General features: G+C 35.9%; 1 protein-coding gene across 1 annotated transcript; it reads right to left on the minus strand.

The window, feature by feature from the left end:
- Positions 1-7,193: 7,193 nt before the first annotated feature.
- On the minus strand, positions 7,194-27,598 carry LOC131153638 (uncharacterized). Its single transcript, XM_058106088.1, has 4 exons — positions 27,180-27,598; positions 26,969-27,022; positions 15,193-15,315; positions 7,194-7,704 (listed from the first exon to the last, which is right to left on the minus strand). Exons 1-4 carry the CDS (start codon positions 27,228-27,230, stop codon positions 7,570-7,572), a joined length of 363 nt encoding a protein of 120 aa, XP_057962071.1. The 5' UTR covers positions 27,231-27,598; the 3' UTR covers positions 7,194-7,569.
- Between the last annotated feature and the right edge of the window lie 44,491 nt (positions 27,599-72,089).

Consider the following 72,089-nt stretch of genomic DNA (forward strand, 5'->3'; position numbering starts at 1 on the left):
GGAGCGGCACCGTTTACAACCAGGTCAAATTAACACAGGGCTGACCTCAACCTTAACCAGGTCAATTAGCGGGGCTGACCTCAACCTACACGCCTTAGCAGGACGACGCACCTAGCTTTCCTAACCGGGTCTAAGCCAATCCGGGACTATTCCAAGGCTAGTCTCCCTCTTCAGGCCCGTGCCTAGAAATATAACAGTATTTGAAATACAATCAAATGGTACAATGAATAGGCTTTCAAGTAAAGCGGATGTGTACCCAAATACGCGCAATTACAAACACCACAGTATGATTCAATATGTAAGCTCAATGTGGTCTAAGATGTCAACTCTCAAATAGATTTACTATCGTTGTAATGAGTACGTGAGAGTGCAAACCTAAATGATCTTTATATCACAGGCTATTCAATCTAAGTGTTCAAACAAAGATATTATCCAAACTTCATATATTTCAATCAACAAGTTTTCTCAATATATATATGTATATGAAGCTCTAGCAATGTATAAGTTTGGTTTGCAAAAGGAGTTTAATCTTTGTATTCAACTATGGATATAAATCAATGAATATTGCAACAAAGATTTTTCTCACACAAACAAATATCTCTTTAAAGCTTTATCAAGACAAAGCACGCTAGATATTTGAATGTATTTTGAAAATGTTTTGCAACCAAAAACAAATACAATCTTCTTAAGATGTTGCAATGAAGGTGCAAATCTTAGAAGATCTATCAAAGTCTTCTTAGGATAGACTTATTAACAAAGTCTCCTAAGAATACTTAGGTTTAGCTCTCAATGAAAATAAATCAATCAAATATGAATGGGAGAGCAAACCTATTAAATATAAACACTCAATCGACTTACAGAGGATTTAAGAGATCGAAGAAGGTAAGCATGAGTGAATGGGGATTGGATATGAATATTATAGGATTTGGGATTTTCAGAGAATTTCTCTTAATCATATTTTTAATCCCATACTAATTATCCCAAATGAGGGGGTATTTATAGACAACCCTTGAAATATAACCGTTGGGGACCTATTGGGAATAATTAGGAAAGTTTAATGACCTTTCAAATATTTTAACCCTGCTTAAACCATTTAATCGCGGTAAAAAAAATAGGGCAACCCGAGAGGTCCGGTCGACCAAAAGTAGCTCGGTCGACGGGGACTCAAGTAGCTCGGTCGACCGAGGGCATTTTAAACTAAGGGGTCGGTCGACCGGGTAAGGGCGATTTTTGAAATCTCTGAGTTTCGGTCGACCGAGGCCTTTTTGAACTGCACAGCTCGGTCGACCTAGTTGTTGGGAATTCTCCCGAGGCGCTTCGGTCGACCGAGTTGTTGGAGTACAAAAGTGGTCGGTCGACCGGGGGGTCAAATAGTTGACTCCCAGGTGGTTCGGTCGACCGAGGTCAAATGACCTGTAAGGGGTCGGTCGACCGGGACAGGGTCAAATAGTTGACCCGGACCGGTTTCGGTCGACCGGGCCAATTTGAACTGTTTGGCTCGGTCGACCGAAAGTGCACCAAGTGTGCATTTCAGTCCCGAATTGACCCAACTCAATCAATTTCAAGTGCCTAATAAACATATGTGCATATGTGTGTGTCCTCCGGCCACTTGGGGTCCAATTTTGAAGACATCGAAAAAGTCCGGTGTCGGTCGACCGAAGGTCGACCGAAGGGTACACCCTAGGGTCTGTCTAAGGTCCTTTCTCATTCATGGTTTGGTTTGAGCTTACGTATTATCATGCATGTGATGTGTGTGAGCTTATCACAAACCAAAGACCTATTTACTATTACAGACCTTTCCTACTTAACTATTACAGACCCGAATATAAATTACAACAACTCAATTATATCAAGGGTCTTCAGAGTCTTCGTTTTCCTCCGAGTCTCCGAGTGCCATCATAGGATACTGCCAAGATAAACCTGCACATCAACTTGGCAATCATTAAATACCTGAGTATTTGTCATAATCAAAATAGGGTATGACCCATAGGGTCAACAATCTCATCCTTCATTGCGAGCTCCCACTTGTTTGAATCTCCCACCTAACATGCTTCATCATAGCATTCAGGGTCTCCTCCATCTGTAAGAAGTAAATAATACATATACCTTTTATTTGGTACATAGGGCCGAGAAGATCTCCTAAGCTCCGAAGTTGGAGTAGGAGGCGGTGGTGCGACGATCTGCTCCATTGGTTCCTCCGCCTAAGGATTCTCAGTATTTTGCTGTTGTGTCCTGACACCTTCTGGGACATCATCCATGTATACATAGGTTGATTCATTCTGAACTGGTTCGGTGGGTTTTGTTGTGTGTCTGTCCTTGTACATCACCTTTTCATTGAAGATCACGTCTCTACTTCTGATCACCTTTTTGTTTTCATCATCCCAAATGTGATACTCATACTCATCTTCACCATAATCAACAAAGGTGCATTTTTGGGACTTCGAATTAAGCTTGTTTCTAATATGGTCATTGTTATGTATATATGCAACACAACCAAAAACTTTCATATGTAAAAGTCTCACCTCTTTACCACTCCATACTTCTTCTAGTAGACAGTGGTCCAATGGTACTGATGGAGTCCTGTTAATCAAGTATGCTACTGTGTTGACTACTTCTACCCAGAACTGCTTTGGTAAACCTGATTGTATACACATACTTCTAGCTCTTTCAGTCATCATTTGGTTCATCCACTCGGCTACGCCATTGTGCTGGGACGTACCTGGCACAGTTCTTTCCATCCTGATACCATGCTCATAGTAGACTTTCTTGAAACTGGTGTATTTATACTCACCACCATTGTCGGTTCTCAGTTTCTTGATTTTTAAACCAGTTTCATTTTCAACCATTGTTTTCCATACCTTGAAAGCATCAAAGACTTCTAACTTATGTTTCAGAAAGTAAACTCATACCTTCTGAGAATGATCATCAATAAATGTGACGAAGTATTCCTTCTGCCTAAGGCTAAGACGGTCGTTGGTCCCCGTACATCTGAGTGGACTAATTCTAGTCTCTCCTTCTTTGGGGTACGGGTGTAGTGTATGTCTGAAAAATGACTCTCTTCTATTTCCCGAGTATGCAATCCTCGCACATGTTAATCTCTACTAACCATAGACCACTTAATTTTCCCTTTAAGTGCATCACCCTAAGTCCCTACTCGCTCATGTGACCGAGTCGTTGGTGCCATATGTTGCTATTGTCATTTCCTGTAGCAACTGAAATAGACATGCATGCATTAGAGGTTAGATAAAGTGTTCCAGTTTTCTTACCTCGTGCAATCGTCAGTGCACCTTTTGAAATCTTCCATTCATCGCCAATGAATGTTATGATGTATCCTTCATCTGCCAATTTTCCAACTAAGATCAAGTTCTTTCTCAGGTCTGTAATATATCTAACATCCTTCAGCTTCCATGCAGACCTGTTCATCTTGATGTTCACAATTCCCTTACAGGCTATGTGGCAAGGTTGGTCATTGCCAAGGTACACCTTACTGAAATTACCTGGTGTATACTCCTCTAGGCAATCTCTATTATAAGTGGCATGAAATGAGGCTCTAGAGTCTATGATCCAAGATTCCTACTTGCTCTCCAAAGAGCATATTAGTGCATCTCCTTCTTCTGAAGAAGAGGCGAGATTTGCTTTTGTCTTCGCCTCAGATTCTTTTCTTGGACATTTGCACTGGTTTCTGTAATGCCCGATCTTTCCACAATTCCAGCACTCAATGTTCTTTGTGCCCTAGGAACCTCTAGGATTTCTGGATCTGGACCGCCTGGTCCTTGATTTGCAGCCATTATTTGATTGCCCTCGTCCGCTTCCTTTCCCTTGGCTTTCCACGTTCAAGGTTGAACTTGAAGTGGAGGCATTGTTTAACTGCATCCTGATTTCTTCCATAAAAATCATGTTGATGACATTGTTAAACTTTGGCCTTGATTTTCCCGTGGAGCTACTGATTGCTGTAACAATACATTTCCAACTCTCAAGCAACTGACTAAGAATCAATAAGGCACGAATTTCACTGTCAAACGTAATTCCAACTGAGGCGAGTTGATCTGACAGCTCGTTGAAATTATTCAAGTGTCTACTAAAACTCTCACTTATGGACATGTTCATGGTAAATAACATGTTCATTAAGTGTACCTTGTTTGTGGCTAATGGCTGCTTGTACATATTAGAGAGCGCGTCCATTAGAAATTTGGTGGTTGTCATGTGTTTGATATTAAAGGCAACAGATTTTGCCAGCGTCATCTTGATAGCTTCGAGTGCTTTTCAATCAAGCAACTCACACTCGCCCCCCTTCATGGATTTTGACTTTGCCTTCAATGGTAAGTACAACTCCTTACCAAACAAGTAGTCCTCAATCTGCATCTTCTAGAAACCAAAATTTGTGTCGTCAAACATCTCGATATTTGAGCTCTTTTTATTTGACATCTCGATTCGCCTATTTAGAGATGGAATCATCTTAAACGGACAGCAGGGTTGGATCCAAAATGGTTGAAAAACTTTGGAAATGATTCAAGTCATTCGAAAAATGGACCTAAAATGGCTCCAAAAAGCATGGTCAAAGTTTCTAGTCAAAGAGTCAACTTGTGGTCAAACTTTACGGAATATTCTGACACCGTTACTAATGTCGTTAATTGACACTATTTGTTGACGTGGCTGATAACATAGCATGGGTGGGCCCCACTACTGACGTGGTACCTCAGGCCCACAGATGACGTAGGGGCTGACGTGGCACTGTGGGTCCCACAACTGACGTGGCGACTGACAGCACAATGATGTGGCCTCTGACCAAGCACTGATGTGGTCTACTGACTGGGCGCTGCAATGGCAATGACCTGGCGCTAACTGGACTGATAGTGTGCTGACTCGGATGCTGACGTGACGCTGACATCAGCTCTTCTTCAACCTTTCGCTCGCTTTCCATGAGCTCACCGATGTGTGGGGGCACGTGGGATCACCTGCTGACTACCAGGAGGAGCGTATGTGGGGGCGCATGGCAACTATGACCGACTATCGTTGGTGCGTGTAAAAGCGTGCAAGCTCGTTTGACCTTCGTTCGAGTTCCAATTTGCATCATTGGCTTTGTCTTGATGAGAGGAACACGATGGTGGCCCCAAAACTTAGTTTTGAGATATTGGACAAAGGCTTTGATCTGGCGATTTTGCTCCAATTTGGAGATTTTGCTCTGATCTAACTCTGATATTAATTGTTAGGAGATCTAGGAACAATAATCACACACAAGCAAATATAAACAATAAAAATGGAACACCAAATTTAACGTGGTTCGGTCCAATCTGACCTACGTCCACGGAGCACAGCAATCTCACTATAAACTAAGAGAAAAAATACAAGGAGCAGCCACTGTTCAACTCAACTCTCCCTCTCTCTCTCTCTCAACACAAATTACGCTCTGTTCTACACACCCTACTTCCGCACAATTCTTTTGCCACGGATTACACACACACACATCTCATTTATATAGTCATGGATGGGGGGTGAAATTCAAAAGGTAGGTGGCTTAATTTCAATGAAGGTGGGCTGAGTTGGTGGCCAGCAACCTCCAAATTCAACAGAAGCGGCTAGATTGATGACTGCTGACGACTCCACCTTCTGCAGCTCAATAGCTGAGAGAATCGGGGATGAGAGACGATGGAGGAGCATTGGGGGAGAGTTAGAGGGAGCTGGAGGATTCTTATAGTAGGAGAGAGAGAGAGAGAGAGGACATTCCATTCCATCATACCCAACGTAATTTTCTTGGAAGGCCTGTGCCCTATGCTTTTTGCTGAAGATTAAATGGATTAATTGCTTGGATTCGTGCACCACAAGACACCAAATTTGAGGTTGATTGAAGACTCTAGCTTTATCTATCGGGAAGTAGCGGAATAGATGATTAATTGATTGTTATTGCCTGTATTTGATTTGCGTTACTTCCCTTCTAATCTTTGGAAAACATCACCAGTGATTAAAACATTTTCATTCATAGGGGTTGTTTTTTTTTTTTTTTTTTTTATTCTTTTGAGACTTTGGATCTGAACAAACCTCTGATTACTTTAAGACTTTAGCTTTTATCTGTCGGGAGGCAGCAGAAACATATGATTAATTAATTGTCATTGCCTGTATTTGTTTTGTGTTACTTCACTTCTAATCCGTGGAAAACATCACTAGTGCTTAAAATTGGATGCAATCATTCCTGATGCTTCTATTTAATTCACAGATAAACTTGATCAATTAAGCCAAATCGAACAAAAATCCTTGACGGATGGATTGGGGAAAAAATTTAAAATAGATAAATAAATAAAATAAAATAAAATAAGGCGTATATGTGAGCCATCCAAAGCTTGACGAATGTCGTCTGGACCTATGCTTTCTGTTGAATTCATTCTAGGCATTCACAGGCAACAAAGATTTCCAAAAATGGATATGCTCTGATTACCTTTGAATGAAAGATGTTCTGCTGGTGATGTCAACGAGGTTTTGAAGTAGACTACATATCACATCTCTACTCATCTGATGCTTTAGAAGCCATACTTCAACACGCAGACTCAGAAACGGATCATTCCAATTCCAGGGGCTTTTACCCCATGTTTAGAAGCTTGGAGTACAATCTTAAATTATTCAAACGCGTGAATACAGACCAATTGTAGAATAAAACTGTGTTGGATTTGTCCACCTCCATATAAACCCAAATAGAAAGCTTGATATCCAGGTTCCCAAACAAAATTTTTGTAATTGTAAGACGTAACAATTTATGACCTTATCATCGCCCATAAAATTGCAGGCCAACTGCAATTGACTCTGCAAGGTTTTGATGGGCAGCTCAAACTTAACTACTTACCCCAACGAAGTAAAAACACAGCAAATAAAACTGAAACTGTCTTCCATGAATGATGACAAAAGAAGTATATGCAAAAGGCATCAAAGATGTCTAGCAAGAAATATGTTCAACAAAACTCAATATATCCTCTCCAGGCTAATTTATTAGCACCATTATTTGTCATGTATAACCAAATTCTAGGAAATCAACAGATTGCAGTAGTTTTAAGATCCAAAACATGCAGAATGTTAAACATCAATAACTCTCAAAAGGCACACAACTGCACGGCACCATAAAAACTCTCACAAAGCATGCAGGATCTGGTGATTTACATTCAGTTCCACAAAACCAACTCACTCTGCACAACCACAAAAGCAACCAATTCATGCGATGTAAATAGTTCCTTGCTGTCTGGGCCAAATTCACAGAATGCATAATACAATTACATGGAAACTTCTTGACAAAAGAATTGAGATAATCCTTCAAGTTTTACTGAATTGCAAGTACTCTTGAAGTTTTAGTTGTGACAATTAGATCCTTGATGTTCATATTTCGAATTTTATGACATCCCTAAATATGGAGAGGCCTGAATATGAAACTTAAATGATCAAATTCCCACAATCAAAACTTCAGGGATTAAGATTTATTTATACTACAGGACTTGGGCATAATTTGCCCAAAAAAACTAATGAGTCAGAATTTAGGGCAAAAAAACTGTACATAGAGCAGAGCATGGTGGAGACGATGAGATTTATATATCAAACATTATCTGGCCAAAACAATCTGAAAAAATCCTGCTCAAATTTCTTCTCTTGCAAACGTTTTTCTTCCTCCAACATCTTCTTCATCCTTTTAGAACATGCTTTGGTCTTACTTTTGGAAGGTGGACGGTCCTAACATAAATAGAAAAGAAATTAGAACCATTTGGGAAAAATTATTCTACATAATCTACACAATATATACTGCTAAACAGTCCACAAACTCAAAAAACAGGATGTGAAAAACAAATGGATCCACCGCTTAACAGACTCCAAGGTGAAGGTCTCATGGTTAAAGTCTGTTCAACAGCATAAACACAAGGAAATTTTTTCAGAAACTGTTGGCATATATTCATTGAGAATTTTGTTATCTTTGCACAGTTATACCTCAAAGGTATAGAAGTATTTTACTCCTCTCATCGTCTGAAGCATAAAAAAATAACTGTAATCTGTGTTTTAAAAGGCTCAATCGAGGCTCGCTTTGAGGCTCGCCTCAAGGTAAGGCATGCTTAAAACGCCTTGAGGCTCAATCTAAAATACCAAATTCCAAAAAGGCAAACGCATTACACGCTGAGGCTTACGCATTTTTACAAAAAACACACCTTTTGCGCCTTTTTAGTTGAGGCTTACGCATTTTGGGTGTGTGATTCTCAAGTTAGAATTGGTTAGAAAATTTTAACTACATGTTTGTACAAAAGGAATGTCATAATATAAGTTTATTTCTAAAACTCTTGAACCTCAACCTTTCCAAAATAACTGGTCTTGTATCTTATGTCATAAAAATAGTTAAAATTTTGTAATGATATAACCATCTTTTGTCATGATTTATGTCATGTATTCAAGTTAGCAATTTTTGAATGGCCAACAAGTATTTTGCGAAGTATATCTAGTTTTTCTTTTTTACATTATATTTGTGATTTTCTTAACTTTCACTTTATTTTAAATATATATAATTTATTTAACAAATTTTTATCTTAAAAAACAAATTCTCAAAAGGCTTATGCCCCAACGCATTAAGGCTTACGCCTTGCCTTTTGGGGTTAAAACGCCTCGCCTTACGCCTTACGCCTTACGCCTTCGCCTTTTAAAACATTGCCTGTAATGATGTTCTTTTCCTCCCCAAATTTCTGTTGAAAACAAGATGCGTTACAACATATTTTGCACCTTGCTAACTACCGAAAAAATCCACAAGAATGATAAAAATATTTGGTCGATTTTCTAAGGAAATTTTATTGCATAAAATGGAAAAGTAACACCATATTATATTTGAAAATAAAATGAAATAACAAAATGGATGCAATAAGAGTTTTCGTAGCTGGTCAACAGCCCATCAATTTTGTAGAACATGAAACCCATAATACCACAAACATCAAGCCAATCAAAACAATGACAAAAGATCTCAAAGAAAATCAGTGAGTGCTTGAAAACTGACTGCTGTCTCTAGAAACGTCTGAAAAAGTTTCTTTCCCTCAACACTGATTTGGTTTTGGAGATTATTGGTTCTCAAACGAGTTTGAGTCTTTTTTCACTAGAAGCATGGATGAAGATAGAACCATCAAATCAACCCACTAATTTCCATGAAACAGATCCTTCACATGAACAGAAAAACTGCCAAAGACATAGACCCTCTCCTGCACCGCTCCATTTATCCCAATTTGGCATCCTATCTTATGCTTTAGTAGGTTTTCATATTCCTTTAGGTTTGAAGAGTCAAGATAGAAACAAATGTGGTCAACTTTCATGCGAGTCTATGATGTAGGCTGAGAAGCGAGTATTTGGATGGATCATTTGGACCCAATTTGGAAGCCTATATCGAAGAATAGGTCAATGATTTATTGGGTCCTAAACCCAAATGTGTTTTGATAGTTGTTCAATTGTGTGTGTTTAGCTTGCTTGCATTAGGATTACGTATGTTGGGGGCTAGTTTGTAGTGTTTGTGTATGAAGGGTATGTCTGTAATGTAATATAGTTATAGGGAACATATGTAATTTCATGTGAAAGAGGCTTTCTTATAAATAGTGTGAAAGCCATGTCGTAGGCAGTAATTGAATTTGAATTTGAAGTGAGCGTGAGTTCCCCGTTGTAACTCCTCTCTGCCTTCTTTTTCTTCCCTTCACCTCTCCTACATCTTTTCATGGCTGCAGATCAAGATGTTACTGCAGCATCATTTGGTATCAGAGCCCAACCACGATCTCATTCTTCCATTGCAGTCCCCCATTTTCCCCCCATCTTCTTCTCTTTTCTTCTTCTCCCTCCTCTTTTGTTCTGCTCTATCCCTAATCCTCTGCTGCCCAGCAGCATTCTTTCCTTTCTTCTCAGTTCTGTTCTCTTTCTAGTTTCTGTCCTACACTGCTGCAACCCCTTCTACTTTAATCTTTCTTCTCTTATTTCTCTGATTTCCTTCTCTTCTCCCTTCTTCTATATTCTTCTTTTCTCTTCTCTCTGTTTCACTCCCTCAACTCCCTCTAATCTCTTCTGTTTCTCTCACCATCTTGAATCCATCCAGGAATCTAAATCCCAATTCCAGATTTCATCCCTTCAACCATCCTCCGTGGCCTGAGATTTCAGTGAAAAAGAAAAAAAAAACCGAAAATGAGTTCTGAAACTTTTCAGAAAATTCCAGTCATGTCCATTTTTTGAAACCCTATTTTCCAGCCTAGATTTTACAGCACCATTCACACTCACAAAAACAGGACCCTCCGAAACTTGAGACACTAAATTTTCATCACCTTCTGGTCACCAGTGAAGCCCCATGCGGCAGCCAAAATTTCCTAGCCATCAACTCTTCAAAAATACCTAAACTCCTGTGCTTTTCTCATCACACCACCCCCACCACTGCAATCCTCACCCTTGATCTCCCCTAGCCCCAAATGTCATCACAGGAGGACCCTCACCAGTAGTGCACAAGCCCAACACACCAGCAACTGCAAGTGAGATTCTGCCAGACGACTCCTGCTGCTAGAATTGCAAGAAATTGGTTCCAAGCACGAGAATTTGGTGTTTTCTCCTGAGATTTTGATTTGCAGCATGATATTTTGGTTTCGGACTTGATATTGTGGAAGCGTGAGTTCTATTGCTGCATTTGTGAGTTTTCTAAGTGAATGCATTTCATTTCTACATGATACTAAAGATTAAAGACGAATTGAAGATTGTTCTTAAATAATTGAGAGTGAAATTTGTGATTTGCATGAATAATTAAGGCTTGTTTACAAATCAATTAAGAATCCTTAAATGATATATGATTGCATTATGTTGACCAATGTTGCATCGTATACAAAGGTGGAATGGTTATCCGGAAGGCTACAAAAACATGGAAAATTCCTTGGACACTATTACCAATGCTTTGAGTAGGCTAACAGCCGAAGTTGCAGCCTTAGGTAAAAGGCCCATGGGGTTTCCTACCAAACAAGATGGTGGAATATCTGCTATCCCTCACACTTTTTTGTATGAAGGCTGAAATAATCATTTAAGGGAATTAAACTAGTAAGTCTCAAATTTTAATGGTGATGATTCTCCTGATGAATTTGATGATAGGGTATATTCTTTGGAGTAATATTTCCGATGGTATAACATGAATGAGGCTAGAAAGTTGTGCTTGGCTGAATCAAAATTGAAGGGAACTGTTCGAATTTGGCAGATTAAACAATAGGAGACTTTTAGAAGAAGCAGATTTGGTGAGATCACAACACAGGATGAGATGAAGTGAGCCATGCAGGAGCAATTGGTGCCTCCCAATTATCATGTTCATCTCCAACTCCATTTAAAGCAAGAAGAAAAGACAGTTACAGAGTATACTAGTAGATTCTATCATTTGGCTACTTGTGCTGACATGGAATAAAAAGAGGATGCGATGATACTTTTGTACAGAAAAGGGTTGAAGCTAGCTATTGCCTCCAACCTTGCTGCATGCCGTCTAATTACAGTTGGGGATGCAGTACAAGTTGCCAAACAGATTGAGGAGGATATGCAATGTAATCCCCCTAGAGCTATATCAGCCCTTCGATTTGGGAAGAATACTAGTGGAATTATACAAGAGAAGATAGTTGAGCAACTGGGTAAAGGAATTCAGACTAATACCCCTTGGAAGACTCCCAAGCATTCCAAAACAACTTATAAGAGCCAACAATCACTTAAATTCTTTAAATGTCAAGGCTTTGGGCATCAAGCTGCACAATGTCCTAACCAAGTCATGGCTGTAGCGGAAAAAGAAGATGATGATTATGATGGCATTCAAGTAGTTGAAGCTGGAACAGAAATCCCAAGTGACTTAGATGATGATGGCAATGTGAAAATCAGTTTAGTGCTTCAACATATGCTCTCTTCCCACAAGATTGAAGAAAGAAAAAGATTGGAGGCAGGCCAACATCTTCCAAACTCAGGTGATATGCCAAAAGCAGCTTTGTGCTTTTTTAATTGATCCTGATAGTTGCACAAAGGTAAATTTGGAAGTTGAGCCTCATCCTGAATCATACAAAATTGTTTGGGTGAATAATATCAACTTGAAGGTCCAGGATCATCGCTTGCTTACCTTCCAGATTGGTTCCATTTTGGAGACTATGCAATGTGATATCCTTATTCTCAAAATTTGTCATATCCTTTTGGGTTGTCCACAGTAATTTGATAGGAAGGTTAAGCATGATGGATACAAGAATATTTATTCCCTCTCCATTGACAACAAGGAGCATTAGTTGATGTCATCATGAATTCTCCCACTCACCTAGTTGAAGCATACTGCTGGTTCCTTTCTTAAGAAATAAGATAATTATATTCATGGTGATGGGCTCCTTGGTAATTTCCTCAACTCGACGGGGTCTAGTTCTTTTTAGAAAAAGGGAATTGATGTAGGACAAGAAGCGAGTATTTGGAAGGATCATCGACCCAATTTGGAGGCCTATGTCAAAGAATAGGGCCAATGGTTTATTGGGTCCTAAACACAAATGTACTTAGTTAGTTAGTTGTTTAATTATGTGTCTTTAGTTTTCTTGTATTAGGATTATGTATGTTGGGGGCTTGTTTGTAGTATTTGTGTATTCTAGGGTATGTTTGCAATGTAAATATACTTTTAGGGGTCTATGCGTAATTTCATGTGAAGAGGCTTTCTTATAACTAGTGTGTGAAAGCCAAGTTGTAGGCAGTTGGTCAACTTGAATTTGAAGTGAATGTGAGCTTCCCCCTTGTATCTCCTCTCTCCTCTCTTCCCTCTTTTTCTTCCCTTCTCTCCTACATCCTTTCATGGCTGCAGATACCTGATGCTGCCCCTGCATCAGTCTAGATATAATTACAACAACATCAAACATAAGAGTAGGTATATCTTCAATCGACAGAGAGACATTCACAAGGAAGGGATCTCCTTTTAAATCATTCAAAAGTATTCTGTTGACCCTATGGGTCATTCCCGGTTTTGATAATGACAAATACTCTTTGTATTTGATGGCTTTCAAGTTTGTGTGCAGGTTCTTATTGGCAAGTTCATATTTGATGGCACATGAAAGCTTAAAGCCAAAAGACCCTGAAGATTAGTTGATGTTGTAATTTATATTATCATTCAATTCGGGTCTGTAATAGTAAATAGGAAAAAGGTCTGTAATATTTAATGCATATCATGCATGTAGGAACTACAAGCTCAAGACCTTAGAAAAAACTTAGGGAGCACCCTTCGGTCGACTGACGCCAGGTTTTTTGACGTACTTAAAAAGGCCTTAGAAAGACCCTAGGTCCCAACACGAGCACGTAAGAAAGTCCCCAACATCACTTAAAATATCAGAGGAATTAATTGAAGAAAAAAAATTGGACTTAATTAAAAATATGTGAGAGGTTGGTTGCGCAACCGAACCCCAGGTGTTCAAAACACCTCGGGCGCCTGAACCGTTGGGATGTCAACAGTTTGACCTGGCTTCGGGCGGCCGAACCCAAACTAACCTTATGTCCCTCAGGCAACCGAACCCTTTAAAGGGAACATTTCACCAACCCGAGCGACCGATCCTCATAGTTCAAATCAGGCCTCAGGCGACCGAACTTAGCACCGGGCACCCGAACCGCACGGCAAATGTTTTTGACTTTTGTTCAGCCAACCGAACCTAGACTCGGGCGACCGAACTCCTTAAAATGTTTTTTTTTATTGAGTCTATTCGGGCACTCGAACCTCAGATCGGGCACCTGAATCTCGCAGGTTAAATTATTTTTTACCGGAGTTAAATTTAATTAAACAGGGTTAATTTTACTAAACCGTTTTAAAATAATTTTAAGATACCCTACATGTCCTCAACGGTTATAATTTTGTCATTCTTTATATATAGGGGCTCATTTGCAAAATTAAGGGGAGATTAGCAATATAATTAGTGAAAAATCCTCTCAATCTCAAAAAACCTATTTTTGCCTATTCCACTCCAAATACTCTCATATATTCATTCCCTTGATACATCTTAGCATTATGAGAGTTTACAAATTGTGCTAATGCTTATTAGGTATTGCTAATACTCCCATTGTTTTGCTTGAATATTTGATATTGATTTTGGGGAGTTTAGCATAGTTTATCCCACAGATTTTTATTGATAAAATTTTGTGTTGGGATGAACTCAAAAGCTTAAGGATCTTTGCATTATCATTACAAGATTCCTATAGTTTTATTTTTGTGTGCAAAATATTTTACAAAACTATATTTCAAACAACTCTTGTGCTAGATATATTTGAGAAAGTATTTTTTGAGTTCGTTTGAATATTATTGCTAGTATCTTTGAAACACTATATTTGATATTGAGATTTGATATACTTCGCTTTCAAAGATTAGCTTGTTAAAACACTCTGTGCATATTTGAGATTATACATCTTATTGAGTGTTGATTGCACATGTAGAGCACCGAGCTTATAGTTCATACATACTTGAAGTGCATTATTTATATTGTACGTAGTGGTACATTTCAGCTTGTGTAAGAAGCATTTCCGTGTACAATATTTTATATCATTTGTATTCCAATCGCGAGCCTGAAGAGAGAGACTAGCCTTATTGAATAGTCTCGGACTAACTTAGACCCGGTTAGGAAAGTTAGGTGCACCATCCTGGTAAGACGTGTTGGTTGAGGTCAGCCCCGTTAATTGACCTAATTGTAATCGGTGCCACTCCACCCGTTAAGTGAGCTTTAGTGGAATCCTCGAGCTTGCGAACTAGAGGCGAGGACGTAGGCACGGTTGGTCGAACCCTGAACATTTCTTGTACGTGCTTTTAATTTCTTCATTTTAAATTCTAGCACATGAATGTTTATATTTTACTATTGTGAATGATTGAGTTTACAATTGCATAAACAGACCTTAAGTTGAATAATACAACTGTTAAACCGATTGACCTAGAGACAAATTTTTTAAATACCCAATTCACCCCCCCTCTTGGGAATACACCAAGGCTTACATATTCTTTCCCTACAATTTTAAATACATAGTTTCATGGATAGATTGAATGAGGTTCATTTACTGCCACTTCCATCCAGCAATGCCAACAACACCCCCCCCCCCCCCGGGACACAAAGGGGACACCCCAAAACAAAAAATAAGTAAATAAAAAAAGCCCCCAAAAAAAAAAGGAGGAAAGTGCATAAAAAGAAAAGTTGATAATAAGTAAATGGAACTGACCTCATCATTTTTCGCATTAGAGACGTCATTTTCAGAGAGCTGCGATCTCTTCTTCTTTACTTTATCTGCTCCGAGGCCTCGCTTATTTGTCTTCAAATTTACCTGCACTGGCTCCAACCTTCCCTGTTTACACCATAGATTGATTAGTTAAACTTGCCATAGACATTATATTCTAAGTAAACAACTCAACTCAACAAAATCTAGTCTCAAAAAGTTGGATTTTGCAGATGGTGACAAACACAACAACAAAAAATGAAAAGGCTGAAACAAATTACTGTTGATGCATGGAATACGGACACCCAATGAAATATTATAATTTTCTTGCACAAGGTTGCACGCTATAACAGATTTGCAGTGTGTGTTTCAGATTATTTCAGTATCACAGCATCAATGGTATGTGGGAAAACATCATGCATAAACATAATTAGATCTGGCACTTTGCTCACTAGCATCACATTGAAGAATGAAATACCCTAGGTAGAGTTGCTAAAAGATGTTTTTTTCCTTTCTTTCATGAAGAAAATACGATAGAATCAACATTTCTATAAACAAAACATGTCCTTGTCAAATGCTGATATTTCTTGGACGTTCTGAAGACATGCCTCTAGATACTTCCAGAATGCTTAGAGTTTTATTTTTGACTCCCTTCCCTGATACTACTCTAAAACATTTTCTATCTAGACCCACAAATGACAAGTAGAAACATCACCTTTTTTTTTTTTTTTTTATTTTGTTAATAGAAGAAAGAAATTGTAAATAAAAAAGGGATAAAATAAAAACTCATCTGAAATTAACATCATGAATTGGGTAACTTTTACCATAGGAGTGGTAAGCTGAGGATTTCGAGCAACCCCCACAGGAATTCTAAAAATAGACAAGAAATAGAAAGGAATACTAAAAAAGGGGAAACTTGAATGAGGGTGATACATCCACCTAGAGAAAATAAAACACCCTTTCCACCCATCCAAGCACTTGGACACCTTCACCACAAGGTTCCAAAAAAAAAACCAACCTAGAATTACCACCCAAAGGCACCCCAAGATACGTCAAACGCCAATCAAGAATACCCCAACCTGCAAAAGAGGACAACCCCAAAAATCTAGACTCACTCAAATTAATAAAAGCCACCCTGCTCTTAACATATTTATGTTTCAATCAGAAGCCCTCTCAAATAATAGCAAAAAGTAATCACATCTGAAAAGACTCCCCATAATATTCCAAGAAAAAACTAGTGTCATCTGCAAACTAGAGATGCAACAACGACCCCCTCACTCCCCACCCCAATCTTTCTAACAAAACCTCTATCAACATCCCTAAAAAATCAATCTACTCAAGGCATCAACAAGAAGAACAAACAGAAAAGGTGAGAGTGGATTCCCTTGCCTAAACCCTGTCAAAGCCTGAAAACAGTTTAGGCTCTCCATTAATAACTGAAAAGTTGGCATTAGACAGTATAGCAAGGACATATAAACACAATACATCACTATGCATAGAATTAAATAACAAGAGAGAAAACCATATGATTATTTAATTTATTGCTTCTACTAACCATGGATTAAGGTATCCTTAATCTCATTAGGCTAACCCTAATCTTTTACTTGGATTTCAAAATTCAAAATTTCAAATTACGGTGCTACATAAGCTTGTTGTCACATGAGGAATTAAAAAACACTGCCATATCAAAAGCCCAAACCTAGGCTTCACATACTATGTAAAACCTCATGGAAACTTAGAACTTCCGAATTGATATCGCTTACCAACAAACTTCCACATGAAAATTTCCAAAAATATATATTGTCTTCAACTGTTAATGGTTATTTAGTCTTATAGCATTATTATTTTAATGTGTTAGAGTTTTGTTAGTAGTGTGAGTTAGTAAGGGTATTATGGTCATTCCTATTGTACTTACAAATATTATAAATAGAGGGAGAGACCTATCATTGAGTTTAGGTCTTCCATTTTACCCAATTACTCAACATGATATCAGAGCGTGATCCAAACTAAACCCTACTCTCCTCAGCCATCGCCAGAAAACACCATTCCCACGGCTGTCCTTCCTAGATTCACCTCCATCCCATATTATTTCACAAAACCAACCATACACCCATAAACAGACCCCCCTCCCCCGATGACTCACCCCACAAAACCCCATCGCCAGAGGGCTCTCCACATGCCCCCATGCGCCGACCAAAAACTGGCAAGACCAACCCCACGCGCCAGCGCATGAGTGAATTTACGGCCACCTTTTTCTTTTTTCTTTTTCTGCTGCCATGCTCTGATTCCTTCCCTAGACTACATTATCAAGCTGTTAGGTCAGTTTTCTGCTCATATTCAGCCTTTTCTAACTATGCACTCGCGGCATTTGGTTAATGTCTGTTCAAGGCTTGTGAAGGCTTCTTTGTGAGTTTTTTGGAGCTGTGGCAGCATTCATATGTCCAGTTGTGAGGCTGTGGCAGTTCTATCTCCGTTGGTGCGTTGTTCACCTCGTCCGTGGTAATGCGGCACCCAAGGAACGATTGTTTGATGCTTTGTGAAGCTGTTATCAATTGTTATTGTGTTTTTTGGGTCTGACACAGTGGGATTTGCTGTGTTTTTTGATTCACTATTCTAATTCCTTCCATATACCAAAATATCAACCTGTTGGGCATGTGTTTTGCTCCAAGATCCAATCTTTGTTGTGACAATGCATTCATGGTAATTCGTTAGTTGTTGTTCGGTGTTAGTAACGGTCATTGGTGAACTTATTGGGGTAGTGGCAGTGCTCATAAGCTTTTTTTTTTTTTTTTGTGCGAGCCTGTCAGTGTTTCTTTCTTGGGCTGCATCTGAGGTTGCTGGTGATTTGTTCATGGTAGTTTCGATGGTTCACCTATCCTATTGTTCTAGTGCTAAGTGTTGCTTTCTTGGGGTTGCGTGTGAGTTTCTTATGATCATTGGTCTGCATTTGTCAATGTTGGGATGGCATTTGCAAATCCCAAAAGTATGATTCCTTCATAAGTCACTTGTTTCAGTGAACCGCATAATGTGACTATATCAATGGAGGCATATTCGAGGTTTTACAGTATCAATTGTCTCAACAAGCATCTTATCACATTGCTTATTTTGCCCAGAAAGGTAGTCCTACAGTCAACATGTCATCTGGTATCCTTCCTACTAGTCCTTGGATTATAGATTCTGCTACCACTGACTATATAACAAGTGCAACCAACTCCTTTTCTGATCTCCAATATCCTAAAAATCTCCCTCAAGTTACCCTTGCTGATGGGCCCACTATTGTTGTTAAGGGGATAGGAACAGTAAATCGTACTCCTTCTGTTTCTCTTTCTTCTACTTTATACATTCCTAAATCTCCTTTCAATCTTATGTCAATTAGTAAGCTTACAAAGTCACTAAATTGTTCTATCACATTCCTTCCAGATTCTATGGTTATTCAGGATCTGAAGACCGGAAAGACAATTGGCATAAGACGTGAGGTTTGTGGACTTTACTACTTTGAGTCGCCTTCTCCATCCATTGCCTACACAATCGCAGCTACACCACTTCAAATCCATTGTCGCCTTGGTCATTTTTCCTTGGACAAGTTGAATAAGCTAGTTCCAACATTAAGTTTTGTGTTGAGTCTTGAGTGTTAAGTTTTGTGTCGAGTCTTGAGTGTTAAGTTTTGTGTCTAATCTTGTGTGTGAGTCTAGTCAATTGGGCAAGCATCATCGTGTTCCCTTTTGCTCCCCAGGTTGACAAACGGGGTGGTTAGTCCTTTCATGCTTGTCCATTCTTCTATTTGAGGTCCTAGTCATGCGACATCAAAGTTGGGATTTTGGTACTTTGTTACACTTGTTGATGACTACTCTAGGATGACTTGGTTATATTTAATGAAAGATCGTTCCGAGTTGTTTGATATCTTTTGTGCTTTCTGTTCCAAAATAAAGACTCAATTTGATATGCCAGTCAGGATGCTTCATAGTGATAATGCTAAGGAGTACTTCAGTACCCAATTCAGTACTTATATGACTAACTCTGATATGATACATCAGTCCTCTTATGCCCACACTCCATAACAAAATGGAGTTGCAGAGCAGAAAAATAGTTATATTCTTGAAGTCACTCATACCTTATTGTATCCAATGAATGTCCCCAAAGTCTTTTGGAGTGATGTTGTGCTCATAGCTTGCTCCCTCATCAATAAAACAACATCCTCTGTCCTTGGTGGTAAAATCCCATATTCAGTTATCTTTCCTAAGGCTCCTTTGTTCTCCCTTCCTCCTCGTATATTTGGTTATGTCCTTTGTCCATCAGTTATCTCCAGGAATGGATAAGTTGGATCCTCGTGTTATCAAATGTATTTTTCTAGACTATTTCTATACTCAAAAGGGATATCAATGTTATAGTCCTACTTTACATCGATTCTTTATCTCTGTTACTGCTAACACCTTTTTTGAGTCTACACCATACTCCTCTTATTCCTTGTGTTCTGTTGACCTTTATAAGTCCCTTCCTCTACCTTGCCTTCCATACCCAAACCTAGTATCTGTGTTTAATCCTCCTGCATCTTCATCCAGTTTGAGTTCTTCTCGTCGCTTGAATCATCCCAATTTGTAGGTATACACACAGCAACTCAAAGGGGAAGTACCTCCTCCAGCTTCTACTGTTGTGCCTCTAGTTCCTTCATCAAATGATCTTATTTCTCATGATGTTGATCCTCCAATAGTTGTTTGAAAAGGTAAACACACTTGTACCCAACACCCAATCTCTAATTTTGTTTGTTATGATTTATTGTCACCCTCTTATTATTGTTTTGTTACTACTTTGTCTTCTGTTGCTCTTTAAAGATCTATTTCTGAAGCCCTATCCCATTCTGGGTGGAGGACGACAATGATAGAAGAGATGCGTGCACTACATGATAATGATACTTGGTATTTGGCACCTCTTCCTCCTGAAAATTTTGTGATTGATTGTCGCTGGGTGTACAATATGAAAGTCAATTCTGATGGTTTTGTGGCTTGTCCAAAGGCCCACCTTGTTGCTAAGGGGTATACGCAGGTGTATGGTTTGGATCATTCGACACATTCTCCTTGGTTGCTAAACTTTCCCCAAGTACATTTGTTCATTTCTTTAGCCACCACTTGTCATTGGCTTCTACATCAACTAGATGTGAAGAATGCTTTTCTACATGGTGATCTTCATGAGAGGGTATATATGAAGCAACCCCTTGGGTTTGTTGTTCAAGGGGAGTCAAACTTAGTATGTTGGCTCACAAAGTCATTGTATGGATTAAAACAATCTCCAAGAGCATGGTTTGCTGTTTTAGTGTTGTAGTACTTGAGTTTGGCCTTCATCGGTGTGTAATAGATTTTGTATTTTATAGTCATACTCCACCGAGCAGTATTTTTTGCTTATTGTATATGTGGATGACATTGTGATCACTCCTTCATCGGTGTGTAATAGATTTTGTATTTTATAGTCATACTCCACCGAGCAGTATTTTTTGCTTATTGTATATGTGGATGACATTGTGATCATTGGTGATGATGATAGTGACGTCCAAGACCTAAAGTTTTTTCTCCAAAGTTTCAGACCAAAGACTTGAAACCATTGAAGTACTTCTTGGGTATAGAAGTATCAAGATCTCATACAGGAATTGTCTTGTTATAAAAGAAGTATGTTCTTGATCTTTCAGATGAGACAGGGCAGTTGGGATCCAAACCTGTTGATACACCCATGGATCCCAATAGTAAGTAAATGCTAGATATGGGTGATTTGTTGCCTAACCCAGGTCGGTGCCGGAGACTTGTTGGAAAATTGAATTATCTCATAGTCACTTGACCAAACATATCCTTTGCAACAAGTGTTGTGAGTCATTTTCTCGATTTCCCAAGAACAAGTCACTATGATGCAGTAATTCGCATTTTGAAATATCTTAAAGGTGCACCAAGGGGAGGTCGCTTATAACAGGATCGGGGTCACACTTATATTCAGGGATATACAGATACAGATTGGTCTGGATCACCTTATGATCGAAGATCCACAACCATGTATTGTATCTTTATTGGAGGTAATTTGGTGTCTTGGAAAAGTAAAAAACAAACAATGGTTGCTAGGTTGCGTGTTAAGTTAGAGTATAGGGCTATAGCGCGCACTACATGTAAACTTGTTTGGCTGAAGAACATGTTGAAAGAACTAGGTTGTCTACAATCTCAGCCTATGGAGCAGATGTGTGATAATCAAGTTGCTATTTGTATTGCCTCCAACCCTATCTTCTATGAGCAGATAAAGCACATTGAAGTTGATTGCCACTTTATTCAAAAGAAACTTGTACATAAGCTCATTACAACCACCCATATGAAGTTTGAATTTCAGCTTGTTGATTTGTTCACTAAAGCCTTGGGAGGTGCTCGTGTGAAATTCATTTGTAACAAGCTAGGAGCATATGATATATATGCTCCAGCATAAGAGGGAGTGTTAATGGTCATTTAGTCTTTTAGCATTATTATTATTATGTGTTAGTTTTGTTAGTAATAAGTGTGAGTTAGTAAGGATATTATGGTCATTCCTATTGTACTTACATATATTATAAATAAAGGGACAGACCTATCATTGAGTTTAGGTCTTCCATTTTACTTAATTTCTCAACATCAACTATTCAAAATATTCCAGAAAATGTAATTTTCTTTTACCAAATTCTATAATATTGAAAAATAATTTTTGGAAAGAATATTTCACATCAAATCATATGGCATCATGGGAAGAGAGGAAACAATATTGTTCTGAATTGGGGTTTCTGGCCGGTGGCCACCATGATTGGGGACCAAGATCACCGTGTTTTGTCCATCACCCAGTGACAAGAAATGGACAAACCCGAGAGCAAATATAAGTTGCTATTTTTTCGTCCAAATTGATGTGTGTCCAAGAAATCATCACAAAAGAAAATCAATTTTAAACCTAGTTTCTTGCTTCAAAGCAGTTCCAAATTGATCCTCATCCTGACACATTCCAAAATCCAAATCAACAAGGATGCATCATATGCACAAATTTTGAAGATCTAAAATAAAAACAGCCCAAAATCTTACCAAAGGTGCTAAGGGTTTGAATATGAATGTGAAGCACAGATTAGTGAATGCTAAGGGTTTGAATATGAATGTGAAGCAGAGATTAGTGAATGCTCATGTGGGTGAAATGGAAGAGAGAGTCTCTGGTTGTCAGTAAGGACAATGAGAAGGTTGAGTGATCCACCCTACCAAGGTTTATACTTGTTGGGTGAATAAACTTTTGAAAAGGTTTTGAAATGGAATATGGATGAGTGGTAGTTATTATATTGAGAAAGCTTTGAATGGCTTAAATGGGGATTCAAAAAGAGTACATAGGGAGATGGTTTAACGAAAAAAATTGGGGTGATGTATCTAGATAAAAGCTTGCTTGTGATGGTGGATTGCTATTGGACGAGGTTCACGAACAATATGGGCATGGTTCAAACTCCATGTGTTGAAGCCATTTTGTGCACATTAGCAACTCCGCTTAAAGGTTTAGAGAATACTCCTATTTTTGAGGATTGTGAAATAAGAAATAGATAAATAGCAATAATTGAGATATCAGATCAGGGATGGTATTTTGTGATTTCTGTCTACCCCCATGTCTTCTACGATGGAGATTAATCCAAAGGAAAAAGAAGCTCAACAACTACAAGACAAGATGGGTTTGCGGCTGTCTGATCCTGGAGGTTAAGAAGTTCGAACTTTGAAAGCTTACTCCTAATGGAGACCATGTAGAATATATTTTAAAAATGGGCAAGTAATTATACAAATCTTAGGTTTCAAGAATGACCCAAATCTAGAACAACAAAAGACATTCTATGTTATCCAAAAGCCACACCCAACAACAGTAATCATCTAGGTATTTTGACCATGATGTATCTGACAGCAGTAAATGGATAACACGCAAACGCAACAAAATAAAAAATAAAAAATAAAAATAATTGAGTTTTATTGTGAAATCAAACAGAAAAATAGAATTATATATATGCATATGTTTTCTTATAATATTTATGTTAGATGCATGTATTTGTATTTTTTTTTACATTTATTAATTTTTCATCACAAACAAAGGATAATAGATTAAGTTTTTATAGAGCAAGAAGGCTCTCCTACTTCATCTTTTTGTCAATGTGGGACACTCAACTAGGAACATGCAATGAGCATTTGGAAAGGCTGGGCTGGCATTGACAGTGGGTAGCTTGTCCCACATAATTTAGATGAGGAAATGTCAGTCCTCACTCCTATAAAAAAACCCTCCCAACTTCACATTCTTCACTGCGATGACCTGGAGCCCTAACATGCTATGCAGAGCATGGGGTGGGTCTGGGGTTTATTGCCTCGGGCCTTGGGCTGGGCTTAGTTGCTTAGCTCAAGTTTAAAAATAGTTTGTTTTTTGGTTAACCATTAGTATTATTTAAAAAACTGATGGGAACCGAACTGAACCAGTTTAACTGCAGTTTAGATTTTTGTTGAATCGACGATTGTTCAATTTCAGTTTGAAAATTTAGAAAACCAATAACATCAAACCTCTGGTCATCCACAAAGGTGCGTGAGAACCTTCTCATCAACAATTTCATGCAATACAATTCTTCCATCAAGCAATGTCTCCAAAGAACCACTAGGGGTGTATTGTTACTGTCAAATCCAAACTCAATCATATATGCCTGACGTAATGATCATGACTCCAATACTAAGATTGGAAGCAGCTTTCTAATCCACCTTGGCCAAGGATTTCTCAAGTGATGCCATAGAAGGTCAAATGGTACATTCCCACCAAATTGTAGTAAGGATTTCTGGTCAGCCTAGGATTGGCTTATAGCGTCCTTTGGGCTTCACCAGCAGGATCCTCTGTCTTGTTTCTTGTTTACAATGGTAGCCAATGTGTTTAATGTGATAGAGTTGGTGTTCTACAAGCTCAACGATTAGGGGCTGTGAAGGGGTTTAGGATTGGCAATGATAATATGATACCATTTTCTTTTCGGAGAATGTTGCTACAAAGAAAAGGCCTGCTTTGCTGAGATTTTTTAAGAAATCTTCGAGTTTGAAAATTAATATGGGGAAGACTGGTTTGGCAGGGATTGATATGGGCCATGAAGAGATTGAGGAGTTCAGATCTCCACTAGGTTGTTCAGTTTTGTATTGGCCATTGAATTACTTAAATCTTCCTTTATGGGGGTAGTGGTTAGGAGGCCTTAGTCAAAACTTGGTTTGGGTCCTGGGAACTTAGTGGTTAAAAGCATTCCTTTAGTGGGAAATGTTTGCCCCAGTTTCCTTTAGAAACAGAGTCCTTTAAGCACAAAATTACTAAATGGAAGTATGGTGTGCCTTGAATTAGGTGAGATATTGCCAGATGCATTTATGCAACTCATGCGAGTTCTCAGAAGTTTGTCTCTCAGATTTATCACCTGGTTTTTCTAGTTATTTTCCAAAGGGTTGGGAATGAAAATGCTATTCATTCCTAGATCATTGAGTGGCCAATTCGCCTTCTCTCATCTTTTTAGACTCTGTTCCATGCATAATTCTCTATCTCTTTAATTCATAGAAGGGGAACTCTTTTTTGCGAGATTTTTATTTTTATTTTTTATTTTTCCAAAATCATAATGATAGAAGTAGGTGAGCCACTGGATTCAATGGTAATCCTGTATTCGTTTAGTCCTCATCCTTGGAGTGATGCTCGTACTTGGCTTGGGGATGCTTTTGGAATATTTCATCACGAACTTTTTTTGGCTCATTGGACAAAAAAGAAACAATTGCTCTCATGTTAGATTAGAATCTAAGCACACCACACAAATATCTGAACTGATTGCTTTATTAGGCATCCTCGTCTGCACCAAGTCATTAGTGTGAACGTGGATGTCTCCCTCACTGGTGAGCATTTGTTCGGCATAATTTTTTCACCCTTGCTGGTCAGAACATGGATATCTCCCCAAGAGATTTTCTTTTGATGTTGAGGATTTTGGCATAAATAAAAAGGAAAAAGTACAATGGCAGTGTGAATGGGCTGCAACTTTGTGGGTCTTGTGTAACATGATTTTAAATACTAACAGGAGCAGTGGGAAGCAGGATTACCAGACGCTACATTACAGGAAGCGGGTGTAATGACTGAATTTTTTTTTTAAGCACACACAAGTTTATGCATATTGGTATATTTCCATGTTTCAAAAACCTTCCTTAAAATGATTTTTAGCATATTTTAGATCCTCTAGTTCAACTTATTAACATCACTTAGTAAAGGATAATGAATTTTACATCGGTTCTAAACCGCTATTGGCAAAAAAAATATATTTTTTCTTTTCATTAAACATACTTATCTAATAAAATAAAATACATTATACACTCCATTAATGTAACATAAGAAATACAATAAACTAAATAAGTTCTATTAGTTTTTAGGTAAAGTAATAAAATTTAATAAATTTAGGTCAATGAGCTAGTGAGTTACATTGTATAACCTAAGCTTTAAAATTATACAATTATAATCATAAAATTTATCACTAAAAATATAAGTATTAAAACCTTGGACATGAAAAACTAGAAAATAAAAAAAGTTGAAGTTGAAGAGTATTGAAAAGAAATATCAAATTACTAATATTATCAAAATACATGTTTTTTTAACCCAAAAAAAAAAAATCATTCTGAATTGTTAATTAATGTATATCTTGTGAATATTAAAAAAATAATAATAATAATTTTATAGTGCTATCATCTTCATATAATCTTCTCTTTCCCTCCCATAACACGGCATATCGAGATTGATTTAAGAAAGCAAAAATGAGGAAACTCTGAAGAAAAAGTATAAAAAGTAAAAATAATATTTTTTTATAGTAACAGTCCTGTCATGGTTCCGTAACAGTAGCAGTACAAATAGCAGGAACCCAAAAATCTGTCGCATAACAGTCACAACGGCAGTTTAAAACCATGTTGGGGACAAAGAAATGTTGGATTATTTAAGGATAAATCTACACCTCCTCACTTATGTAGGATAGAGCAGTCTTTCTCTACTTTTTAAATTAATACTATATACTTTATTATTATAATTGATTGTGTTCTTCTCACTAGAATTTTCATCGCAAAATTTTAATTGCACTCATGCTCAAAAAACTTAGTGAAAGTAATGGACAGTAAAGTTCTCCTCTCAAATCACAAGAACCCTATATGAAACTCTAACACTCACAGTAACTCTTATGCATGAGACAATTAAAACTCACTGCAATTTATTTAAAGTCTACAATATGGAATCTGTATTTCTTAGGAAGCTTGCTATTTTGATTCTATTCTTGTATTTCTTCCCTCTATCTTAACATATAGAATTATGTATGTTTAAAGCGTTAAATTTCTAAAATACAGAGAGAAAAAAAAAAATGTAAACTAACTTGACGAAAAACATAGATTTTGATCAACTGTTTAGTCGCCTGGTCTAAAATTTTTGTTAGAAGTTTAGCTATAACTAGCCTTTTTATGTCGTAAATCTCATTGACTCTACATAGAAGATGTTGCAATATAAACAACTTAAACCAGAGAATAACAAGGGAAAAGAAGAAAAAAAAAATACAGAAAAGCATCATGGTAAATTTTAATATGGGCAGAGAAAAATCAATGACCTTCCACTGCAAACTGTTCCAGAATTTGGCCAAACAATAAAACCCTAAAACATCGCTTAAGCACAAAGCTAACAGATAGTAATTTAGTTATATATATATATATGAGATGTGATCTAAATAAAAACTGAGTGAATTGCGTAGAGAGAGAGGGACCTGCTGGGAAGCACCAAGACCAGTTCCCTCTTTCCAACCGTGCTTCTTCAAAAGCTGCAAGAAACCCCAAGGAACAAAAATGAGTACCACTGACAAAAACCCTAAACAGCAATCTAGGAAAGACCCAAAAAAAATCCGAAGAAAAGAATTCCAAATTCTAAATAACAAAAAAAATGAAAGAAAAATTGCTGTGTTAGGAGGGAATACAAACCTGATAACCGATGTTGGAGGAGTTGATGGATGTTAGAACCTCCTCTTTCATTTTCCACTGTGAATTATGAATTATGTATTCTGATCAGTCGCGTTGCTTCTCTCGAACCTTTATATCAATATCTATATCTATGTGCTATGTATCTTTATACATCAGAATAAAATCTATGACTCGCGTATGCTCGCACACAATGGGAGATGAGAAGTCTGAACCCTAGCTCTGTGCCGCTGCGCGCGCGCAAGTTGGGTGGATGAATTTTTTCCCCCAACTGTTCACTAAAAATTTATCTCACCTATTATCTCTACCTCAATGCCGACTCCTAACTCTGAAAACATTAGAGTTGGAATCAGAATCAAAATTAGAATTGAAATTAATGGAAATCGGAAAAGCAATAAGGGGGCGAGATTTCAATTTTATGTAGGCATGGCAAAACGGGTCATAACCCGTTGGGTCACCCGGATCCACTTATTTAAAACGGGTTTGAATTTAAAGAAGTCGACTCGTTTAATAATTGGGCGGGTCATGGATTGACCAGTTTATAATCGGGTTCAATCGGGTTTGGGCGGGTCACGGATTGACTCGTTTATAACCGAGTTCAACCGGATTTGGGCGGGTCACCCGCCGGGTGACCCGTTAATTTGGTTCCTTTATGTCATATATATCACTCACTGTCCACCGACTCCAACCCTAACCAAAAATCCCGGAGCCTTCGGCCTTCTGCGCTTCACTCTCCTCTGATTCTTCTCAACCTTCGCCTTTTGGTGCTTCAGCTTCGCTCTCCTCTGGCTCTCAGCCTCTCGGCTCTCACTCTCTCAGCCTCTCTCACTCTCTCAACCTCTCATCTCGATCCTCTCCTCTCGGTTCTAGGCTTCTAGCAGCCCAGCCATCGCCGTCACCCACACTGCACGCCATCGTCGTCACCTACGCCACACGCCGTTGCCGTTGCCCACACCGCACGTCGTCACTATCACCTGTGCCGCACGCCGTCACCCACGCCGCACGCTATCTGCCTGAGTGCCTATACAGCCCATCCCCCTCCCTCTCACGATCTCGACTCTCCCTCTTGCTCAGTTTGGCGTGATGGCATCAACAGTCACTCTCCCTCTCTCGACCCTGATCTGGATCTTTCTTTTCCCATTTCATCTTTTTTTTTTTTTAAGATTCAATAAATAAAATAAGTATTTTTAAAAATAAAAAATAAATTTTAAAAATTAAAATATATAATTATTTATTAAACGGTTGACCCGTGACCCGCCCATTTATTAAACGGGCGGGTTAGGGTTGAGATGTGTGTGACCCATTTAATGTTAACCCGTTTATGACCCGGCCTGTTTATGACCCGGCCCGTTGACAACCCGCCCAAACCCGACCCGCCCGCCCGTTTTGCCAGGCCTACTTTTATGTTTAGTTTCACACAAAATTTGAATTGAAATTGTATTATAGTATTGAATCAGAAATAATTTTAATTAATATAAAAAAAATTATTTAAATAATTTAATATAAAATAATATTATTATAAATATTATTATTATATACTATTATTTTATTAATTTAATTTATATAATAAATATTTTTTTATAATAAAATCATTTTGTTAAGTACGATTATACTTTGCGTATTATATTTTATCATATTTATTATTATTATTATTATATTTTAACTATATTATTAATATTATATTTTATAAGTATTGTATTTTGTATAATTAATGAAATTTACTATTATATATTTATATTAATGATATTAATAATTATGTAACCTCAACGCATCCACCAAAAGATTCATTTAAAATTCAATATAAAGGATTGGAAATTGTTGCATTACCTTATAATGAAACTAAGAAAACATGAACAAAATTTGATCAAATGATTAGTCAGAATAATTATACAAATAAGATGTTACAATCCATTGCAAGTCAAAACACAAGAATAGAAACTCTTATTGAAGATAAACTTGAAAAGAAAAGTATTTATGAAAAAGGACAATCAAGTAAGGTCATTAAGCAACCATCATTGGTTAAACCTTTCTTAATACCTGACTTAGATTTTAAATTTGATTCAAAAGAAGAAAGGATTATTGAAAGAATTGAAGAAACGTTTAAAAAATGTAACCTAAATGTTCTTAGTAAGGAAGAGGCTATTCAAAATTTGGAAGATAATTTTAAGGAAGAAAATTACGAAGTAAATAAAATAGGAGGAAATAATTGGAAAAATAAAAGTCAAAGAACTTATTATAAGAAGCCAACTTTTCCAAGTTTATTGTTTGAAGATGATCCTATGAAGGAAGAAAGAAGCTTTAGTGAAGGATCTCTTTACGAATGGAATCTGGATGGATTCACAGAAAATCAAGTTATAAGAATTGTTCAACAAATGACATTAGCAGCAGCAGCTTACAAATATAGCGATAAGAAAACTCCAGAAACCGTTATAGCAAATTTGTTAATTCAAGGATTTAATGGGTCATTAAGATCATGGTGGGATAATTATCTTACTCAAAATGAAAAGGCAGAAATTTATTTAGCAACAAAAATAATAGAAGAAAATGGACAACAAGTTCAAACTAGTGATGCTGTCGCAACATTACTTTGGACAATATTAAAAGCTTTTGTGGGAGAACCAAATGAAATAATTGAAAAGAATAGTGTCGTACTTGTCAACCTTACTTGTCCAAAGTTATCAGACTTCTTCTGGTACAAAGATATCTTTTTATCAAAAGTTTTAAATAGACCAGATGGAAGAAGTGGATTTTGGAAAGAAAAATTTATAAGAGAATTACCAAAATTATTTGCTCAAAGAGTTTGAGAGAGAATCAAAGACACATTAAGAATAGATTACGAGAAAATCACTTATGGTCAACCTACAAGTGTCATTAATCATAAAGGACTTAGATTATGTAATGAACTAAATATACAATCTCAAATGAAGAATGAATTTAAAAGAAATAAGGGAGAATTAGGAGATTTCTGTACTCAATATGAGTATGAGAAAATCCAAGCTCCGTCAAAAGGACATAAGTATCATAAACAATATTACAGAAAATCAGCCAAAAGGAATCATAAGAATTATGACGAAGAATACAATAAGAAAAAGAAAAAGAATTATTCAAAACCTACAAAATATAAACAAAAATCAAGAGATAAACGAGAAGTTACTTGCTTTAAATGTGGAAAGAAAGGACATTATTCAAAAGACTGTAGAGTTGAGAAAGAAATAAAAGAATTAAATTGTGGAGAAAATCTTAAAAAGAAAATGATTGCTTTAATCAAAAGTAGTTCGTCTGAATCTGAATCATTTAAGTCTTCATCTGAATCAGAATAAATTATTCATAATATTCAAGAAACCTCATCAAATTATTCTCAAACCTCATCAGAAGAAGAAGTTTGTAATGAAGAAATAGGATTTTGTTATTGTGATAAATGCACTAACAAAATAAATGTAATCTCAAAAGAAAGTGAAGATATGCTTGAAATGATTGAGCATATAGAAGATCCAAAAATAAGAAGTAAATATTTAGCAAGACTGAAAGAAAGATTAACAAAATCTAAATTACCAAAAATTGAAGAATGATATAATCTGGAAAAGATAGTTAAAAGATATAGTGAGAAAGAAGTTAAAGAAATCAAGAATAACCAACCAACGATACAAGACTTACAAAGAGAAGTAAATAATACCAAAAATGAAATTAACAAAATTCAATCTGAAATACAAACGTTACAATTTAAAATTAAATCTTTAGAAAAAGGAAAGAATAAAGTTGAAGAAATTATTGAATCTAAAGATGAAACAGAATATACGCAAGTAGATAAGAATAGAGAAATCTACCTTGGATATCTATCAAAAGTCAATATACATAAATGGTGTACTGAAGTCAAAGTTGTAATTAACAAGATATTCGTATTGGTAGCCCGTGCTCTTTTAGACACAGGAGCTGATATGAATTGTATTCAAGAAAGTTTAATACCAACAACTTATTATGAAAAAACAAATACTCAACTTTATGGTGCTAATAATTTAAGATTACAAATAGATTATAAAATCATGAACGTTCATATATGGAATAAGGAAATATGTCTCAAAACAACCTTATACTTGTCAAAAATATTGAACAAGAAATTATTCTAGGAACACCATTTTTTACGTTGATATATCCACTTCAAGTTGATGTAAAGGGTATTTATACAGAAATAGGAGGCCAAGAAATTACGTTTGAATTTCTAGAAAAAATGCAAGAAAAAGAAGTCAATACTTTAAAAGATTTAGCAATCAATTTAATCAAACAAAAGCGAAAACATATTAAATATTTATCAAAAGAAATAAATCATAAAAAGATTGAAAAAAGAATTCAAACTCCTGAAGTCAGAATTAAAATTGATCAGTTTAAAAAAAATTAGAAAATGAAATTTGTTCAAATTTGCCAAATGCTTTTGGTCAAGAAAGAAACATATGGTAAAATTACCATATATTAAAGACTTTACTGAAGACAAAATACCTACAAAAGTAAGACCAATTCAAATGAATCATGAATTAATGGAGTATTGTCAAAAAGAAATTAAAGATTTATTAGACAAAAAATTAATAAGAAAGAGTAAATCTCCATGGAGTTGCTCAGCATTTTACTTACAAAATCAAGCTAAAATTGAACAAAGAGTGCCTCGTCTTGTCATAAATTACAAACCTCTTAATAAAGCATTACAATGGATTAGGTATCCTATACCTAATAAAAGGCACTTACTCAATAGACTATGTACTGTAGTAATTTACTCAAAATTTGATATGAAGTCAGGATTCTAGCAAATACAAATAGTTGAAGAAGACAAATACAAAACAACTTTTACGGTGTCACTTGGACATTACGAATGGAATGTAATGCCCTTTGGTCTTAAAAATGCTCCATCAGAATTTCAAAATATTATGAATAAAATCTTTAATCCTTATACAAAATTTACCATTGTTTACATCGATGATGTTCTTGTTTATTCAGAATCCATAGAACAACATTTCAAACATTTAAATATATTTTATGAAGTTATTAAGAAAAATGGGTTGGTTGTTTCACAACCAAAGATCAAATTGTTCCAAGTTAACATTAGATTCCTTGGTCATAATATTTATCAAAATACCATTACTCCAATACAAAGATCATTAGAATTTGCAAATAAATTTCCAAACAAAATAAAAGATAAAAATCAGTTACAAAGATTTTTAGGATGTTTAAATTATGTGGCAGATTTCATTCTAAACATAAGAATTATATTAAAACCTTTATTCAAAAGATTAAGAAAAAATCTGCCCGCATGGAGTAAAAAGCATACTCAAATAGTTATCAAAGTCAAAAACTTAGTCAAAAGTTTACCTTGCCTTAGCTTATCTGATCCAAAAGCTTTTATGATAGTTGAAACGGATGCCTTTGATGTTGGATTTGGAGGAATCCTTAAGCAAAGGATAGAATCAAAAGAAACCCTAGTTAGGTTTCATTCTGGTGCTTGGTCAGGACCACAGGCAAATTATTCAACAGTTAAAAAGGAAGTTTTATCTATTGTTTTATGCATACAAAAATTTCAAGATGATTTGTTTAACAAAAAATTTCTTTTAAGAATTGATTGTAAAAGTGCAAAAGATATTTTAGAAAATGATGTTAAAAATTTGGTTTCAAAATAGATTTTTGCTAGATAGCAGGCAATCCTTTTCATTTTGATTTTGAAATTGAATTTATCAAAGGATCTTCAAATTCAATACCATATTTTTAATATGTAATTTATTAATTGTAAATAAAAATATCATATTTTATAACACTATAATATTATTCATTATTTAATATGAAATAATAATATAGCAAAACAACCAAATTATATTTTATTACACAATAGTATTTTCTTTTCTTTTGTATATTATATAATTAATGAAATTTACTATTATATATTTATATTAATGATATTAATAATATTAATTAATAATATAATAAAACAACCATAACATTATATTTTTTTATACAATAGTATTTTATTCTTTTTTTTTGCATATTATATTGTTAGTAAATTTTACTATTATATATATTTGTATTAATGATATTAAAAATATTTATTTTATTTTATTTTAAAGTTCTACATATAAATAATCATACCACAATTACAGCTTAGTGTTTTATAATTTACTAGTATTCTATTACTTTTTATTATTATAATATTATTATATATAATGTAAATATTGATAATAATGGTTGCAATATTTATATATTATAATGTATATATATAATTTATTTTTATATATTTATATTTAATGATGTAGGCAGTTTTGTACTTATATTATTATTAAATTTTATTATTATGTACTTATAATTGATGATAATAATAAATATTTTATTTTATTTATTTTATTTTTAAGGTTATAAATAATAGTATAATAAGTCAATAGTCATAATATTTTAACATCTAATATTGTTCTATTAATTTTTATATGTTATAAATGTTGTTATAAATTTTATTATTTTTAAAATTTATGCAATATGTATTATAGTATATTGAATAAATTATCATATCATAGTAAGTATGGTGTTTCCTAGAAATTAGGATTTGATTTAAGAGGAATTAGTATTTTTAAAAATTTTTAATATTAATTTAAATAAATAGGTGATTCATCTTCTTCATTCTACAATTGAATTATGTTTCATTAATAATTAATATATTATAATACATAATAAAATAAAATATGTTTATCTTCTAATGTATTTTTTAATTGTAAAATAGTCTCTAAATTTTATTAAATTTATAAAATTGACCTATTTTATGAACACTATCATTTATAAGTGGCAAAAAAGTCATCTTGGATTGTTTCTCAAAATTCAATTAAATAGTTTTCATAAAGTGGTTATAGAAAACACTTTTTGTAATAAATGTTTGTTGTAGAATATAGGTCAAACACCACTTTTTTTTAAAAGTACTTATTTTAAGTGATAAGTATTATAAATATATATATATTTTTTAAATACATTCCAAAGGAGATTAAAGAATGTCCTTATACAACATATCTATCTACTTTAAAAGATAACTCATTTTGATCTTCATCTTACTTAAAAGCCCCATCAATACTTTTTAGTCACCTCCCTCGAGAAGTTCCTCTTTCCACATCCACATTATATTATATTATATATATATATATACACATATTGTTATACTTCTCATTAGTATTCATAACCATTTCTACATTTTAACAAAATTGGGCTTATAGACCGAGGGGTTTGAGGGGTCCGAAGGGCTTGTTAGTGGTTGGAGTTCCTATGTAATAAAAAAAAAAAAAAAAAAAAACTGGGCTTATAGAAGCTCTAAAAGGAAAATTAATAATGTGATTTTTATTTGAAGCCAAATGACTCGATTTCTTTGCTTTCTTCTCATTTTTGAATTCATTGCCCTTAAATAAATGATACATTTGCAAAATAAAGTGATAGTTTTGTAATTATCAATTAGGTACATAGACTTGATAAAAAATCTAAGGTAAATGGCAAGTGCATTTGTTTTCTAAACAATAATTTATTAAAGAAAGTTAGTATATTTGCATCTTCCTTCTTAAATTTATTCCAATAATAATAATTTACTTGCATGAGTTCTCGATATAAATAAGGTAAGGTATGGTCTCTTTATTGATTAATTGAAAATAATAATTAAATCAGTATACAAACTGTTGACCTTATAAGTCACACCCGATTTTGATTGTTGACCTTATAGGTCACAACTGGTTTTGATAATGACAAATACTTATTGTATTTGATGGATATTTAAGGATATGTGCAAGTATATAGTTGGCAAAACAAAATAATAGCACAAGAAGTAGAAGTTAAATGCCCTAAAGATCTTACTTATGTTGTATTTAAATTCATTATTCATTATGGGTCTAAAATAGTAAATAGGATCTGGGTTGTAATAATTATATGCATCACTTGCATGATATGATAGGTAAGCTCAAAAGGAAAAAGACTTAGAATGACGCTAGGACACTCATGCATGCACAAATATACATATACATATATATATATATATATATATGGTTATATTGAAAGGGTGATCACATAAGGAAATAGGAAATGCACTTAAAATGCATGTTCGATCGACCGTACTTCACAAGTACATTTCTTTCGATCGACCGAACCGATGAACGGGTCAACAGTTTGACCACTGCCCGGTTGACTGAACCATACCCAGTTCATCCCACCTCGTCGACCGAACTCCCTCCAGGTCAAACATTTGACCATACGGTCGACCGTGCCTAAATCTTAAGCCAACCACTTGATCGATCGAGTTCCCACATGTGTCTGGCCAATGGTATGGTCGACCAAACTACTTAGTTCAAAACCTTGCAGTCGACCAAACCATGCGGAAAAGAAAAAATCGCCTTGGAACCCTAGCGACCGGCCGGCCAAACTTCTAGTTCAAATCTTACCTGGTCGACCGAACTTGAACACTCGGTCAACCGAACCTCGCCTTTGGTCAACCAGTATTCTTGGGTTGCCATATTATTTTTACAGTGGTTAAAATATTTAAATAGGGTTAATTAGGTTAAAATGTTTTAAAATGAAATTAATAATTCCCTATGGGTCCTGGACGGCTATAATCAAGGGGTAGTCTATATATACCGCCTCATTTGAAATGATTAGTATCAAATTAGCAAAATTGATTAGTGAAAATTCTCTGAATCCCAAAATCTTTCTTACTCACTTCTAAGTTTCCTACACTCATACTTACCTTGCCATATTGCCAAAAATTTGTTTGTAAGTGTGAATTGAGTGTTTTTTTCTTATAGGTTTGCTCTCTCGAATTTGTGATTGATTGATATTATCTTGTTTGAGAGCAAGACCTCAAGTTTTCTTAGGAGACTTTAACAATAAGATTTTCCTAAGAAGACTTTACTTGAGCTTCTAAGTATTGGACTATCATTGTAATATCTTAAGAAGTTTTTTATTGATTTTGGTTGCTAAAAAAACTTTCAAATCATTTTCAAATATCTCATGTGTTTTATTTTGAGAAAAATTCTTGGAGAGATATTTGCTTATGTTTTAAAGATCTTTGTTGCAATATTCTTTGAGTGGTAGTATCTTTTGAACACAAAGATCAAACCCTTTTTGCTAACAAAATCTATACATCTCTTGATGCATATATTTTCAGAAAGATTATTTGTTGAGATATTTGAAGTTTGGCAAGAATATTTGTTTGTGCATTGTGATTGAATGTATTGTGTGATACAAAGATCATATTATTTGCACTCTCACGCACTAATTGCAATGCTTGCATAGATATTTGAGAGTAGACATCTTAGACCACATTGAGCTTACTTTATTATATCATTTGGTGGTGTTTGTGATTGGCTATATTGGGTACATATCTATTTTACATGAAAGCATAATCACTGTACCATTTTATTGTGAACATACTATTGTGTTTCCAAGCATGGCCTGTGGGGGCAGTATTCCAGCGCAGTAAGGATTGAGTGTAAAGGTTGAGGTTAGCCCTGTGCTAATTGACCTAGTTTATTTAGGTGTCACTCCACCCGTTTAAGTGAGCATTATAGTGGTAATCCTTGTACTTGTTAGCCAAGGTAGGGGCGTAGGTAATTTGTCGAACCTCGATAACACTTTTGCGTGTCACTTCTCTTTACTGCTTTCTGGTGCATGTGTAGTTAATTAAATTGCGTTATTTAATTTCTGGTACATATTATAATTGATTTACTTTACTTGCACTAGATTGACCTTAGGGTTGTGAATATACTACCTGTTAGGATACTGATTTAGAGCATTAATTTTAAAAATACAAATTCACCCCCCTCTTGGGATCACAGTAAAGCTAACATTGACAATGACAAATACTCTAATATTTGATGGCTATCAAGTGTTTGTACAGATTTTTATTAGCAGATTAATAAATGACACTTGAAGCAAAGCATGAAGACCCTGAAGACTTCTTTCATGTTGTAATTCATTTTAATTCAATAAGGGTTTGTAATAGTAATTAGGAGAAAATGTCTGTAATAATTATCTGCATATCATGCATATAGGATGTGCAAGCTCAGAAATGTCGTAGATTGACCATAGGGACTAAATGACCTTAGGGTGATGCCAGGTTTTTTAGCCTACTTGAAAAAACCTTAGGTCCCTACACATATGCACAAATTGTAATGCCCCGAACCCTTAAACCCAGGTTCGGTGCATTATATATGATAAAATCCTGATAATCCATAATCCATAATATACGCAACGGAAAACATAACCATAATCTCTATATAACATAATACCAAAGTTTACTAATTCTTACTATAATTCATAATAAATCATCCATCACCTGTATTTCTATAAATCTACATAACTCCCAAAATATTTCAGTATTTTCACAATCATTCCTTACTCAATGGCCTTAAAATATAAAGAAATAAAATAAAAATATTTACATTCCCCAAAATTAATATGGAAATATATCATTTTCTCTTTCTATTTCCTAGCTATAAACACTACGAGTTCTCAAAGCTCGATCTCGAGGAAATCCTGAAAAAGATAAATTCATATTCGGGTGAGACACATCTCAGTAAAGGAAGAAACAATATATTAAAATAGTGTGTGACCAACATAAGTTTATATATAACATATTATTTAACATTTGAATGTCGTTAACATAATTTTTGAAATCATTCCCTGAACCTAATGAAACACATGCAAATTTTTAACCCACGAGATGATCACCTGAGGATAGGGGTGATTACCCGCCCATACAAGTAGCACCTCTCTGCTCTAATATTTAGGCAACCCTAAGGTCACTAATAAAGCATACCAGAGCACTCACCTTACTCAGTAAGCCCTCAAGTGTTAGATTGATCTCGTACTCACATCGTTCAACAATAGCTTACCGGCAAAGGCTCTAAGGATAGAAAAATCTACCTACCCATACAAGTAGGTTCCCTCTGCCCTAGTACGTTATGCAACTACTGCCACATATGAGGCTACTATTGCACTCGCCTTACTCAGCAAGCCCTCAGGCGAAGAGTGTGCCTCGCCCAAACGTAACATATTTTACATACATAAATACTTCTAATATTATAATACATTATTCTTTTATGTCATTATTCAATCATACACGTCCGTTCATGTTCATAGCTTAAACATTGCATTTCATTTCACTCTAAGTGATTCTTTCCCATTTTGCATTGTTCACATTTCACATTTCTCTTTTCATTTTATTTCATTTCATACCTAGCATCTTTCAGCTGTTTTACCCAATATCTTTCAGCTGTTTTACCTAACATATTTCAGTTGTTTTATTCAGCATCTTTCAGCTGTTTTACCAACATTTTTCAACTGTCATACATTTACCCAGCATCTTTCAATTGTTTTACCCAGCATATTTAAACTGTTTACCTAACATATTTCAGCTGTTTACATGGTTGCCTTAACACACACAAGTAGCACAGTTCATATCATATTTTATCACAATACATTACTTACTTAACCTGTGTCTCATATATTTAACATATATTTGCACAGAATTTCATACCGCACAGTTTAGCAATAAAATTCATACATTGCCTGTAAAATAAGCCAATCAACATTTAACTTTTATATACTGAAAATACCTTTCATTCCTTACATAATTACTCAGAAAATATTTTTCCACTTTCATCAGTTCATTTTCGCATATACATATATAATAAACAGCCCTAAATTCGGAAAAATATAATTTAAATGGTTGCCATTTTAAACCCATACCGAAACATATACACGTATATATAACACAATTTATTTTTTATTAAATTCATAAAAATTCTGATTTAATATATATTTTTTCCCTTACCTGGTTTCTTGAACTACGCCAACAGGGACACCAAAAAGATGCCTACGACACTCACCCGGATCGTGAATCAAAAATCTTGGTTCCATGTAACTAATCCTGAATAAAATATTATTTTAATATTTCCTAAATCCATAAATTCTAAATAAATAAACATACCCTTAAATATAGCCAAATTACCAAATTTCTCAAATCTCACTCTCATTTTGGAGTATGGCCTAAAAAACCCCAATTGAAAAATTACCTATGCCAAAATGACGACGACGACGATGATGACTAGGACCCTGTGATGATACCTGATCGTCGATTCAATGGTAAATTTAATAAGAAATTGAGAAATTATGGAAAATATATCTTTCCCCACGAATGGTGCCTACGCCGCTCCCACGACAAATCCGCTCCAGTAGAAATGACGGCAGCGAAGAATGGAGTCCAGCAGTATCTTCTGATTCTCGATCGGGCGAGAATCTGCCATGTAACTGAGGAGAGAGGGAGAGAGAACGAGAGAAGAGAGAGAGAGAGTTAAGGGGGGGGGCTCTGGACCTACGCAGCTCTCTGAAAATTTTTTTTTCTTTATTTCCTTCTCTAATCCTTCCTTTAGGAAGGATCCTGAAGGATCTTTAATAATAATAATAATAATAATAATATATTTAATCAATATTAATAATAATAAATTTTATTAATAAAAATAAAATAATTTTAATTAATTTATTTTTTCTTTTTTTTCTTTTTACTTTAACTTAACCTATATATATATATATATATATATAATAATAACTTATCTATATATATATATATATATATATATATATATATATCTTATGTCAATATGTTTTATTTTCTTACCATACTATTTATTTTACTTATTAATTTAATTAATTAATTTAATAATTAATTAACTAATTAATCATTACTCTTAATTTTTTTTTCATACTATTTCTTTTTACTTGTTTATTTCATACATTAATTTAATAATGTTTAACTAATTAATTGATTAATAATTTTAATTTATTAATTAATAATTTTTTTTTTCGGGTTATTACACAAACAGTCCCTATAATTACTTGCTTAATCAGGGGATCAAAATTGAAATAAACTAGACTTAATTGAAAATTTTGTGAGAGGTCGGATGACCAAACCTATGGTGTTCAATACACCTCAGGCGCCCGAACCGCTGGGAAGTCAGTGGGTTGACCTAGGTTCGGGTGACCGAACAAAAAATGAGCATATCGTCTCTAAGTGACCGAACCCTTAAGAGGAAACTTTTCACCAACCTGGGCGCCCGAACCTTCGTGTTCAAAAAAGGCCTTGGGTGACCAAACTTGTTAGTTCGGTTAACAGAACTTATATTCGGGCACTTAAACCACGCACCAAAACTTTCTAACTTTTTTTCAGCCAACCGAGTTTGAACTCGGGCACCTGAACCATTTAAAAAGCCTTTTTTGGGCTAAGTCTATTCGAGTGACCGAACTGAAGTTCAGTTACCCGAATCCTCTCGGGTTACTTAATTATTTACCGAGATTAAAAGGGTTAAACTGGGTTAAAAATTCTAATGTATTTTAAAACTTTCTTAATAATACCCTACATGTCCTAAACGGTTATAATTAGGCCTTGGTCTATATATATAAGCTCATTTGTGAGGATTAGTAATGGATTAGCAAAAACCATTCGCAAAAATCCTCTCTATTTCCAAAAGTTCATATTGCATATTTTACTTCAAAACACTCTCAAATCTTTATTCCCTTGATATATCTAAGCTTAGTGAGAGTTCAATATTCGGTTATTCATTAACATAGATTGCTCATACTCCCATTTGCTTGGCTTGATTGTTTGATATTATTTTTGGGGAGTTTAGCAAAGTTTATCCCACAAATTTGAATATAGTAAATCTTGTGTTGGGATAAACTCATAGGCTTAAGGATCTTTGCATTGTCATTGCAAGATTCCTATAACTTGATTTGTTGTGCAAAATATTTTCTACAAGTTACAATATTTTCAAACTACTCTTGTGCTCATTTCATTGAAGGAAATTTTTTGAGATAGTTTGATTATCTAATTAGCATCTTTGAAACCATGATTTGTTATTGAGATTTGATATAACTTGTTTACAAAATATAACTTATTTAGAACACTCTTGAACATTATAGTGATCACATTTTGTTGAATGTTGCTTGCACAAAAATACACATCATTGATCTTACATTTACCTATATAGTTTATGTGCATGTAAATGATTACTATTGGTATATATCTGCTTGACTGAGAAGCATAATAATCGTACCTTATTATATTGAGAAATAAGTTGTATTCCAGGCGTGGCTTGAGGGGGCGGTAATCTAGACAGAAAGGATCAGGTTGGGGTCAGCCCTGTGAATGTGACCTAGGGCCTTCTCAGCCCTGCAAGGAGAATTTGTAAAGGTTCAGGTCAACCCTGTGTTAATTTGACCTGGTTGTAATCGGTGCCACTCCACCCGTTAAGTGAGTCGTAGTGGAATCCTTGTGTTGGTGTAGCCAAAGCGAGGACGTAGGCACAGTTGGCCGAACCCTGATAACATATTGTGTGTGCATTTTACTTTTCCATAATTTTTTTTCTACACGTGTATGTTATTTTATGAATGTTGCGCATGATTTAATTTTCGCATATTATCTGTGCATTTGGGTTTATGTGTATATAGAAAGACCCTAGGTTGTGAAATACTACAGTTGGATTAGCTAAACCTATGACAAAATTTTAAAAACCCAATTCATCCCCCCTCTTGGGATTGCATCAGAGCTAACAAATACAGATTGTAAAAAATGTTGGAGATGTGACTCATATTTGAGTGGAATGCATGCACCGGGGAAAGCATAATGATGTAAAGAATAAGGAGGCTAGTTACAGGATCAAACCATGGATGGATTGGTCAACGATATGAGAAACAAATTTGCTCTCGGCATCAAACCGTCAATGGTTTCGTTCGGCACTAGTCACGGATTTTTGAATTGATGATTAGTAGATTGAGTGATTTTAGAGGATTTTCCTTCGGGGGATCGCTTTAAAAGTATTTTAGTTATAATAGAAGTCTTTTGTACGCATAAGGTTAGTATTTAATCAATATTTATAATCCTAATTTAATAAGCTTTGTAAACTTCACATTGTGATAGTGAAAAACAGCCACTTGCTCCCGTGGACATAGATAAATTGCTGAACCACGTAGATCTTTGTCTCATGTTTAATTTATTGCTTTCCTTTATTGGTTGTGGTTGATTGTTAATTTTCGTATTGTTCATCATTGAGTGCTTGCATTACTTGTTTTCAGATTCAATTATATGTTTGTGCTGTGCATTCGCATCAACAATTGGTATCAGAGCACCAATTCCAACAAAAAAAAATGAACATATAGATATACTATAATTTCCCGAAAAAGTATACAATAATGAACCAAAAAATAAAATTAAGTCCCACATGGTCGGCTTTCCTTTGTCTCTGCGGCCATTGATGTCATTCCTGCTACTCTGAGGGGACACCTTGCACACGTTGTCATCCCCCACGTCCATTTGTACCCTCATTAACATGTGATGTTTGTGGGATCCATTGCTGTAAGCCACCATTATGGGACGCCTAATCACCAAACTAATGGAATGGGATCGGTGATGAAATTGGGAAATGCTAGTATTGTTGTTGTCTCCGGTGGATTAGGTATAGGTAAGATGGAATGGACTGCGATGACTTCGGCACACACAGTGTACTGACGGACGTCCCATATGGAACCTGATATGGCCCATATGGCATATGGGAAGAAGAAGCCAAAGCATGCCATGGGAGGTATGTGCACTATAAACTGTTGTGTCGATGCTCCCCTATCACCTTCTGTGCACTGTGCTGGTTGGACCGGTGCTCCCCCATCACCTTGAGCGCGACCCCCCCATGGCTATTGTGAGGTCCAGTACGACGTTTCCTATGCAATGCCTACTCAGTAACTGCACCATTCGACATTATATGCACCCTCATCATCGGCATAGGCAGCCTTGTGAATTGATCGGCGAGCTTCATCTACCACAAACTGCATAAAAATCACTACAATCGGTCTAGTTGGACATGTCAAGACGCAATCAGATAACTGAATTTCTCCTATGATATGCTCCTATAATAGAATGTTATAAAAATATTAATAAGTTATTGAAAATAGTTGTATGTTTACCATTTGTATTGAATAATTTATTTACTCACCACTGTCATATGCAGATTGCGGTCTTACTAATGCAGCGAATAGTGATATATCAGTACCACTGACTATATCCATCCTCGAACCATAAAGGTGTAAGCCTAGGGCGTGGAAGCTCAATTAATATGTGGACGACATAGTCCAGTCGCCATTACCACATCTGGAGGGTACAACTATAGTATGTATGCCAGTCTTCGTGATAATTCCCATGTTGGTCATATTCATGCAGATTCCTATAATGATCCTTAGAGTAGTACCTTGTCTGAGGTGGATGGAGGATCTGCCGCCTTAGCTTGAATTGTTGCAATACTCGGTCTAACAGGTGTCACTCCATGACCTGAAAGCATATCAAAGGAGTGCAAACAAGCCAAACTTGTACTCCATTGAAGCCGATATGTTGTAGATTAGCGCAGACACCCACTGTGTACGACATCCATATAAAGTGTTAACAAACAATATATTTAAGAACAATACTGAATATTAAGTAATCAATTTTATGGTTTTAATAAAAATAAAGATGCATTACCTGGTCCTCACACATCATATCAATGTCATATTGGTATGATCGCAGAGTATGCATAGGGACATATGAGGTAAGAAATGAACCTCGTCATTTGCAATATATTATATCATATAATGTTAGACCGAGCTTATCATTATTTACCAATATAACAATACACTTAAATTTTTCAATGTATGGACAGTAAAACATATACTAACCTAACTGCAAGTGGGTATGCCCCATCGTTGATGTCAGCATGAAGACGTGGTTGGCCAAGTCTAATGGGAGCAAGAAAAGGCATGCACTCCTATGCCCAAACTTGCAGAAGGAACAATGGAACAATGGACCTCCAACTGAGTATGCCCCCACAACCAACCTGACACATCTCTTTGTAGAGCCATGCAAGTGCAGGGCTACCCTAGCTATACCTAGACGTCACGTCCAAGTCACCGAGTAGAGGTAGAAACATCAACAATGCATAGTATTGCAACTTATTCACAAACAACAAGCCACATATGAGTTGTAATATGTATGCTAGAGCATACTGCATTACTTCCACTCCGATGAATTATTAGAAAGCCTTAGAAGGTCACTATCAATCCATGCCATCGACAGGGAGGAGCCAGACCATCAGCTCCAGCCAGTGGGGTGGTCGCATCCAAGTAGTCTAAAACACATGTTAGGCCAATTTTGTTGTGTTGTGGTGGTAACAACATCGCTATCTACATGTAATCCTATAATGATGATGAAATACTGCAACACTATTGTTACCTTGCCGCATGGAAAGTGAAATGTGTGCGTCTCAAGCCTCCAGCGCTTTAGCAATGCGCTAATTAAATGGTGGTCAAGCTAAATGTATTGAATCTAGTACAGTAGATTGAAACCTGCTCGTTGAATCTATGGAATGATTCTAGCATCAGTATGCCATAGTGTCTCTAATGTGTGTGCACACGGATACCCTTTAAAGACTTCAGAATGATCCTTCTCCCATGCCCTGTAGGAGGGATGAAGGGCCCCTAACGTCAGGATAGAAGGATTGGTTAGACCGGAATCCATCTTGTGCAAACATATAAAAAAATAAATGTATGGTTAATAAATACAGTTGTTGAGTATTAAAAAAATTGTATTAAATATACCATAATCATAAACATACCTCAATATTAAATGAAAGGAAGAAGAAAAGAGAAGCACAAGTGGGAGGGAGAAGGAAATAAAGGGAAGATTAAATAGGGGTTAGTGGAAGAGGGGGCATTTTTTTTTTCTGCACAGGGGGTGCTAGTGCCTTGGGAAGTGCATAATTGAGTTTTATTATGACTTTCAACAGTTTTTTTTTTCTTTTTTGTTTTTGTTGGAATTAGTGTATTCTCAAGAGAGGGGTGAATTCGTATTTAAAAATTCCTCCTAGGTTTGGTCCAAATTCCACAGCTAGTATTACACAAACCTAGGGTCTTTCTATATATTCATAAGCCCAATCAATCTCAGTAGTAAAACATAAACATTCAAGTGTTGGAATTTAAAATGCGAGGGTGCAGCCAATTGTGCCTACATCCCCGCCTCAAGCTCATAAAAGAGGATTCCACTATGGCTCATTTAGTGGGTGGAGCAACACCTAATACAACACTTTAACAGGATGGTGCACCTAGTTCTCCTAATCGGGTCTAAACCAGTTTGGGACTATTCAAAGGGCTAGTCTCCCTCTTCCGAACATACATTGGGAATACAACAGATATGAAAAATTTACATACAAATAAATGCTTCTAATACAAGCTGATATGTACTAGTATGCGCGATGAAATTAATGCACTCGCAAATGATAGGATATTAAGCTCAAGTGAGATTTTGTTAAACAATGTGTTAACTTCAACAATATGTAAATCAATATGTGTATATGAGAGGGAGATCTTTGATTTCAAAACAATATATTTTCAATATAAGTATTCAAAGAATCTCTATAACCCTAAGTAATTATCACAGTAGTAATTTTCAAATATCAAGCACTATAAATATTAGGGTTTAAGCTTGCTAAAAATATTTTTGTCAAAGCACAAAGCAAGCTTATGAAGCTTGCAATAAGGATGCAAGTTCTTAAGCCAATGAAGAGTTTTTCCCAATACAATATCTATATGTAAAATATCATGGGAAAAACCATAAGCTTACTCTCAAAAATCAATACATAGACAAATGCAAGTGTGAGAGAGATTAAGCTTGTAAGATGAATAAGATGAAATGAACTCTCTCAAGAATAAGTAGTTAAATGAGTATGAGAGAAAGATTTGAGCAATAAGGTTGAAAAATATGGGAGTATAAGGGATTTAGCCCAATAAAATTTTCAGAGAAAAATTGGCTAATCTAAAACCCTAATCACTATCTAATTATGACAAATGAGGAGGTATATATAGAGCTGGGGAAAAATATAATCGTTGGGGACACACTGGTATTTTCGAAAAAGTTTAATTGAGTTTAATGAAAATTAACCCTAATTTACTGCAATAAAAATTTGCCAACCTGAGAGGTTTTGGTCGACCATAGTAAAGGTTTGGTCGGTCGTATTGCTGAGTTCGATCGACTTTGGCACATTTGAACTGAGGATTTGGTCGACCGTTTCAAGGCAATTTTGAACCCTTTGAGGTTCTATCGACTGAGACAGGTTCAGTTGACCATCTTCACAGGTTTGGTCGACTATAACCAAATGAACTAACAAATTTGGTCGACCGAGTGTACGGGGTGTCAGGCACGTGGGGATTCGGTCAACCGTAAGTGTCACGTTCATTTTATGATGGTCGACCGAGCAAAGTCAAAGTGTTGACTTTAGTTCAGTCGACCGAGACCACTAAAAATATGCATTTAAGTCCTGTTTTAGTCTTAGTGTTTCATCAACCCAATGTAATTAAGCATAAGGTATTTTGGGTTATGTGGGTGATGAGTCCTATAGTCATTCTAGTGCCTTTTGAGCGTATACATCCCATCATGCATGAAACGCAAATATTACAGTCCATTATTACAGACCCGGAAACTAAATGCAATTATAATATGAAACAAATATCTTCAATGTTCATGCTTTTTCTCTCTATGGAGTGCGCCAAGTGTATGTGTATTATCCGTCTTGGCCTCTATTTTTCCCTGTCCCTTATGTGTGATATCATTATGGACTTGCGTACTTGCTAAATACACACATAAGTTAACTGTGTTTCGTCAGCATCAAAATAGAAATTAGACTCAAAAAGTATACAATCATCCTTTTTTATGATGACAAACACGCATGAGCAAAATGAGTCCAACCTGAAAAGGCTTTCCCTAAGAATATGCACATCGTAAAAATAAGCATCATAGTGTAGGCATATTCAGAAAAAGAAGACATAAGACATAAGACATTATCAATTGCATTTAGATATAAGGCACATTCATGCATTTTGCTCAAGAAAACCTCTCCCCCCTTTGGCATCAACAAAAGGGTTGAGCTAAGGAAAATATTTTGATGGCTTTAAAACACGTCTTATCTTGAGAAATGTAGTTCTCTTTAAAAAATTTCCCCCTTTAACGCACTCCCCCTTTGTGATTTAAAAATATAGCAATGTAGCACACAAGCAAGAAAATAAGATATGTCACAAATAGACGTATTTCTTTCCAGAAGAAAATATATATATAAAGGTATATAGGTATATAAGTATGTAAGTATAGGTATCGCTCCCTTATGATAATGTCAAAAGGTACTGGGATTGTGCTTGCTGAAAAAGAAACTTTAAGAATCATCCAAGTAAAAATTTTCTAGTATCTCATTGAGGCACACATAAAAAACATGACTAGAAAAGTATAACCATATTGATCCTAAGGATAACAATCACATGCAAGATCATATAGCAAACACAAAGACTATGTGGCAATCATAAAGATGCTTACACCAGATGTTCAATAGCAGTTCTGTAGCAAAGCACATGCCGCATTGAATTTCAATACACATCTAAGCTTAAGACTATTGGTGAGCACAAAAAAGATAGAAAGTTTTAGTTCAAGAGCTCCCCCCTATCAATTTGAAATCTAGCTTAGATGGAGTAATATGCTTATACTAGTTAAAGATTAAACTAATTTTATGTTCCAAGTAGTATAATCAATTATCTTAGCTCCCCTGAGCATTTGATGATTATGTAAGGATGCAATTTGATATCCAATTAATTTCCAATCATCCTTTCAAAAATGTTTTAACTTTTATTTTATCATAATCATCGTTGTACTTGGTTTTATTTTGGAAAATTTTTCAAAATTTCAGCAGCATGTTGTCTGTAAATTGGACGTTTTCCCATAAAACTTATACCTGATGAGTTCAAACAAGAAATTTATAATTCAGTATAAGCACGCGAGAACCTACAGTCAACTACCAATATGCAATTCACATCCACTGCATCCGCCATGCAGGAGGCATTCTAGACTAATCATGCAATCAGGTTGCGGTCAACAATATATATAAATACACCATCCATCAGCGAATATACATAGTAAAGAGCAGAGCATAGCATATAGATATGTATAAGGTAAGCTCATGAGAGCATTTGAATATAATAGGCATGAAGGATAAATGCTACCCCTCAAGCAATTACTATCGAAAAATATAAGTAACAGTGAATAACCCAATGTATAATGCCCACAATATAGAGTCTTCAATCTAACTTCAAGTTGCAATACTTTGCAAAGGAAGAAGATGAACTTAATGCTCTCTTTCTAAGAAAATTTTACAAAGAAATATGAAAAAAAGAATGAGTGAAAGCTTGTGTATGTGGGAGTATAAGGAAAAATAGCACAAAATATTTTTAGAGAATTTCTAAGCTAATCCACACCTAATTATGCTTTAGAGTGGGCTATATATAAAACACTAAAAAATATGACCGTTTAGGGACATGCCCATCATTTTATAAATGTTTAAACAAAAAATTAAACATGTTTAGCACTGAAAATATTGGGTAACCCGAGAGGGTCGGTCGACTGAGCAATGTGCCAGTTAACTGACCTAGGGAAGAATTTGAATTTTCTATGAGTTCAGTCGACTGAATAAGAGGTCGGTCGACTGAGCTAGGGCAAAAATTCAAATTACTTTAGAGGTTCGGTCGACTGAGGAGTGAGCCTACCAGCTGGCCATTGGTGATTTCCAATCCTTTGTAGGTTCGTTCGACTGAGGTATTCTAAAGCTAAAGTGGTTCGTCGACCTAGGCATTATCAAACCGGCCAAAAGACTATGGTCAGTCGACTAAGGTGATTATAACGTGTGTGGGTCAGTCGACCAAGGGCATTGAAAACCTAAGATTTTGCCCAAATTTTGACCTTAAAACTTTCAACCCTATATGTATGAGTATAAGATTTTGAGTGAAGGGTTTTTCATGAAAATTTAAGTTCCCTAAGGTCAAACTATGGTCTTTGTTTGAGCATTCATCCCCTTATGCATGATATGCATTATTACAAATTAAAATCTAAAGTAAATGCATTACAAGTAAAAACATGTGTCTTCTTTTCCTTTTGCTTTTCTCATTTCCATGGAATACGCCAAGTTTGTATAAGCTTTTGGATCCTCGTGGCTTCCATTGTACCTCTCATTTGTGTGCATACTGATTTATAAACCTGCTTATGCACTAAATACATACATGAGATATAAGTGCTTTATCAGCATCAAAACAGGAGTCAGACTCAAAAAGTCAACACATTTTACAATTTCGTTGAAAATTGACGGTTTCGGTAGTGAATCGTTGACAAGCGAGAGGACTGTTCTTACTTGAGAGGTAACTCCATGACTCCTAAAAATGAGTAGCACTAGGGCTATCCCAAATATAGGAGCTACGTCGTGTAATAATTAGCCCAAATAGGCCATATCGTCTCCACAGGGAATGTATATTAGTTTTAAACTAACGTGAAATAAAAGAAGAAAATAAGAAAATAAATTTTACTGAACATGGTTCAGATTCAAAATTTGGGTTTTTGGAGAATTTGTGATGGAATTAAAATGACGCAAAACTTAAACTATGAACCTAACACGCATGAACAATAAAATAAATACTATGAAATTAAATAGCCCAAATAACTATGTCAACCCATTATAATCCATTTAATAACTCAACAAGAATAACTAGATTCCAACTCAACACAATAATGGTTTGAATAAAATAAATAGATCCAACAATCTCTAAAAATAAACTGAACTTAACACTGGTTCAACTAAAAATGAACTTAATCTAGCAATATCTTAAATATAAACAAACCTAACACTAACGTAAACAAAAATATCCAATCCAATAATCAACTCAACCAAATATTAAAATAAGGAACAAAAAGCAAATAAACAATTATGAATTCTTCAACAATGAAATATACTAAACACACTAATTAACTTAAACAAACATTTAGTTCCAACACTAATTTTAAATAAAAATAAGCTAAACTCAACAATAAATCTAACTCAAACAAGATTTAATGACTTTTAATAATAAAAAAAAGACAAACTGGCTTCCATAATAAAAATAAGCCAAATAAAATTTCATTCCAACACTGATTTAAAATATAAAAAAATAAACTGAACTTAATAATTAGAATAACCCAAATAAATATGTAATTTCAAACAGAGAGAGAGAGATCAATGGAGGGCTGACCGTGAGAAATCCCCCAACACAGCGGTAGTTCTTCCTTGTGCAGCAACCCGCAACGTCCCCCAGCACGGCTCCCTTGAAGACCTCTAAAAAAAAAACTCCAACAACCCTACAAAAAACCCAGCCTAAAACTAAACTATGGACCTAACACGCATGAATAATAAAATAAATACTATGAAATTAAATAGCCCAAATAACTATGCCAACCCATTATATTCCATTTAATAAGTCAACAAAAATAACTAGACTCCAACTCAATACAATAATAATTTGAATAAAATAAATAGATTTAACAATCTCTAAAAATAAACTGAACTTAACACTGGTTCAACGAAAAATGAACTTAATCTAGCAATATCTTAAACATAAACAAACCTAACACTAACATAAACAAAAATATCCAATCCAATAATCAACTCAATCAAATATTAAAATAAGGAACAAAAAGTAAATAAACAATTATGAATTCTTCAACAATGAAATATACTAAACACACTAATTAACTTAAACAAACACTTAGTTCCAACACTAATTTTAAATAAAAACAAGCTAAACTTAACAATAAATATAACTCATATAAGATTTAATGACTTTAAATAATAAAAAAAGACAAACTAACTTCCATAATAAAAATAAGCCAAATAAAATTTCATTCCAACACTGATTTTAAATAAAAATAAATAAACTGAACTTAATAATAAGAATAACCCAAATAAATATGTAATTTCAAACAGAGAGAGAGAGAGAGAGAGAGAGAGAGAGAGAGAGAGAGAGAGAGAGAGAGAGAGAGAGATTGATCAATGGAGAGCTGGCCGTGAGAAATCCCCCAACACAGCGGTAGTTCTTCCTTGTGCAGTAGCCCGCAACGCCACCCCAGCACGGCTCCCTTAAAGACTTCTAAAAAAAAAAACTCCAATAACCCTACAAAAAACCCAGCCTAAAACTAGCCACAACTTTTTGACTTTTCTCCCCTTACTTTTCTTTTCCCTCCTTTTCTTGCCCTTTAGCCCACTGCCTTGCAGCAGCCCCAGCCGTAAACCCTCCAAGAAATCCTACTTGAAATCCCACAAGAAGCCTCCAATTGTTGACTTTTCAAATGCATTAAAAAAAACAATTTTTTTCAATTCCTTCAAGCCCTCCAAAGCCCATGGCCCTCCTTGCTTTCTTTTTCTTGAGTGCACGACCTCTTCGTGTGTTTTTATTCTAGCAACCCACATTGAAGCAACCCATTCATTTAATTTGCTTCTATTTGATGGCCCACATGTCATATATTATGCCCACATACTTCCTTGTCTTGTGCAGGTATAACAATTTCAAGCTCAATATTGATCTTCTTGGAGCCCGTTTCTCGTAAAACTCAAAACATAAAAGTTGTAGATAATCCTGTCCTATTTTTCCAAAAATTTGAATCGTCTAGATCGGAACTCGGATGAAAAACTTATGTGCGAATTACAGAAAGGTGCCGGTTTTGGTTCCCGTGAATTTTTCTACGATACAAAATTGCCAAAAATTCATAAATTGTGCAATAAAACTCAAAAAATGATAAACATGACACTTTGTTAAAATATTTTTACATAATTGGTCATTTAATTAAAATTATAAGTCGTAAAGCCTAGGTTAAGATGCCTAATTACGCAGTTTTAGCTCGTAATCACACCCCCAACTAATGTTTTGCTAGTCTCTAGCAAATAAAGTGAATGAATTTTAAGACGGTGCCTACAACTACGAACTCCGGCAAAACTGAAACGAATGCACATGCGAAACAACCATACTGTTTCACATACAAGAACATAATTGATTTTCACACTAACTCCTTCATATTCAATGCACACAACTCCGAAGCACGTCACTGATGCAAGTTTCATCTTTTATATAGCAATTAAGAACAATATACTCACATGAAGTAAATCAGCGGTACAATTCATAATTAATGTGGTCATATAAGTTCGAGTATAAATCGGTAAAATCTCGAGGTGTGTGTGATGTGTGTGACCCAGTACACCTAGGGATACCAGTGGACACCTACAAAATAGTCGCTTTGACTCGACCTAACTGGTATATCCTCAAGAACACTCAAAGAAAATGGGTTCTCGTCATATGTGAGGAGGAGTGTTGCGATAAAACATCCCACATAATGAAAGGAACGAACGCTAAGCATATGGAGTGGACTAGTCTAAGAAGGATCTAACCTATCTGTGAGGTGTCAGGACCTTCACCCTACCATATTCTCACCTACTCGCCATATCCAACCGAGACCACCCTAGATCAACTTATTCACAAACTTATCGTAAATACATCTGAGGCATTAAACGGTTGAAGAATCTTCATAGGTGGAAAGCATGTGTTGTGTCCTTGACTTTTTGTGGTATTTCTATGGAGTCAGCATTAACATTTTCATTTCATGCACATTTTTATTTCTTATACTTTCTTCTGCTCATTCTTCATTTTCTGTCTTTTCTTGATCAATTAGGACGATCTTTACACTTCTTTTGTTATCTTCATACCTTCAATGGGAATTGAGCTCGAATAGTGGTCCATGAACTAAGTCTATCTTTAGGGGTGGCTTAGCTTTCACATCTTGAGTAGGCTACAAGACCTAGGTTTCTATCTCCCCACTAGATGTCACCTCTAGGCTAGCAAATCAAAAACAGAGACTAGTGTACAAGGAATCATTCAGAAAAAGAGAATTGAGTTCTATGAACTCTGATTTGATGTTAACACTCAAAAGGACGATAAATAACTCAAAGATATCTCACAAGGTGTCATAGTCGCCACGGGTGTTTTCTCAGTACTCACAAGGAAATCCTAAGTGCAATGAATCACGTGAATGTGTTTATTCAGCCTCGTAAGATGCTGTGTAAATACAAGAAATTATATAACCAGATTAACATGAGTGTACCACCAATCAATTCTTCATGGAGTCACAAAATCATATAAAGAGAAACTACGCCTAAATGACTCAAGTGTGTAATTTTTAAGTTATACGCAAGTATGTGAAGGGTATAAGCCAGTTCACAAATAACGAATTCAGCATGCTCTAAGCTCAATAACAATATTTCCCAAATGTGGACCTAACTAACATGCAAACATTCATGCAATTTTCACATTGAATTTTTTTTTTTTTTCACATGGAAGCACACTACTGCACATGTAAATTCTCTCCCCCCAACTAAAATGAGACATTGTCGTCAATGTGAAAGCATAGGAGAAAATGGGAAAAGATATGAATGGGGGAAACAAACCAACAGAAGAAAAAGAACAATAGAGAGTCACAACCAACAAACACAATAGAAAAAGAAAAGAAAGATGCAAATAAGAACAAATAAAATGAAAATAAAAAGAAAAGAGTAAACGAGAAAGGTTAGAGGACTCCCCTGAGGTCTTGCAAAAGCAAGACCTCCTTGTGTGGATCGAATGGAGTCATGAAAGGCTTGAGATGTTGGCCATTGACTGTGAAGCTATTGCCATTCTTTGCATCTACAATTTCTACTGCGCCATGAGAATGAACTTTTTCAACGATGTACGGGCCACCCCACCGGGACTTTAGTTTCCCAGGAAATAGATGCAATCTGGAGTCATAGAGAAGTACTTGTTGAGTAGGGAAAATTTGTTTTTCTTTCATTTCCTATCATGCAGCAACTTTATCCGCTCCTTTGCTAAGCGAGTATTGTCGTAAGCTTCCCTCCTGGACTCTTCAAGCTCACATACCTGCAATTTCCTTAAAACCTTTGGCATCATCAAGTGAAAAGTTAATCTGTTTTATAACCCATAAAGCGTGATGCTGAATCTCAATAGGTAAATGACATGCCTTACCGTAAACTAACCTATAGGGAGACATCCCTAAATTCATCTTAAATGCAGTTCGGTAGGCCTAGAGTGCATTAACAAATTTTTTTGACCATTCTTTTCGATTAGGACGCACCATTTTCTCAAGTATGATTTTGATCTCTCTATTAGCCAACTTAGCTTGACCATTAGTCTGAGGGTGATATGGAGCAAAGACCTTATGGGTCACTCCATACTTTTGCATGAGTTTTTCAAATAGTTTGTTATAAAAGTGCAACCCTCCATCACTAATGATCTCCTTGGGCATGCCAAAATGTGCAAATAACTCCTTGAGAAAATGGATAACAACCCTGTGGTCATTTATTCTACAAGGTATAGCCTCCACCCATTTTGAGACAGAATCCACAGCAATTAAAATGTAAGAATGACCAAAAGAGTTTGGGAATGGTCCCATAAAATCAATCCCCCAACAATCAAAAATTTCAAGAGTTAAAATGGGAGACATAGGCATTTCATTCTTTACTGTGATTTTCCCTAATTTCTGACAAACCTCACAGGTTTTACAAAAATTCTCAACATCTTTGAACATAGTAGGCCAGTAGAGTCCACTTTATAAAATTTTTGAAACAGTTTTCTTTGCAGCAAAGTGACCTCCACACGCTCCACTATGTCAAAAATGCATCACAGAGGTAAATTCATCATCGGACACACATCTGCGAACCAATTAATCAGAACAATATTTAAATATATATGGATTGTAAAAATAGTAGTGTCATACCTCTGCAAGGAACTACGCTTGTCTTGAGTTACCCAATGGTCTGGCGTTCGATCGGTGACAAGGTAGTTCACAATATCAACAAACCAAGGAGCGTGCGACACTGCAAAAAGATGCTCATCAGGAAAATCATCATTTAAGGGAGAAAGGGATACAAATATATTAGGTAGCTGCAAATGAGAAATATGGTAAGCTACAACATTTTCTACTCCCTTTTTATCTCAAATGGTGATGTCAAACTCCTGAAGAAGTAGAATCCATCTGATCAACCTAGGCTTAACATCTTTTTTTGCCAACAAATATTTCAACGCAGAATGATTAGTAAAAATAATAACAGGAGATCCAATGACATAAGAGCGAAATTTTTCCGAGGCAAACACAACAGCCAACAACTCCTTCTCAGTGGTGGTATAGTTTTTCTTAGCATCATTCAAGGTACGACTTGCATAATAGATGACAGAAGGCTTGTTATCAACTCTTTGACCAAGAACGGCCCTAAGAGCGAAATCACTAGCATCGCTCATAATCTCAAACGGCAAGTCCCACCGAGGGGGTCGCATAATGGGTGCCATGGTCAAATATTTTTTTAGTGTCTCAAAAGCCTGTTGGCATGCATCAATCCATAAAAATTTAGTCTCAATTTGTAATAAAGAACATGGTGGTTTAGCAATATTGCTGAAATTCTGAATGAAACGCCTATAGAAGCCGGCATGGCCAAGGAAAGAACGAATATCTCTTACTGTCTTAGGGACAAGTAATTAGGAAATCAACTCTACCTTGGCTCTGTCGACCTCTATACCACGCTCAGAAACTAAATGACCAAGTACCAAACCACTACTTACCATAAACTGACACTTTTCCCAATTCAACAACAAGTTCTTTTCTTCACATCTTTTTAGAATAGCAGTCAAATTTTTCAAACAGGTGTCAAAAGACTTACCAAACACAAAAAAATCATCCATAAAAATTTCACACATCTCATCTAACATGTCAGAGAAAATACTCATCATGTAGCGTTGGAAAGTAACGGGTGCATTGCATAATCTGAATGGTATCCCGCAAAAAGCGTAAATACCAAAAGGGCAAGTGAAGGTAGTCTTCTCTTGATCCTCAAGTGCTATGAAAATTTGATAATACCAAGAAAAACCATTCAAAAAACAATAAAAAGCATTACTAACTACTTTTTCGAGTATCTGATCTAGGAAGGGTAACAAGAAGTGATCTTTTGACTAACCGAATTTAATTTACGATAATCAATGCACATTTCCTAACCCATTACTTTCCTAGATGGGATCAACTCTCCACTAGCATTCTCAATGACAGTTAAACCATATTTTTTTGGTACTACCTGTGTCGGGCTTACCCACTTGCTATCGGAGATAGGATAGATGATGTCAGCAGCTAATAGTTTCAGCACTTCTTTCTTTACCACCTTTTTCATGGTTGGATTCAATCTCTGCTACGCATCACAAACTGGCCTTGCATCTCCTTCTAGAAAAATATTGTGAGTACAGATTGCAGGATCAATGCCCTTGATGTCTGCAATAGTCCAGCCTATTGCTCCTCGATGCTGCCTCAATACCTGCAATAACTCAGTTTCCTGCTTCAAAGTAAGATGAGAAGAAATTACCACAGGGAATGTGCCCTCATCTGGGCCCAAAAAAACATATTTCAAGTCCTCAGGTAGTCTTCAACTCAAGTGTAGGGACTTCTTCTTCTAATGACTTCGTGACTTCTGGTAAGTCAAGAGCTTCAAAAGTTGGCTTACGCCAACTACTCATATAACCTGCATCTAACAATTGAGGGGAACCATCTATCTTTGTGCACTGCCCCTCAGATTCTGTCAACTCTCTAGAAAAAGGAATCATCTCATCAAAAACATCAGGCTGCTTGGAAGTGTCATTCTTAAATGCACTGTCAGAACCAAACACTGATAACAACTTTGAAGTATCAAAATCATCTATCACATCAACTGCACGTACCTCAGAGTCATCACAACCACTAGGCATCTTGCAAGCATTGAACACGTTCATCTCTAATGTCATATTCTCGAATGTGAGCTTCAGCACTCCACTTCGGCAATTGATCAACGCATTGGAGGTAGCAAAGAATGGGCGTCCAAGTATAACAGGTGCCTGGGAAATGGTAGAGATAGGCTGCTGCATATCCAAAACCACAAAGTCCACCGGATAGTTGAATTTGTCAACTTGAACCAATATATCCTCAATAACACCCCGTGGCACCTTCATTGATCTATCAGCCAACTATAGCACAATAGAGGTCTTCTTCAGCTTACCTAACCCCAACTGCTCATATATCGAGAATGGTAGCAAGTTCACACTTCTCCCCAAATCAAGTAGAGCTCTCCCAATACAAGATTCACCGATCATAATGGAGATGGTGGGAGAACTAGGATCTCTGAGTTTCTAAGGAGTTTCACTCAATATCAATGCACTAACCTGCTCTATCAAGAAGGCTTTCTTCTTTACATTCAATTTCCTCTTCACTGTGCACAAATCCTTCAAAAATTTTGCATACGAAGGAACCTACTGAATGGCATATAGAAGCGGAATATTAATCTTCACCTACTTGAAGATCTCCTGAATCTCAGTATGGTATTTGTTCTTCTGACAAGCTGTCAACCTCTGAGGATAGGGTACCACAGGTCGGTACTCCTTACTAGTCTCAGCCTCCATGTCGACTGACTTCTTCAATTCTGGACTTACTTCCTCTGATTTTTCTTTGGCCTCATCTGCCTCAACTACAACTTTTGGTGTCGGGGCAGTTGTTTGTCTCTCAGTAGATATCTCGGGTCAGGGGACTTCCTTCCCACTTCTAAAAGTAATAACGGCCTTTGTCGTCTTAATGGAATCCCCTGAAACATTATGCACTGGCTGCTGTTGCTGCCGATATACCTAAGGATTAGGCTGAGGCTGCGCTGGAAATTTCCCCTTCTCTAAGGTACTTAACTGTGTACTGATCTTATTAATGGCACCTCGCAGTTCATTTTTAGTTGTAGCCTAAATTTGCATGAATTGCTGAAGAGTATCCTCAAGAGACCTTTTCGGTGGAACGAGTGCAACATTAAATGGAAACCCTGGAGGTGAGTAATGTTGAGAAATCGGATGTGGCTGATACGGATGCTGAGACTATGGTGCAAAAGATTGGGGAGGCTGCTGAAACTGTGAAGAAGATTGACCAGCCTGATCATTCCTCCATGAAAAATTTGGGTGATTCCTCTATCCCGGATTGTAAGTGTTTGAGAAATGCTGATTGGGAGCTCTATTAACCCAATTTGCTGACTAAATCTGATCGGACCTACTTTCCTGTACTACCGTCATGATCGGATAATCTTGGGCCTTATGGCTAGAGTCGGTGCATAGAGAGCATCCCTCAACTGATTTCGTTGCTTTCACCTTCTCTAACTCCATAATCTCTACCCTCCTAGCTAATGCAGCAATACGAGCCTGGATATCAGTTTCCCCCTTTACCTCATATCTACCTCCACCACTAATTGCCCTGAGAGGTTGCACTGTTGTTGGTGCCCGATCAAATCGTATATTCCACTGTTGTGCACTTTCAACTAAGTAATCAAAGAATGCTAGTGCCTCATTTGGTTCCTTGCTGAAGAACTCCCCATTACACATGGTCTAAACAAACTGCTTACAATCAGGAGTGAGGGCAGTATAGAAATAATTTACCAGCCTCCAAGACTCAAACCCATGATGCGGACAAATATTAATCAGCTCTTTGAACCTTTCCCAACAAGCCTGGAAAGTCTCATCGCCTCTCTACATAAAATGACTGATTTGGTCCTATAGGAACTAGGTTCTCTGAAAAGGAAAAAATTTATGTAAGAACTCACGTTGCATGTCAATCTAATCATAAATAGAGTTAGGTCTTAGAGAATTAAACCAAATCTTCACTTTATCCTTCCAGGAAAAGGAAATAAATGAAACTTAATGTATTCATCAGTTCCTGCTCTAGTAATGAAGGTAGTACATGCCAACTCAAAATTGGTCAGACGCTAATAAGGACTCTCAGAATCCATCATGTGGAACTAAGGTATTACTAAGAACATACCATGTTTAATGGTGAAATTTGGTGCATTATTTCGCAAAGCAATACAGGATGGTGTAGTGGTGCATGTAGGCTACAAAAAGTCTTTCAAAGTGTGTGGTACAGGTGGATGTTCAGCCATGGTTTCTTCAAAATTCTCTTCAAAAAGATCACTCAAATCAATTTCAGTGTCCTCACTTACAACAGAAACAGGAAACTTACTACTTGTATTAGGTGATAGTTTGTATAGCCTATGTGAAATGTCTCTAACCCAAGGCATCAAACATCAACTCAAATAGTAGATAGTTACCAACATAGCAACAATCAAGCATGATAAAAAAAAAAAAAAAAAATTTATTATTTTTTTAAAAATATTATATGTTTTTGTGTTTTAAAATTAAAAGAAAAATCAAAATAAATGGAGAAATACTAGATTAAAACTAATTATGGCACTCCCCGGCAACGGCGTCAAAAACTTGACTCACTTCTAAAAATGAGTAGCACTAGGGCTATCCTAAGTATAAGAGTTACGTCGTGTAATAATTAGCCCAAATAGGCCAGATCGTCTCCATGGGAAATGCATATTAGTTTTAAACTAGCGTGAAATAAGAGAAGAAAATAAGAAAATAAATTTTAGTGAACATGGTTCAGGTTTGAAATTTTGGGTTTTTGGAGAATTTGTGATGGAAATAAAATGACACAAAACTTAAACTATGAACCTAACATGCATGAATAATAAAATAAATACTATGAAATTAAATAGCCCAAATAACTATGCCAACCCATTATAATCCATTTAATAACTCAACAAAAATAACTAGACTCCAACTCAACACAATAATGATTTGAATAAAATAAATATATATCCAAAAATCTCCAAAAATAAACTAAACCTGCTTCAACTAAAAATGAACTTAATCTAGCAATATCTTGAACATACACAAACCTAACACTAATGTAAACAAAAATATCCAATCCAATAATCAACTCAACCAAATATTAAAATAAGGAACAAAAAATAAATAAACAATTATGAATTCTTCAACAATGAAATATAATAAACACACTAATTAACTTAAACAAACATTTAGTTCCGACACTAATTTTAAATAAAAATAAGTTAAACTCAACAATAAATCTAACTCAAATAAGATTTAATGACTTTAAATAAAAAATAAAAGACAAATTGACTTCCACAATAAAAAAAAGCCAAATAAAATTTCATTCCAACATTGATTTTAAATAATAAAAAAATAAACTGAACTTAATAATAAGAATAACCCAAATAAATATGTAATTTCAAACAGAGAGAGAGAGAGATCAAAGGAGGGCTGGCCGTGAGAAATCCCCCAACATAGCGGCAATTCTTCCTTGTGCAGCAACCCGCAGCACCCCCCAGCATGGCTCCCTTGAAGACCTCTAAAAAAAAAACTCCAATAACCCTACAAAAAACCCAGCCTAAAACTTGCCCCAACTTTTTGACTTTTCTCCCCTTACTTTTCTTTTCCCTCCTTTTCTCGCCCTCCAGCCCACTGCTTTGCAGTAGCCCCAACCATAAACCCTCCAAGAAATCCTACTTTAAACTCTACAAGAAGCCTCCAATTGTTGACTTTTCAAAAGCATTAAAAAAATAATTTTTTTCAATTCCTTTAAGCCCTCCAAAGCCTATGGCCCTCCTTGCTTTCTTTTTCTTGAGTGCACGGCCCCTTCATGTGGTTTTATTCCAGCAACCCACATTGAAGTGACCCATTCATTTAATTTGCTTTTATTTCATGGCTCACATGTAATATATTATGCCCACATACTTCCTTGTCTTGTGCAAGTACAACAATTTCAAGCTCAATTTTGAACTTCCTGGGGCATGTTTTTCGCAAAACTCAAAACACAAAAGTTGTAGATAATCCTTTCTTCTTTTTCCAAAAATTTGAATTGTCTCGATCGAAACTCATACGCAAAAGTTATGCTCGAATTACAGAAAAGTGTTGGTTTTGGTTCCCGTGAATTTTTCTACGATACAAAATTGCCAAAAATTCATAAATTGTGCAATAAAACTCAAAAAATGATAAACATGACACTTTGTTAAAATATTGGATGTAATTGGTCATTTAATTAAAAATATAAGTTGTAAAGCCCGAGTTAAGATGCCTAATTACGCAGTTTTAGTACGTAATCACTCCACTTACTAACATAAGAGAGGGGACTCCGCCTAGTGAAGGAGTGGGGTGCTCCGCCTATGCAAAGGAGAGAGGTAACTTCACCTACATAAAGAAGGGAGGTGACTCCGCCTATTAAAGGAGGGATTGTAAAAGGCATCTCCGCCTACTAAAAGAGAGGAACATCTCCGCCAAGAAGGAGGGATAGTAAAATCCTCATTGCAGGTTGCATAAGGTAAAGACGTAGGCATGGTTGTCGAACCTTGTAAAAAATATCGGTGTCTCTTTTTACCTTATCTCCTTTACTTTTTTGTTGACTGCCCTATTTCACCTCTCGTTATTTTGCAACGAAATGTATAAGAAGGCTGTGGACTTTGAGGGTTCGCCTAACTAACCTAGGCTCTGATGCCAAGATAATGTAGGACGGGGTAGGTTAACCTGGTCCTATGGGCTTTAAACCCTCAACCAACACATACATAAGAAACACTTTATAACAAGAATTGAATCAACCAAACTTACACAAAATAGATCATGCTTTATCACACATGTCCAAGGATTTTGAAAAGGTATATAGTTTGATTTGAAATTCAATCTTAAAAGGTTCTTTCACAAGATAATCAAGTAAAATGCTATAAAGATACTTATTCAATCATTCAAGAATATAAGTCTATGTTATCACAATAATATTCCCTCAAATATCAGGCAAATATATGTATAAATGCTGAAAATTTAAGGTTCTGGGGGTCTACGATCGACTGCGATTAAAGGTCTATCGCCTGAGGAATTTAAATTCTGTTTTCTAGGCTAGTAGAGCGGGGTCAGTCGACTAATTTAATGGAGTTAGTCGACTGACTGATATTTTTGGCATAATACCGAGAGCTAAAATAGGGCAGTCGACTGATCTCTTTGAGGTCAGTTGCCTGACTTGCGATGGGCTTGCAATATTAAGCTGATTTTCAAGGATTTGGTTCATTTGAGACTTATGAAACTTTAATCAAAGGTTATTAAGAAAATTAGGGGCTTATTAAGAATGATAGTACTGTGGGAAAAAACTGGATATCTTACCAAAGATCACCATGAATCTGAAGCACAACCAAGAAATTCTTGAAATTTTATTTAAGCAAGTGAAGGTGTTGCTGTGTGTATGAAATGGGGTGGGAAGATCAGAGATGGTGAAGACGTGTTGGATAAGTAGTTGTTTCACACCACTTGATCTCTAAGGAGAACAGATGTAGCCTCTTGCCACTCAATCACTTAGATCGGACAAAGCTTAGAGCTTCAACAAGACAAAGTCTTTCAATATTCAATATCTCAAATCTCTGTTGTGTTATAGCTCTTACAATGGAATATATAAAGTTGGAAGGGAAGACAAGACAATAAAGTACTTGCACTCCCTCTAAAAGCATAGGAGACATAAAATATAAATACTTACTGAAACCTAACATAATAAAGACACCTACACAACTTACTAACATAATAATTATACTAACACATCTTACAATATGGCACATTCAAGCAAGTTGTCTTGCATGGCTGCTAAATAAATGTGACAAAGTCAAAAGGGAGGCTGTAACAACCTGATTTCCATGCCATTTTTTTTCCTCTTATATATATAAATTGTAAAATTTCACTGCTCTGATATCTTCTAATATAAACCAAACCATCATCACGGACCATTCTGGAACTCAATAAACTACCAATGTAGCAGAAAGCTGAATACATATAACCACGTCAACATATACAATACCAGAGTGTCTGAATTTTCCAGAATATGCATACATAGCCATTCCCAAAATGCCCTCACCTGGACCAAGGACTACTCAAAAAGTGACTTTCCATAAATACTCACCATACAGACAGAGCGGTACTGTAGTCCCCTCTATCTGCGAGCCTGATCTGCTCACCTAGTTGGATCACCTGAAAAATCTTAAATCACTGGGATTAGACAACGCTCAGTAAGATGAAATATGTTATTACTAGAGTGTGGCAACTGAGTTACACAATAATAACTGATATATAACTGAATTTTGTAAAACTGATTGAATAATATACTACACAACATACACCTAACATAGTTTAAGATGCAACTGTAAAATTTATGTTTTACTTATTTATGCTTCTAGAAATATAGTATCTCTACTGCTATTCTGTAAAACTGTAATAACATATAGATAACTGTGATGATACCTTGGAAAACTGAATGTCATTATTTAACCCCTCATGACAGGGTTGTGCGGCCTGCAGACGGGACCTATCATTGGCTGGCCGATCAGGATAGATCAACTGAACTCCGAAATTCAGATCGACCTCCTCAACCCTAATTGATGGGGAGCTTGTCCACAACATACGCACGATCAACTGCTGAAAATCCACATACTATATGAGTTATGTGGTTGCACTCTGAACTAAAAATAACTATGGTACTATGCTCTGCTGACTGATACTAACTGAATAGTTCATCAAAGTCTCATACTATATAATACTGATATTTATAATTATCTTACTAATTTTCCATGATTTTGAAATAACCAAAACACTGTAAAACTTATCTGAATAATTTGAATATCTAAATAACTGACTGAATATCTAAATATCTATATATCTGAATATGTAATTAATTATCTGAATATCTGAGTGTTATGGTTTTAAAATCATGGTATTCTAAAAATACTATAAATCATATTTCTAGATATTCCGAAAAATGTCTATCTGTATGTAAACTAGAAATTCATAATTCTGCAAAACATGTATGTTTCATGATATTCTAAAAACTATATAAATTATGTACTGAATAATCACAAACTCATCCCACACGCTGATTAAAACACATATAATAAAATATGTACAAATCTATTTTCTGACATATTCAAATATTATAATTGATACTAATAAAAATTCCTACTTTTGCTAGCATAGCATATTTCCCTTACCTAGTAATTAAACTCTCCTACTAACATTCTAAATTATGCCTCTAGCATTTATAATTCCATAATCCTGAAAATATTATATACATACATACATACATACATACATATATATATATATATATATATATCTTGTCAATCAACTAAATACCCAGAATATTCTTCATTCTTCTATCTTCTGAATTATAAGCTATTCATTATTTTTACCTGGGTTTTTGAGAGATATCCACTGAGGTCCTCAACCCATTCTTGTAGCGTCCCAAAACATCCTAACCTTGAGAATGTAACACCCTGATTTTATTCCACATAACACCAGTATATTCTCATATAATACAAAATCTAGGCTTAAATAAGCTTGGTATTCCTGGAAATATCCAAATAAATTACTTACCCTAGTTTTGAGATGGTTCCCAAACTTCTCAAATTAACATTTTGCTCTGGTTACGTTGTAGAGAATCTCCCCAGGATCACTGTGGTAGCTCCTAATCGTCAAACTGGGGAGAGACAGAGCCGAAAACCTAGAGAGAAGTGAGAGAAATGGTATTTTAAAGAGAGAGAGAGAGAGAGAAAATTCTACCTGAAATTCTCGTAGAAAAAATGATTTTTGGCTTTATATAGAAAGCTTTTCCACGTGGCCTCGTCGATGAGCCACATCACCTCATCGACGAGTCCATAAAGGAGGTTCGTCGATGAGCACTTAACCCTCATCGATGAGTTTCAGACCCTGGAACAGACCTCTCGGTAAGTTCTCATCGACGAGACACGCGTCCCTGTCGACGAGCCCAAGAGCCTTGCTTGTCGATAAGCACTTCTACACTCGTGGACATGACCTTGCTAAAACCCCTTTTTAAAATTCCTTTTCTCTCATTTCTTTTACTATTTAATTACTATAATTTTTCGGGTCTTTACAGAGGCCCAGTCTATGTGGGGCTTAAAGGAGCTGTGTGGGGCCTAATGAGTCCGTGTGGGCCCCATAAAGGTCTTGAGCTCCAAAATGAAAACTCGCAAAATCGAGTCTTCTTTTTGCTAAAAAGTCTTTGAGTACTTTCATATGTTCCTGCAATAGTTAACAAACATTGTGGACATTCGGGGGCCGTCCATGTGTTAGCATATCGACAAAGGAAATGTGGACATCTAGAGGTCTTCCACGTGTTAGAACATCTGCAAAAGAAAGGGGCAACACATGCGTATCCTCATCAACTTGTTCAAAGAAAAAAAATTTCATCGACAATAAATACCAGTATTTTCATAACTTTTATACACCAATGTTGACGTTCACACTACGTTGAATTTATGTAAAAATTCTGGCAATCAATAACAATATTTCACAACTTTCATACACAACTACATACATTGACACTATGGAAGCAGTCATTTCTAATTACATATTGGGGAACAACATATAAACATACCTAATTATACAAAAATAATGAAATGAGGCTATACAAAGGAAATTAAAAAGAATCATACTACTGTACAACACAATATAGGGGTAAAGTACATATACAACAAATGTCTATTCAAGTGCCATATGCAGGTTGTCTCCGGTCTCGCGGTGGCTGCCATCTGTGTCCATCCTCTCCTTGCTGAACGACCTTACAATATCAGCTCCAGTTGAACATGCATAGGGTGCTAACGGGCTAAACATGTACTCAATCTGTACAGTAGATGGCTCATTAGAGTGAATCCATGAACTATTGGATGCACACAGAGCATGTCCTCCTCGTACTGGAGCTCCTCGACTTCCTCATGATGGTGGGTCAGGTCGAGGTACATAGGTTCGTCATCCGTCCTCATGGACAATCATCAATCGAGCTCCCACCAATCCCTATATTGTAGGATATTGAGAGATTAGATCTACCTCCTGTAGTATGTTAACCTGCTAATATAGAACAAAATTTAGTTAGTACATTCACATAATAAAATCCACATAACAAAAGTACAATGTGTGGGTTAATACACTTACAAGGCTCATATATACAGTGGCAGTCTTATCCACAAAACATCATGTGATGGACCTATTCCATCTTAAGTATGGGTCATCCAGATGCATGGGATCATCCTCCAGCTCCATTGGGACGATATGCTCTCTTCGATGCTGCTAGGCGTCCACATACATCCTGTGAAAAGTCATCTAGTCGATTACCCCTCAACCGCGTCCATTAACTATATGGAAGTTGTGTAGATGTGGATGTACCCTCGATGTCAAGAAAGGGTTGGGAATGCCCTCGCAATAGCCAAACTACTGCATAACTCGTCGGGGAGAAACCACTCGACAATATGAAAGCATATGAGTGGCACTCGGGCTACCCACAAGTCACTACCAACATGATAATTGGTGGGTAAGTCTATTATAACCACATCGGTGTAAGACTTCCATATGAACATCACATAAAAGAAAAAAAAAATTAAGCAAACTATACATATCTCCTATAGAAAAACTATGATTTGTTAAAGTTGAATACCTCCTGCTCCTGGTGTGTATGTCCAACTTGAACCTATACTAGGACAATGTATGATGCGTAACTGACGACACTCTCATGTCGTCCCTCCACGTGTACAAAATTAAAACTTAAATATTATAATGTAATAAGCAGTAAGTATTATGAAGTAGTATTTGTAGTACTTAGAGTACAATTCCATTGTAACAGATGTTGTTACTAACCGATATGCCAGTGGATCTCGGTCAACTAGGTGACCATCTACATCCCTTGCAATATGCAGCATACCGAGGCACGAAGGAGCTAGGGAGGGGCATCTCTCCCATGCCCATCAACTATATGGAAGTTGTGCAGATGTAGATGTACCCCCGATGTCGAGAAGGGGTTGGGAATGCCCTTGTGATAGCCAAACTACTGCATAAATCGTCAGAGAGATACCACTCGACAATATGAAAGCATATGTGTGGCACTCGGGCTACCCATAAGTCACTCCTGACATGATAATCGGCAGGTAAGTCAACTATAACCTCATCAGTGTAAGACCTCCATATGAATTGCACATAAAAGAAAACAAAAATTAAGCAAACTATACATATCTCCTACAGAAAAACTGTGATTTGTTAAAGTTGAATACCTCCTGCTCCTGGTGTATGTCCAACTTGAACTTGTACCAGGACAATGTATGATGCATAACTGACAACGCCCTCATGTCGTCCCTCCACGTGTACAAAATTAAAACTTAAATATTATAATGTAACGAGCAGTAAGTATTATGAAGTAGAATTTGTAGTACTTAGAGTACAACTCCATTGTAACAAATGTTGTTACTAATCGGTATGCCAGTGATACTAGGTCAACTGGGTGACCATCTGCGTCCTTTGCAATATGTAGCATATCGAGGTGCGAAGGAGCTAGGAAGGAGCATCTCTCTCATGCCCAGATCTATAGTAAATGTAGAGGACCGCAGATCTCCCACCTCGACGTGTGTATGGCGCGACACATCTCTCTATATAGCCATGGCAAAGTCGTAGATCCTCAACCATACGAGTGAGTTTGTATAAGGTCCTATAACAGTGATAGGAACATCATATGGGTGAAAATTCTTAACAAAATACAAAATAACATCCCACATATCAACCACAAAATGTGGGCTCGTGCGTAGCATACTACAGTCTCAGCATCTACATCTATCGGTAAATGACTGAACCACTCATGTAGATAGCGCATATGGATGTGGTCACCATGCATCTTGGTGTCAAGTGGCACAACCCCTAAAAACCACTAGCACATATGGCGCAATGCCACTCATCCTTGTCGGTTTGCATCACTGTCTACGTATGACCAGTGACGGGCCTTACGTAAATGGGCAGGCTAAACATTATTGCGACATCCTGTAACGTGATCGTTGCCTTACCGTGGGGTAGGTGGAAGGTATGTGTCTCCGGCTTCCATCACTCCACGAAGGTCGTGACTAAATGTCAATCCGACTAGATATGACCAATACGGTAAATACCATAAAATATTGCCTCCCAAATCCATACAATGATGTGGTCATCCATATCGAATAGGTGCTCTAAGAACTGTGTGCCCCCTCAGCAGTAGAAGGGCTTAGCATGACCCGCGGCCCATGCTCGACTGAACCGGTGTTGCTCGATCAATGTCAAGACTGAACGATCCCTCAGCCTTGGATTGATGCTGTAGAATGGGAAAGTTGAATACAATCATTATATAAATCAAATAATATAACGTAGTGACATATTTTATAAAACGAGGCTTGTGTATGCATTATCAGTCAATGCGATAGGCTAGCTCCATCCCCAAGTTGGGTCCTTCTCAGACACCTTATGCAGTTATGTCCTTCTTCATGGCATATGTTGCATATGTTCTTCTTCCTACCTTCCCTTATGTCCATCTCATTATGTAGATGTGAGCTCCTAGGCTGACCTTTATGCCGAGCTAATGCAGGATTTGCTTGCAATGTTGGCAACGAGGATGCTAGCCAATACGCCTTATGCATAATCGGGTTAAAATCAGCTACGTATGTTGCATAGTATTTGACAGTACTATAACATGGGTGAAGAAACCTGACAGCGTTTAGTCATGTCTCAGCACTTGCAGCTAACAAGTGGGAGTAGGGAAAATGTAAATCTTACCACTTCCCACATGAGCATTCACGTCCATTGATGCTCAAAGTTTGAACATTGTTTCCTTTTTATGCTAAAGGTACCAATGGACATGTTAAATGTCATGACCTGATTGCCTTAAGCTTCCCTCTTTCCATGGCTAGCAGTATATGTGGAGTAAATGCATTTCCTTTAGCAATTGCCTTACAAGCAGCCTCCTGTTAGCTATTGAAATAATATGCAACACGATAAAATGTTAGTTGCACAAGGACCATTATTGAAAGGCTACGAGCTCATTTCAAGACGGCGTTGAAACACTCCACAAGGTTAGTGGTCATGTTCCCATATCTTCATCCGCCTTCGTGGTACTGAGTCCACATATGAGGAAGGATCTCGTTAAAAAATGACTTTGCTAGTTTTCCACCTTTAGCAATTATTCTCTCCATCCACTTGTCAAATTTTCTTACCTAATGCTCCTTTCCCACTCGCTCTGTCATTCGCTTTAGATTGACACTTGCTACGTTAGTATTGAAGTTGCTTACCACGACATAATTCGTGGTGGGCACGTGGTGGTTGCCAATCACGATTTCATTGCACTGCAACCAGAATGCCTAGATGCCTATATGATATTAGGAAAAATGTCGTCCTTATCGATAGCGGAACGAAGACAATATAGAAACCAATTCCATGTGGCAAAGCTTTCCTATTGGATAATGGCAAATGCAAGGGGAAAAATTTACCTATTTACATTTGGGGACATAGCAATAAGGATTTTACCTTTCTACTTACCGTATAGGTGTGTACCGTCTGCACATATAATAGGAGGGCAATGATGAAAACCCTCAATGGATGCTACAAACAACTAAAATGTAGATACCAAGGTTGCAGTGTTTTCGTATCTTAGAACAGAAGTCCACCTCCACTTGACTACAATACTAGGATTGTACGTGCACATTGCTTCCATCCACTCCGGTAATGTTTGATATGACATCTCCTAATTGCTAAAGACTAAAGCAATGGTCTTCTGTTTTCTTAACCACACCTTCTTGTACGATATCAAGTAGCCGAAGTAACGATCTATGAATTCTTTTAATGTGGCAATTGATGTAGACACATCTCCCCTAATCATATTCACTATCTCCCTAGAAATTAGGGACAATGTGATTTGGTTATGGTCCCGTGACAGCAGTTCATTAAAACACGTGTGCGCACCACCATATTGAGTGATTTCCAATAAATTGTGTTTCTTTTGAACCATTGCACGCAATCTCCATTTGTAATCAAACTCCTTACACTTAGAAACCCATAACAATGGGTTATACTACACCACATAGAAGTCATGGTGAGTTATGATGTGTTTAATTTGTATACAAGTTTTGTCATACTTATTATTTATTAGAGTTTTGATTTATTTATTTTTTAAATTTTTTGTTTAGGAATAAATAAATTAAAGGAGTCATGGGATAAGGAGAAAACTTTCATTTTCAAATTCAAATTCCTGTCATTAAAAGTCCTTTTCAAACTCAAATTTCTTTATTGAATTTCCTAAAAACACCCTTCATTATTTGGAGCATAACTTTTGCTAGAGAACTCCAAAGAGGGCAATCTTGGTATCTACGGAAAGTTAAGAAAAAAATTCCACAACTTTTGTGTTGAAGATTTTCAAATATGAAGATCTCAATAGAGAAAACCACATATAAATGCGGCGGCATAAAAGGAGGGGATTTGGAGAATCTTGTTTTGGGGAGATAAGAAGGGAGGATGACTATAGCTTTATAAAAGGAGGGGATTTGAAGCTGGGAAAAAAAGAAAATTTTATTCACTATTGGAGAGGAATTCAAAGCTTAGAAAAAGAAGAAGAAGAGAGAGGCCAAATTGGAGTTGTTGACGATTGAGATTCTTGATCTGCATACAGTTTCCTTTTAATTCTTTCATCTTCTCTTTATACAATTTTCATTATGAATTCTCGAATTATTATGGTTTGTTTTGATTATATTATGAGATAATTTCTATTGCTAAGGCTACGATGTAGTCTCTCTATGACAGTTCAAAATCTTATTTCTATGTGATCATAATTTTATCATTCCTTGTGAGTATACATAATTGAGTTTAATGCTTTCAATTATCTGGCAAATAGTCGAGTAATTTGTTGTGCACGTTAATTCGAGAGATGATGCATGTAGTTTAGCTTTGTATGATGTATGCCATGAATTGAACGAAAGACAAAAATGTGCCAACGTGATGTGTGCGGCTTTTATGTGAAATATTATTAATCTTAATGACCTCAAATACTTTTAAATTTCGCATAGACATATTTCAGGTTATCATATGTCGGGTAATTCTAATTCTACTCGAGAGAGGGTCTTAGGTAAGTTAGAATATTTTGTCATCAAATGGGATGATAATTGATTGATTGCATGATTTGGATTTGGGATTGGATTGGTTAGGTGAGTCAGATGCTTTAGTGTTTTCTTCTTGGGTGAAATCTTCTTCCTTTTAAGTATTTAGTTGATTTAAATTTATTTGTTTTTTTTTTATTTTTCATAATCAAAATCCACCACTTTTCTTGATTTTCAAATAATTTAGAATTATAACAATTTCAATAGTTAATAGGTAAATAGTCCTCATGGGTTCAACATCCTTCTTTATGACTATATTACTTGTTACAATTTCGTGCACTTGTAGATTTTCACAACAAGTTTTTGGCACCATTGCTGGGGACTATTTATTGTCTATTACTTTTGATACCAACTAGTTATAGGTTAATTTGGTTTTTCTTTATCTTAGTCTTAATTTTTAGTTTTGTTTCATTTTTTATTTTTATTTGTATGCTTCTCGAGTTGTGCACAAAACGTAGCTTGGATTTAGTACCTTTTGACCCTTAAATTGAATGCACCTTTCAATGTCTGAAGAAGGAGAAGAAGAAGGATTTCATATCCGAGAACGAGGCAAAGGAAGATCAACTTGGAAATAGGACTTTAGATCATTAGCTAATAGGAATGCTTCTCATGATAAAACCCCTCCTAATTTGGAAATCTATTTTCCATAGGGACTTTTATGGATTGTCAAAATCTTCCTCTGGACTAATTCATCCTTTTTAAACTATCGAGAATCCACTGTTGAAGTAGGGTTCATACTATGCACCAGTCTGGAGGATTTTTCATTTTTTTATTATTTTTCTTCAATTTTTTTCATTTTTTTATTTTTTATTTTTTTCATATCTTTTCATTTTTTTTTCCTTTTTTATTTCATTGCCCCAATAAAATAGACTCTCAAAACCAATTATCACGTCCAAGTATTTTGTACTGGCAAAACCATTTCATGTGTCACTGCACGAAACACAAGCAAAAATAGATAAAATTTGGAAAAAAGTGATAGTTAAAGGAAGATGTAATGAGATGAGGCTGAAATGCATTTAATTTCATTTATATTCAAAATAATTATACAAAAAGAATTTATGGGAGTTGTCCATCAATTGACAAGAATGAAGGTTTCGTTGTG

This window comes from Malania oleifera, chromosome 4 (assembly GCF_029873635.1).
Source record: "Malania oleifera isolate guangnan ecotype guangnan chromosome 4, ASM2987363v1, whole genome shotgun sequence".
NCBI lineage: Eukaryota > Viridiplantae > Streptophyta > Magnoliopsida > Santalales > Ximeniaceae > Malania > Malania oleifera.

Coding starts and splice junctions, on each gene's coding strand:
- LOC131153638 (XM_058106088.1), bottom strand. CDS start 27,230: ATGAAAGAGGAGGTTCTAACATCCATCAACTCCTCCAACATCGGTTAT. Junction 15,316..26,968: donor GTCTTGGTGCTTCCCAGCAG/GTCCCTCTCTCT, acceptor TGGTGTAAACAG/GGAAGGTTGGAGCCAGTGCA. Junction 7,705..15,192: donor CTAATGCGAAAAATGATGAG/GTCAGTTCCATT, acceptor TATTTATGTTAG/GACCGTCCACCTTCCAAAAG.